Source organism: Opisthocomus hoazin, chromosome 1 (assembly GCF_030867145.1).
Source record: "Opisthocomus hoazin isolate bOpiHoa1 chromosome 1, bOpiHoa1.hap1, whole genome shotgun sequence".
NCBI classification, from domain to species: Eukaryota; Metazoa; Chordata; class Aves; order Opisthocomiformes; family Opisthocomidae; genus Opisthocomus; species Opisthocomus hoazin.
In genome coordinates, this window is record NC_134414.1 from 89,564,553 (window position 1) to 89,636,641 (window position 72,089).

The following is a 72,089-nucleotide window of genomic DNA, read 5'->3' on the forward strand; positions in this document are numbered from 1 at the left end:
ACTTAAGATGAATAGGGGAGGGGAAAAAAACCGTACGAGTGGTTGCCATAAAGGCAAAGACTGGTATCACGCTTTGGGAATTTTACCTGTATGCAAACTGAAGGTCTAGGCCCTAGAAAAGAATTAACATAGCAAATCGCCTTTAACGATGTTCAGAATGATTTTTTATTAGCATGACAAGACAGAGGACTTGGTTCAGTGAGTGTTTTATGAGACATCTTTCCCAAAGGTGTTTGTCACAGTACACAACTAAATCTGTGTAACCAGATTCTGGATTTTCTCTCCACAGTTCCTCGTCAAAACTGTAACCTCTAATTGGAAAGGACCGGTTTACCACACCCACCTTCAGTTTACGCTTTCTAGGCTACTGAACATTTACAAGAATTTTTCCGAAGTTCAGTAATTTTAATATGAATTATTTTTAAAGGGAAATCAGAAACTACTGAGACTCACATTATGGAACCATCTCTAAACAGCAGGCAACAGTAAGAAAACTGCAGAACTTCCCCACCTCTACAGAGGAAAACGGATGGCAGAGGAATAACTACCACAACTAGGCAGTAACTACTGTCAAAAGATACTGGAGTAAAAAAAAAGTACCTCACATTTTCTATACTTCTTGTATATCAGATACTTTTATCTATCAGTATTTAAAAAAAAAAAAAGTTTCTTTATATTTTAATGTGAGAATCTCAGTTCTCTGTGGCTGTTGATTTAACTTTTTTTGAGTTGTCAGTCTGAGTTGTTAATTAGCCAGAAAGGGCTTTTACTTTTTTTTCCTCTCTCCAACTCTTATCTTGAATCCATATACAGGAAGGCAAATACATCCTCAGTTAACATAAGAAAACAAATATCAGTTCTTGGTGCAGAAAGAAAATGGTTCCAGTACAACGCTTTAGTCTGGTAATTCGATGTGCCTGACTGACCAAAGTCACCCATGGTCATGGGCCACTTTCTGGAACTCCTCTTAAAGTACTGTCAAAGTAAACCTTCATGAACATCAACTACCCCAAAACTTTGTAAAGGCATACACAGAAAAAAGCATTTTGGAGAGGCAGTCCGGTTAGTTCAGAGACCTGAGAGCTAGAAGATCTACATGTTACTCCACATTCTGCACAAGTTTAAGCAGTTTTGGTTAACCCTTCTGCCTCAGCTTCCAGGTGATCTGTAAACGGGGATAGTATTTGCTCACCTTTGTAAAGACAGAGCCTCAGACAAAATTACAGGTACATATTATTTAATCATGAACTTCGTAACTTTGTTTAAATTGGATACATGTGTTCTAAATCACTATGAACTTTCTTTTTTTTTTACCTGTAAACCACAGCTTGCTGCTTCCACAATTGCCATACAAAAGGCCTCAGTGAGGGAAGTGTTGAGAAAAATATGCCCCTGGACTAGAACATTTCTTACATCCTGGTGTTCCAAGGCTCCTAGGAGACGTACCCTGTGTATAAGAAAAAAAAATTAGATAAACACTAGATTTGGACTGCAATAATGCTGTATAAATTTACACATATCTGAAAAATGTACCAACAATTCACACTTCATAGTGAGATTAGGAACACAGACACGTTTGTTCCCTTTTCTCTCAATTTTTCCAGCAATGAAGAAATAGATGACTCTGCTTCTTATTTTCACACCAAAAGAAACCTCTGAAAAATAAACCTGGGCTACCGAGCTTTCTAGTTCTGTAAGAGAATATGGCTTCATGCAATTAATAATTTTGTTATCCTTTCTTTGTTTAGATGTATTATCTGAATTCTCAGTGTAAGGTCTGAACAATCTCAAAGTCTGAGGTGGGGGAAGTATTTAGGATACAATGATCAGGACCTATTGTTTTGAAGAGATACGGGAAACAGAAAAGGGCGAGATAAGAATGATAGTAACAATTCTACTGTCCCTCCAGAGGAATCACTGACTGAAGTACGGAACAGGCAACAGAAAACAATAAAAGGAAATGGAAAATTAAGGACCTTGTCCTTGTCACATAAAACTGTCTTTGAACAACAAGAAAACACCAAAGAAATACACAAATGCATATGCACCACAGAAACACTTTGATAACACCGTAGCACCAGAAGAACATGTTTGTAGCACCACAAGAACACACTCTAGATAAGCACTACCCTGAAGAGTTTCATACTGAAATAATAAAATAAAATAAACAAATAAATTACTAGCAGTGACACAAACTAGCTAACACCTTATGCCGTATCATAATATGTGATCCAAGCATCACAGTTTCAAAGAAGAATATGATTAATTCACGTCTATGTCAGCTTTTCTCCGACCCGAGTGAAGGCTCATACAGTGTCTACTGATATGAATTAACTTGCAGAGTCATAGTCCAACTCCGTAAGTGTTCAGATAGTGTCTGGTCTATCTGCCTTGCCTTCAATAGTTCTCACCTTCTCCAGCCTCAAGTCTTTGGGGTTTGGGTTTTTTTTGGGGAGGGAGGTAGGCAGAAAAGGTGTTGCTATTGTTTTCCCCACTCACGAAGTACATTGAAGGGTCATAGACATGCACAGAACAAACCTGTCATGTAGCTGGTATCTTTCCCGGACCTCCTCCAGCACGATTCGTTTTGGTCCTTCTCCTCCAACTAAGAAGTGTAACTCTGGATATTTCTGACAGAGCTCAGGAATTATACCACTAAGCAAATCTATACCTAAGAGTACAAAATTTAGGATAAGCTGTTATGGTATTTGATTTTAGAACTCATCGTGATGTAGCCTACTGCTATAACTCTACTCAAGAGAAGGAAAAAAAAAAGACTTTTGAGGATAGTTACTCTGCTGAACACAAAATTCTGAGAATAAGACAACTTGTGCTCTATTGGGAGACAGCTATGAAAAAAAGTCATTGATCACTTAAGTTGCTGTTGCTTGATTAAATAAAAAACAGTGAAAACATTTCTAACTATATATAGAGTAGGGCCTAAATCATATCCCCAATGTAAGCCAAACCTTCCATTTTACAAATTTCAGTATCTTCAATACTGAAAACGAAATACACCTCTGAACCCAACATGCGCAAAATGAAACGCACATTTCTTTTTCTGGAAGAAGCTTTCACAGACGTGAAAGCTCAGAACCATCACCTTACAGAGCAGCCAGACTCCCGCGTCACATGCGGTCCATACCACAGGCACAGGGCAAGTGGTACTTAACCAAGAACTTTCCTACCACACCCTAAAGACAAAAAAAAAAAACACCAACAAAATACAGTTACGTGTTATCCCGCATTACCTTTTCTGTAAACAAGTCTGCTGACAACGACAATTGTTATTGCACCGTCATCCCTCCTCGTCGGGTCCGGAGTGAAGTCGGTGGGATCGACTGCATTGGGGATGACGGAGACTATCCGCGGGTCCAAAGCCGCTCGCAGCACCGTGTTTTCCTTACTCGTGTAGGAGACGCAGATGATGTGGTTCGTGTCGCAGAGGGACACCGTCAGGAGCTTGTTGGTGAGCACCGAGCTGACATCGGCAAACCCGAAGAGGGAGTGGTCGGTGAACACCGTCCGCAGCCCCATGGTCTTGGCGTGGAAGAGGGCGTCGTGGGCCATGGCGGAGAAGGAGCTGTGGGCGTGGACGACGGTGACCCTCTCCCGCACAAAGATGTACCTGAGCAGGGGCAGGCTGTGGAAGAGCGTCGTCGCCGTGGACTGGTTGTACATCACCTCCAGGGGCAAGTAGTAGACTTTCAGGCCGTTGGTGAGGTAGCGGACGCCCTTCCGGCAGCCGTAGGCGTGAGTGACCACCAGCACCTTGTGGCCCCGCTCGATGAGGCACTGGGACAGCTGGTACACGTGGCTCTCCACACCCCCCATGTTGGGGTAGAAGAAGTCCGACACCATGCAGACGCTGTGCGACCCCCGCGCCGGGACCCCGGCCGCCATCCCGGGCATGCTCCTGCCGGGGGAAACGCAAGGCGCCATCACTCGACGGCGGCCGCCCGCGAGGGACCCCCGGCCCGCTCACCGCCGGTGGACCCCACCCCGCCTCCGCCGCCGCCGGGCCCGGCCATCCCTCCCTCCCTCCACCGCCGCGGGCCCTTTAAGAGGGCGATCGCCCCGGCAACCAGCGGCCGCCTCGAGGGAGCGGGGGGAGGGGGGCTGGTGAATTGGAGGCGCGGGGGGGGGGGGGGGGGGCGTGCGTTCTCGCGCGCGCGCACGTAACGTACCTGCCGGCCGCCGGCGCTCCCTCGGCGCGTCCCGGCACCCTCCCATTTCCGGGTACGGCCGCCCGGTCGCCACGGCAACCGCACGGCTATTCCAGTCCCCCCCTCCGCAGCCGAGCCCCGCCGCCAATCGCCGCCCGGAACTGCGTCACGCGGGAAAAGAAGCGGCCAATGGGAGTGGCGGGGGGGAGTGGCGAGCGCGGCGGGAGGGGAGGCGGTGGGAGCGGGGCGGCCGGGCTAAGCCGTTGAGCTGACGTCGCCTGAGGTGCCGTGCAGGTGCGGTGGCCGGGACCCGGGCAGCGGGCAGCCCGCTCTGCTGCAGCGGCCTTGCCCTTGCCGCGGTGGGAAGTCGGGCGGCCGCAGTCCAAAAAAATCTTCTACGCGAAAAAACGCAGTGATTCAGCGCCAAAGTGGTGAAAAAGAGTGAGCTGCGCGCGGTGGAGTGGTAGAATTGCCTGAAAACTCCAAAGGCTTTGCCCTGCCCTCGGTGGCGAAGCCCATCTGGTGTACTCCTTGGCTCGGTCACAGCTGGTGCACCCGAAATGTTCTCAAGTCTTTTGCCACGAGTGCTGGAAGCTTGCTCTCACTGAGCGAAAATAAAAATACCGTGATTTTTGCAGACAGTCCAGGAGCTTGAACTTTGGGAAAGGCGGCTGGGTTGTGTGCGTTGTGCTCTGACACCCCGGGCTGGCATCGCCTGGCTGTGTATTTCTGGTCTGCTCAAGGAGCTTTGCAGTCAGCTGTTAGCAGCCCCAGCACCGGCCCGGCTGCTGCTGACTGCCAAGAAGGCTGTTACCTCACCAGGCTAGGGTTGTTCGTACCTTGCCTATGTGTTCCCAGAATTATGTGTGGCAGTTACTTCTCCTTGCCAAGATATCTGATATGAATTTAGTTGGATTTGATTCTGTCACCACTTCTATGCAAATGTGTGTGTTGTGAGTGATGGTACAAGCTGACATAGGCTGCAGTGCTAGCTGGATTCCTGGTTAGGTTGAAACTTGGACAGACATGGTTTGGAGGCACTGATCCCAAGAAAGACCATGGAGAAAATAAAGCACTTCATTCTAGGGACTGAAAGATGTTAGTGTGCTGAATAAGAAAAACATTGCTCATTTTTTGAATTTTCCTCATGCATTCAGAAAGGCGAGACCAATATTGGCACATCTGATTTCATCATCAGGTGCTCCTCCCGGGTGGCAAGAACCTGAATTTCAGGATGAGAAGCTGAGTAGGAGGCCAGAAGCGTGGAGGCTTCTTACCCTCAGTGGCAGGTATCCTGCTGTGGAAGCAGAAGAGACCAGGAACCAGGGGGCCGTAGGGGTTGTAGTTCTCAGAAGAAACTGCAGCCTGGGTGTAAAGCGTATAGGAAAAAAAACCAAAGAAGTGCCAGGAGAAGGAGGAAAGCACTTGGAGGTTCTCAGCTGGAGCACCCTGTGGTGTGATCCTTGGTAAATGACTGTGGTGACCTCCTTTGGTGTCAGGCTGCCCTGAAGAATCAGGCTGTACTAGTAACTCCAATTTTAACTGTCAGAAAAACAGTACTTATGGTTTTAATTATTTGGAAAATGATTTTTTTTTTTTTTTAATATTGGTTCTTCTTGTGGGCTGTCTAGAGAAGTTGTAGTTCTTGGGATGGATGGTGGTGTACAACATAGCAGCCCCTTTCTTCAGCAAAACAAGTGGGCTTTGATGTGTTCCATAAGCAGTTGCTGACTGACCATGGTGCAAACCCAGAATACTGGCGCTGACCTACAAAACCTTCCACAGGACAGATCCAGTTAATCTCAGAAACCTCTATACCACAGCAGCTGTGATTTTTTTGTCCCTCTGTATTTATCTGAACTTTGGAGAGGAGTCGACGCTTTCTCAGCAGCTGGCCGTAGGCTCTGAACATCTTTCTGAAGGAGGTCAGGAAAAGCATTGTGGCCAAGGCTTCCTGCCTGTGGCCTGGCATGTTAGCTTGGTGGTCTGACGTCTGTGTTCTTCATTAAATGTGTTTAGTTGTGCTTAATGCCATACCCATCAGCGGCCCAACTCAATTCCCCCTGTGTTAGCAGCCTCCTCCCATTGTCATATTCAAACGACCTTGAAAAATTGGTCTACCAAGGAGCCTAGGAAAAGCCTTAATGGAAAGGAGGGGAATCCCTGCCACTGTGAAGGTGCTGCTAAATTTTCTGTCCATGGCTGTTTCATGAGGACGGGCTACCACACACTTTTCGCTGGCCGTGGTGTTGTGTTGTTTGTTCATAAAATTGTCACTGATCCTGGGCAGATCCAGAGGCTGTCACACCCCGATCTGAGGTGAAGCTGTTGTGAAGGGAGCAACAGCTGAAGATAGAATCAAATTTTCTTCCTTTCTACATGCCTGAACTCAATGCATTCACTCCCTCTTTTAAAGCATGTACAAGGTCAGAGTGAGACCATGGGATATGTAAAGTGGTGAGTAAAGACGTTAAGCTAGTGGCAGCAGAGTAATTACTGCTTCCAAGCCTGGTCCTTGAATGCTCCCTAAAGCACCCTCATAAATCGAGTTAATGGAGAGAGAAGATGGAAGAGACTTAAAGAGACTCTTGTGGCTTTGTTCTGGTAGCAGATGCTGTCTTGCCTCAAGGAGACCACTTTGGTGTTCTTGAAAATGCAGGAAAACTGTCTCCCAGGTAGTCCGCTCTGTCACCTCCCTCTCGGCCTCCTCTCAGGCTGGGTTTGCTGCTCTGCCCCCAGCCTGGTGGACGAAGTTGCTTCTATGCATTTATTTACACTTAATATGTCTAGAGCATGCACATTTGTTATTTCAAAACATTGGAATCGAGTAAAACAGGTGATCAGTTGCTCACAGAGCAGTTCACAACAGAGCTGCGAAGCAATGCTGCTCCAGAGCCTGATGCTACGGCGAGGGAGCCATCGCACTGCTGGAAAAGAAATCTCGTGAAGTGGAATCGTGGTGTGACAGCACACACCCGGCTCACAGCAAAGGACATTTTCTCTCCTAGGATTCAGGAAAGCAGAAACTGTCTGAAGCCCCGAACGGAGAACATTAGTGAAAAGCAGTGCTGCTGGATGGAAAACTGCGGCCTATAGGGTGAGATTGATAGTGAAACCAAGCAGAAGAGCACCAGAGACAGCCTAACGCCCTGTTTGAAAAGCCACAGCATTTTCAGTTTCTGATCCTGGTGGAGTTAAATGTGCTCCAAAATGAGAAGGAAAGCAATATTTTGGATGTTTGTCCTGAAGGAATGGAAAAACTGTCCTTCCATTTGGTTTACTTTTATAAGGTAGTGCTGGAGAGCCTGGCACTTCTCCTAAGACATCTGCAAAGGGGAGTGAGGGCCCAGTTGTCTACCTCAGCAGTTATTTTTCGTGGTAGGAATTAAGAAGGATCTAACAGGTTTCTATCATACCTTAAAAAGGTTGGATTTGCCTGGTTTCTACTGCGTACAGCCAATCCTGTATCTGGCTGCAACACCACCCAGAAAGCAGCCGAGAAAAATCATGGGTTTCTCATTCTAGCACCTGGGTCCTCTTACAGTTTTTCTCCGGTATTCGTGAAATCCCACAGAAGCTGGATGAAATGACATGTTAATGTACTTTTAAAATAAAGGTTTCAAGTAAAGGTTAACAATCTGCAGTGTAGTCCGTGAAGGCAATGACCATTAAACACAAACTGTAAAAAGGGTTTCTTTTCTTTAAGCCAGATTTCTCTCTTAGATGCCAGAAAATAAGTTAGTTTTCCATTTTACAGGTGCATCTCCCGAGCAGGCTGGAATACTTCTGTGGCAGATGAATTGCTGACAGAAGTGAGAAGCTGATCAGCAAGCCTATGTGTGTTGGGTCTCATGACTGTATGTAACCTGTACGCCTCACACACACTGCAAGGTCTCAATCCCTCAGTCACCCTCCTCCTTGTACTGCAACGCTCTCCCGCCGCAGAGCCCAGCTTCCCTTTGCTCTCAAATCAGGACAGTGAAGGTGGGGAGGAGCACGAGTGTTTGAGAGGAGTCGGGGGTTACGTACCCAGTCCCCTAAGCCTGAACACAGGTCCCGTCTCTGTCCTTACCAGTACAGTGCAACGCTCACGGTGCATTGGCAGTTGCTGCAAGTAGTCCTCACCTAGAGATGAGCTGTTCACCACTTCCACGCAGGGGCCATTACAGTGCCTGAGCGCCTGGTCTCGCAGTCCTTCCCCACCCCTAGCAGGAGCAGTCATCGCAAGCGGGGCCTGGGTGCTGGGTGCTGGGTGCCTTCTGCCTTCTCAGCAGAGTCAGTGATCCAACTCAAGGGTTCCCCGAATGGGGCAGAAAAAATTCCTGGGCACGCAGTGCAGAGCGACGGCCGCGCTCTCCCTGACGTTTGAAGTCAGTCGGCAGGACGGGTTACCTTTGTCCTGGCAGACAGCCAGCCTACCAGCAGCATCAGCTCTCTAGCAAGTCGTCTGATTAGTTTGGCAGAAATGCGGTCGTGTGCCTGTATCTGGTCTGGATCGAATGAGATACGGTAACACACAGATCTGGTATCAGTTACTATGAAGCCACAGCCTGTTGACCAGGCTGGTCAGACTTGGCTTTACTTTTTATTCTCAGTTTTACCGGATTTCGCTGTCTATTTAGTTGCAGATCTAAACTTCCATTTCTGCAGCCTTGAGGCCACATCAAAGTGCTTTAGCATTTGTGCATCAGCAGTGTGAGAAGCCTGTCTTTCTTAGACGCCTTCTGTTTGTACCTATAACACCGTACATGACTAACTCTTAAAAAAAATCCTCAAAATTTATGTCATAGAGTCGACACAAACTGAAGTGCCGGAACTTTCAGATGGGTTTCAGTACTCAAATGCTGACAAAATGGGCTTAACTGAAAGTTCAACAAGCGTAGGGACTTGGTGGAGGGAAGAAAAGGTGCAGTGACAACAGCAGATGGAGCTGTTGGAAACTTAAAAAGTGTTGGTCCTGATGGGGATGCAAAATATTCTCAGTGCAAATCTGAAGAACCTGCACCTGGTATTTTTTATTTCCTACTGCTAATGCTCCTGCCACATGTGTGCTCCAGAACATTGTATCAACACTCTTTTCTGTGCTCATGATACCCATTAGTGTAATATCTGCCTCATTGCTATAGTTAGAATTAAAAGAAAATGGAGTTTCTTATAAAAACTAATCATGAACTATCCAATATTTTGATAGTGTATATCCGGATTTAAACTGTAAAGCAGGAATAATTCATTGTGCTTATACCTTAAAATCCATGAAATGAAATAAGGATTTCTTTATGTTGATAGTGTTATTGTGGCCTTGAAAAGCCTTACCTTGGTAAGGTCCGTGAAGGAAGCAGTAACTTTTATTTGACTATTAGAATTGACAAGACTCAGAGAGGCTTCCAGACACACAAACCCTCCTTGAAGTCTGAAGCGGAAGCCACAGATTTCAAGCTTTGTGCAGGCTGGAAACAAGCACTCTGAATTTAATTTGATTAATGTGGAGCAGAGCAAGGTGATGGGCCTCCAGGGGACAGGTAGAGAGGCACTGGCATTATTAGCTACGGAATCTTCAGGAGTGAGCTGTGGGTGGTTTTAAAATGGGATGCATAGGGAAATGCCAGATCAGAGAGGCCAGATGGTTTTAAAGGAATTTTCATTATATGCCTTTGTAAGTGAGCTACAGGAAAATATTGCCGTGCATTATGGAGACAATATCGATAAGAAGCGTTGCATGGTTCTTGTGAATATGTTGAGCTTTTCCTTGGGTTTCATTACGTGTATTGGTAATTTTATTCTCAGAAATGAAGCTGAATAACCACTATGGAACCATACTTGAGTATTCAAACACAATTCTGAACAGTTAGCTCATTCATAGCAAGAAACGCTTTCCCAAGAAAGAAAGAAGAGCAGAGGAGCCTCATGGGTGTGCTTAGACAGCAGGAGCCAGGTTCAAGGGAAAGTTTTGGGTAAATGCTTTGCCGATGAGTCACCTAACAGAAACTGATGGGTTAGTCTGCGTATCTTGTATCACCATTTCAGATGAACCTGTGATACTAAGCCACATGTGAGAGGCACCAATTAAAAACACCACTTAGCAAAACAGGTGGGGCAGAAGACTAGATGGAATGCTTCCTATTTTGTTACCTTCTTCTCTTGGCCCGTAATTTATAATCACTCACAATAACTGGATATTTTTTATATAACCACTGTTCTGTTTTTAAATATATAGCCTATACTAATGAAGACTAGAATTAAATCATTGATTATTCAGCCATAAACATTTTAAGGTAGCTTTTGATGTTTAAGAAATGAAGCAGTTCGCGTGAAGTCATGAATCTTCAGTGCTCTCAACCTGGGAGGACCTTTTGTATTGAGTAGTAAAGTATGAGAAAGGTGGAAACAAAGAAGGGTGTTAATGGCATAGAAGTCAAAATACAGACCAAGCCCTGACAGCATCCTTTTATGTACTCTTTTTGCTTTATTGGCTAAAGGACCAGTTTCCTTTTCACTTAATTTAAAACAGACCTTTCCCCCCCTCTCCAAGTGAAAAGTTTTTATTGTAGTTTTTGAGTAACTGCTGATGTAGGAGTCTGACAGAAATAAAATTAATAGCAGCACATCATTTGTAACCCCTGACTTGTTTGTTTTTCAAACAAGTATTTTGTTTGTTTTTCAAACAGTTTAGACTGTAATAAATGAGAACATAGATTCACTTGTCCTGGTAACCATCTTGTAGTTCCAGAGAGACCAATTCACTCCATGAGTCCAAAATTAGAAGGTGACAACGTCTTTGATATTTTAAAGTTGAAATGCATTTATCAAGTATTTAGAAAACACAAAGGAACCTGGCAGCTGAACGAGTTTCCACAAATTTTTGTTTGGGTTTTCAAGGTTTCCCTTTCTTTTTTTTACACTATTGTAAAGCAAAATAACTCTTGATTTAAATAGCGTAACTTCTGGCTTAGAGTGGTACAAGAAAACAACAAAAAAAGCCCCAGGCAGATTTCACATCTTTTTTTGGCTGTAAAACAGGAAGGGACCTTAAGAGTCAGCTGGAGTTGATGCCCAAAGGATACATATAGATTTATATGTTTGCAATGTATATGAGTATGACAGGATTTATATATGGTCTGTCAACCTTCCTATGATTAATGCTTGCTATAAGCAATGTCACAGCACATGACATACAACTGCTTTTGAAGTAAATGGTAGCGGTACTTTCAAGATTTGCTTGAATTTCTTCAGTGTTACTGGCATTTTGTAAGAAAGATCACACACACACCTCTGTCCTTCTAGAAGTCAAGTAAATTTTTTGCAGGTAGATAGAGATTTACTGACTCTTTCAAATGCAGCGTGCATACTTTGCTATTATTCTCATTCAGTCTTTTCCGCTGCCCCCTCCCTGCAAAAAGCACATGCAAGTGAAAGCTGAGTACTCATAAAAGCTGATGTTTTTAGAAACTTCATGTGTGTTTATTTAGAATTAACAATTACTCTTTAAGTATTCTCATTTCTATTGTACACAGGAATATGTAGAGGCCATAATCCAAATATCATATTAAAGACCTCCCTTACTATGTAAAAATTAAGACACACCATAACAGGAAGTTTTAGCATTATTATTCTGGCTATAAAATCTGTAAATCATGTCCATATGCTTAAAAAGCAAGTCATGCTGAACACAGTAATAAATGGCATTTGAAATTTCAAAGAGAATGTTCCTCTGCTCAGTAACCTTCCCTCTGAGAAGGACATTTAGTCATAGATTAAGAGCTAATGACATCAGTTAAAAAACGGATCTGCTATGAATTTTGTATACCTCATTTAAGTCTTCTGAATTGTTATATTAAATCTCACTAAATTCTGATGTATTGATATGAAAGATGATATAAAGCATTTCTGTTTTAAAGTTTGTTGAATATTTTTAAATGGATTGAAGAATCCAAAATTTCTCAAATACAATAACATGAGTTTTTATAAATCCTCATCAAATTCTAATTATCTGCATGTGTTTCCACCTCCACCCAGAGCCTCTTTTAGTCATGGTTTTCCATGGAAAGGATTTATGGCTGTACCACGGTGTTAGCGACGTCCAGATCTTCTTGGGGCTGTGGCAATTAAAACCATCACTCAGCACTGGCATTCACACCATTGTGCTTAAACTCGTGAGCTTTTCCACGTAGTATTTTAGTGAATGTTACAAATATGCAGTACATACTCTAGCTTTGGTTGTTTTCTAATTATACAGGAGAGTGGGATGGAAAAGAGTGACACCCAGCAATGCGGAGACTGGCGCAGGGCCGTAGGAGATGATCTGCTAGGAGGGGAATATACTGTAAATAAAAGAAGCTGCAAGATCCCTGTGCTGCAAACACAGCAGTGTACAAGTACAGTCCAAAAAGTAGGTGGGCCAGGGCTTCGGAAGGCAGTTGTGCCTTTCCCTGTCCTTTCTTCGACAGGAGCTGACAGGAGGGGAAGGATGGCCAATGCTCACACTCAAGCAATTGGTTTGCAGGCTTAGGAACAGGTATTCTCACGTTCCTGTGCGGATGAGTGTGAATCTGGTCAGTTCGGAGCTCTCGGATGCCTCCGCTTCCCTGCCCAGGACGGTGCCGTGCGTCGGGTGGGGAGGGGATGGATCCATCCTGCCGGGTGGCAGGGGAAGGCTGCAGGGCTGCAGTGCTGTCCCGGAGTACGGGACGCCGGCAAGAGGTGTCCCCTTCCCCGGCCAGCCCTGGCACGGCACGAGGGTCACCCTCACCTCCCTTTGTGACCTGGTGGGCAGCTGGGTGATGGATCAACGGGTTAATGGAGGGAGAGGGAGTGATGTGAGGAGGAGGGAAGGAGCTGAGGGTGAGGTTGGGGTGTGCGTGCTTGCACCCACACACACATGCACACACCCATGCACCCCGAGTCTGTCATCTTGCAAAGGTCTGAGTGTGAGTTTCAGCTTTGCGTACCAGAATTGACAATCCTATTTGAAGCACAAAGAAGTACATTCATAAGCCTTCTGGAAATTAAGGCTAAGAACCTCTAAGGAGCATGAAAGTTGTAAACTAGATAACTATTTACTTGTGCTGGCCGCTTAAGCTACTCTTGTTAGCAAATGCCACCACAAGCAGTTTCCTTTTCCATCTTCACGCTAAACCCAAGATCTGTTCTGATTTCACAAGCTTTTCTGGCAATTGCAGCAGCAAAATGGAAATCCCTCACAAGTAAAGGAACCTGTAGGGGATTAAATGTGAAAATAACACTGAATTTTATGCTGACCTTCAGGTGTGGTTTTGATGATCACACATTCACTGTTGTTTGAGCATATTTCTGTCAAAAATATTTACCTAAGCATTTAACAAAGTGATCCACAAGAGTTAAGTGCAAAATTTTGAGGTTAAGGGTTAAATTCACCCAGTGGCTTAGGCTGAAAGAAGCCTGTGGACATGGGAAGATCTTACTCTTTCCCATTGGGATCTTCAGTCCTGAGGTAGACCTCCAGGCACAGGTCTGTTTTTCAGTGGTCTAGAAAGGTGTGAAGACCTCAGAGCAGGGTTCACAGTGGTGTTCAGTAATGGTACCTTTCTAGCCTGGGTATCTAATGGCTATTGTACTCTTCTGGGGGTTGGGTGGCTTACGTTCAACTCCCTCTCCGCCTCACTGAGGAAAGATTTTGAATATGGCTTTTAGCCCCTCAGTGGCTGCTTTATCTAAGAGCCACCTGGAGTTGAAGCAGACTTACTTGTTTCTCAGGTTGGAGCAGTTCTCTTTTGTAAAAAAATGTTTATATATTCACTGGGCAGGAAAGAAAGCTGAGGAAGCCTCTACGGATCAACATTGACAAGAGTCAGGCATAATTAATACAGGGTTGCAGTTGCTAGACTTCCATTTAAGAAAAGCTAGGAAATGCAAGAGCTTAAACTCTTTCCATAGAATTTAGCTGTACGAATACTGTTGCGTAGTTTTGCACAAAGGTGTGTTTTTATTCCATATGCCTCTAGTGTCACCAGTTAAGTGTCTAGTTCAGCATCAGCTGCCTGGGCTTGCAAAGCACAGTGCCTCCACAGCCTCCTGGCTTTCTGAGGAACATGCTAGTGGTGTAACCTATCCAGGCAATCCAACCACGAGGTCGGGGTGCCCCTGGCTGAGCCAGGTGGGAAGTGATGAGGCAGTTCATTCCTTTTACGGACCCTTGTATAGTTCAAGGACTTCACCCACCCTGAACACCTGTCTGAATTTGGAGCCTCTCGGAGGAGCGAGGGAAATGTAAGGGTGTGCTTCTTCTGCCAAGCTGGTTCACTGGGTTTTGCACTGGAGTCACGTTCCCCTGCTTGTCCGCACAGAGTGGGTGCTAGCTGCAGGTGGCCTTCGCTCTGGAGGAAAACCCTCGGCAGGGCAGCCCAGTAGGTGACCCTGCTGCAGAGGCTCCACCCAGTACGCTCACAGGTCAGACCACATTGCTTGGTCAGAGGATCCCAGGCCAGTTCCCAGCACAGGTAGTGAAAACAGCCTGCCGGTGTGTTTGCACAGACTTCGATCAGAGGCAGCTTAGGAAGCACTCAGAGCAGTCATCCAGGGTTGAATCCCAAGTGCCTTACTCAGACAAAAGACACGTTCAATTGTTTGGTGCTTTGTCCAACAACGAAATCGATCTTACAGGATTTGGCTCTAATTTTATTTTAAAGCAATCTATTTTTTCCCTATATAACTATAAAAAAGTCACAGATGCACATCAAAAACCTGTTTTCTATTCCCTGTGCTGTGTCAGTCTTTCCATCTCTGTAGCAGTTGTTTCATTTGCTCTATTCCCTTCATTCACAGTGCAGCATAGAATTGGAGAATTTAGCAAAGGGGAAAAAATAATTCAGTCATCAAGACTGTCACTTCCAGTTCAGCATTATTGCTCACAGTATTTTCTCTGGACTGGCTTAGTCTAGACTTCGGTGGCTCAGAAAATAATGCTCTCCTTGTACTTGATTTGGTTAAAACACTGTTACTCAGGCCTCACAATGTTGAAAGGAATTCCGGTGCAAAGGAGAGGTTTTCATAGCATGGTAAGCTAAAAGGAAAACCATCTTTTAGTGAACCGTGCCTTGCCAAAAATCACTGAAGAGTTAGTACTAGTGTGGCTGTTATCCCCTTAGGGAAATTAACATACTACACCAGGAACAAATAAATAAATCACACATGGCTCTCGGGCAGACATGGGAAAAATGATTCTTCTTTACCGAAACTATTGGGTCAAGTGACCTTGTTTCGACCTGGGTTTGGGCAGAAGCCAGTCCCAGTGGAACAAACATAAGAAGGCTGTACTTGAGACGACTTTGGGGTTTTGCTTGTTTTCTTTTTGTTGGGCAGAGTGTTAAAAGAACAGAGAAAAATCAAAACCACTGGAATAACTGATGTATTTATTTTCTTATGTACACTTAAATATGGCACATCTGACAGTAGTTGTACAATAAACTCAAGATGATAATCAAAGCTGGACAGTAGATCAAATAACTCAGTGCTGAACCTATTAGAAGCCAAATCCCGTACACTGAATTTCTGAAGACAGTTTCACCCAGGAGCTGCATAGCTAAGGATTCAGGTGCTAAGGTTATCTAGTCTCAGTTTATGAAATATTGGATGGTGACTGTGACTCTGTTACCAATATACCAGCTTCATCTTCCATACAGTGAACTTGCACTTTCCACTCTTTCTTCTGCGCAGCCAGTAATTCATCGGTTGTTGCTATGTCTTAGAGAACAATTATCAGTGTCCCAGAGGATTCACCTGCAGTTAGTGATTAATAAATAAATGCAGCCTGGATTCATTCTTCTGCTATTAATGTGGAAGATGGTCGTGTTTACTATTGTTTGAAAGTCAGTGACAGCTACTTTGCAAAGCAGTGGATTTTCAGAGAATCAGGGAAGCTTAGTCAGGGAGTTTCTCTGCTTTGGGACCCATGAGAACCTCTCTTCTCCTTTGGACAACGGCAATGCCTGGGACATGTTGGTTTTGCAGTTGGGCATGTTCTAGGTTGGGATGGACATTTGTCCTCGCAGCTGTTTGATGAAGGAGGAAAAAAAAAGAAAGAGAGAAGCATTGTAATGTGATAGTTCTTCACTGTGGCATTCCTCAACCTTTTCATCATGGAACACTGCAATGCTCTCTAGGCGACATCTGGGAAAGTGTCAACACCCTACAACACAGGGAGCCAAGACTTTGCTGCCTGATGGCTGTCATCTACAACAACGTCTTGGTGTTGTCCATTTGTCCACAGTGACGCTTTCATGTCTGGAGAGCAGTGAAGTCCAGAGTGTCAGCACTGGATAGTGCCGCGCTTCTATTCTGCAAAGTACCTTAGCTCACCTGAAGCTGCAGCTTTGGTCCTCCACGAACACTGGGCATAAAACTCTGACATAGAAGTCCTGTGTCCAGATTATAGTAATTTCTAGAAGCCAAACTCATGTAAACAAATGATTGCATTGATCCCCTCCCACCTTTCTGAAACACATAAATGACCAAGTCTCTCGTTGTCAACTATTTTATGCTTGGGGGGTTGGGCTAGATGACCTCTAAAGGTCCCTTCCAACCCAAAGCATTGTATGATTCTACAATTCCAAGACCTAAAGATGCAAAGGTTACTTCTTCCACGGCTGCTTCTCCATGAATAAACCTCTGAAACCTATGAAAATAGACCCTATACGTGATCATTCAGTGAACTGCAGCTCTGCTAAGGTACCCAGGGAAGCTGGATGTAGCTTGTCCTTATAAAAGCTTTCAGACAGAAATCCTGCATGCTTCTGGGTTTCTACATGGGACCAAAGCTTTCTGAGAAATTTAAAAAATAAATTACTGTATGAAAAGGGTTTAAGAGAGTATTTTCTATCTAAGTTTTTCCAAAGAAACCACAAAACTAGTTACACAAAAGCATTAGGGAAACGCATGGAGTATAATAGCCCCCAAACAATTTTCCTGCTTTGAGTGGGTTTATATGTACACAAAACTGCATTAGCTCTAGAAAATCACTAGCTCTGAAGACAAACTGAATATGGAATGTGCTGTATAGTGTGGGTGCGAACTTAGGGAGCCCTCCTCCCTAGATGTCCCTGAGACTGCATTCATTTGTCACAGAGAACACAGGATGGGTTCTACCTACCTACAAATGCAAGAATCAATATCTCACTATAAATCCCCTGTCACACAATGATTTCAGGTGTAGCACATATGAACAGTCGTTCCCTTTAGATTAGGGGGAAAAAGTAATAAATATAGGTAGTTGAATAGCATCCTTGTCCAAATTTCTCAAAACATGTCAATTAAATAAACCTTAGGCTTCTTCTATGAGGTAAGTCATAGATGGACTATTGTAAATATACAATATACAAAATATACAATATTTACAACATTGTAAATAATAGTGGTATTGTTAACTCCATAACTGCAGCAAGGTATTTCACCCCAGGTGGACCTGCTAGCTAATTCAGCACTTGCACCTCCAACATCTATGCAAGCTATTTCGTATCTTGCAGCATAGACACTGAATGACAAGGGACACTTACCTGCAGGTTTCTGCATGAAATATCTTGTGCTTTAGAGCACAGCTCTCCTGGCTCTCCCTACACAAATAGCAGCTGCAGTTCTCTTTGCTTTGAAAGAAATCTGTGGGACACTTCTGTCTACAGATGCATTCGCAATTTTCTTCATCAAATTCCATATGTTGTCCACACATAGCCAGCTCAGCAAGAGAAGGGAGTCCTGCAATAGCACATACTTCTTTCAGTGGTAAGCTTTACATGCCTAAATCCAGCTTCTGAAGACACTAACTCATTCTTTGCAATCACCAGGACTTGTGTACTCTCTGAGAGATTCTAGTCTTCAGAATTTTCGTTGTAACTTACAGTGCGGAAAAGGACTTCCGGAGTTTTTTCAAGAGAGGATTCGGCTGATTATTTCACTTGTTCTAATACTGCTATTTCTTGTGGGTTGAATCGTGCATAAAAATACCTTATTTTGAGGCCTAGTCTTAGGTTTTGGAATGCACAAATTTTTACCGGACAGCAGGTTTTTAAAAGCAAATCTCAAAAAGGATTAAGCCTATGCCCATGACATTAGTGCACATCTGTGCTAACTGTCATGCTCACCACTCGATGTACTTCACTATCCATATACTGCAGAAATTTTGCAACAGTAATGCTATGTCTGGTAAGGTGTGAGCTGGTCTAGTGCTTCAATAAGGACCATATGCACACTTATCAGTTAAAGGTAGAAGAAAATACTTCATTTCAGAAACAAAGTCCCAGCCAAGTGAATGCATTTTCTCATCTATCTTCCCTGAAAATACACATCTGGAGTACAATATAAGGCTAATCCTAGCAAAAAGGGAACATATTTTGCTAAAGCTTTATTAAAATGCTAGCAGCACATCCCCGGTTAAAGGTCATGGCATATAATGTGTCGTTGGGAAGGTAATTTCCTGTAGTTTTACAATTAGCTCTTGGGTTTAACCTACGGAATGTGGAACGTAACCTGCGTCTGTGACCTCTTCAGCCTCAGCTCTGATCTCAGTGGCCAGAAAAGGCTTACACATTACTTGAAAGAAACCTTCGTTATTATTTACTTAATGCTGGAAAACCAATATCCAGACAGAATAAAACCCAAGTCCTATTGGAAGGGAGGAAGGAATCTGACCCTAATTCTTGGAAAAGAAACCCCTTCCTTGGGGTGATAAAGCTTGGCATGTGTGAAGTGGTGTAGAGTTTTTCGGTCTCCCTTTGTTTCAACCTCAAAGGCAGATTTTAAGTTATTTTGTCCCAGCCACTGCCAAACACAATGTACTTCAGAGAATGATATTTTAACTGAGGAAATATTGAGTCTATGTTAACAAAAGCTATAACTCAACAAGCCACAAATTTTAATGCTCCAAGCTGACTTTACAAAAGGCTATGATTTAAGAGGACTCTGGCTACTCACAGTCCTTTGGATTTATTGTGAAATACAGACTACTAGTCCTTTCTTGAGTGAAAAGTCTTAACTTGAGCTTAACTATCTAACCTGGTAGTCAGATGACCTGGTCCAGAGTGAGAACAGATCCTACACAGACCACTACGCAGCTGTTGTCTTGCTTATTAACATTAGGAAATTGTAAGCAACAGACCAGTTTAGGAGGTCATTTAGTTTTATTTTAATTTGCTAGTCTAGGAATCGTTTGCCGGCTTGCTTTTATTGTTGCCTTGGGTGGTTTATTCTTTTACTTGCTGCATGTAGGTTAAACCACAAAGGCAAGGCTTCCTTCTGTGTCTGTCTGCTCTAGTGCTATGACAATTTTATTTTGACCAGTACAATTTCCCGAGAAAAACATTTTTTATAAAACCTTATACAGGGCTTGGAGAATATTTAACTTCTCTTAATGCTTACTGCTAGTAAATATCTTTAGACTTATACAACTAGCCCCCAGAATAATTCCTGCAATTTTCTTTGATGGTTTAAAGTTTCACAGGAAAAACAGAGGGAGAAGGGAAGTAGTGTACACTTCTACGAATTTTACCCTCTTCCACTTCCTTCCACAGACCTGAAGTGGTATACATGCATACTTGAGAGTACGTATGGCATAGCTTGTTTGAAAGCTTCCTTAATATTGTCATCAAAAGCAGTCAAACACTTTGAAAGGTAATGAGAATCTTTTGCACTGACTACAGCTAACAGGCATATTTTTTTCTCCAGTTAAAAATCCCATCATATAATTTAAGGCCCATGTAAAATAAAAATTTATCCAGGGTGCCTACTTTACTGACTCTTTTTAATGCTTTCCTATTTCCTATTCAGGTTGCTAATAGAGAAGGAGTAAAACATCCAAGCAAAAATACATGAGATGGGGATAAGCACATAGGAGTGTTTATTTTCAGATGAGTTTCTACACCATAAGCCAAGTTTGTCTAGGGATGTGGAAACAAATCTATAACCCTCTCAGTGAAAAAATGGGTCAAAACCAAAATGAAACACGAACAGCCTGGACATAGTAAGCAAAAGTGCCCATTTGTAATATCATCTTTACCTTCTCGTCTGTTAGGGTGCTGTACATCTGCAACACATTCACACTTGTCACTGTCCCAGATCCATCCATTATGGCAAAGTTTGTTGGTAAAGGGGCATCTAGAAAACAAAAAAAAAATTAAGATATAAATTAAAAAAAAGAAAAAAAATTAGGGCATCAGTGTAGTTGTGTGGCAAAATGAGCCTGCTGGTATGCTGGGTATGCTGGGTCTGCCACTTATACTACGTGAAGGTGCAGCATCTGTGTGCATTACTGCTGCAACCGGAAAACCTTGGGACTGGATGGTTTTGCTGATAGGGCTGAGCTGTCTGGCCCCCAGCAACTAGAAGGAGCAGGTACAGCACATATTTCAGAATACTTCCTTAGGAAACAGCTACAATTTCACAGCTTCACTTTTGAATAAAGCAGCTGTACCCCACCCAGGGTAGTCTTTGTCTTACAGTATTCCTGCCATGTAACTGCATTCAGTTTTGCCATGCTGCCAGAAAGCGCAGCTCCAGTTTAAATTTGCCGACACTTAAGGATGTGCAGGAGACTGTTTTTGGGGTCAGAGAGGCCACTTTGACTTTTAGGCCCTTGGCCCTGGGAGAGGAACTCACAAACTGTAAGAAGGCTGAGGTTCTTCTGTGTTTGTGTAGGAAGAGGTTTTGGAGTGGCCAGCAGGCTGAGTGAGGGCTGGAGTGGCTTTGCTGAAATGCCACCTCTCCCCCAGCCCAGATGTCTAACTGAAGGGTAGCTATGGGGGCAAGGCTAGGCAGAGATATCTGAGCTGATTTCCAATGAATCACTCAAGCTACGTGTGTTTCTAGAGTCTTTGTTAAATTAATGTAGCCTGTTCTCACCAGGACTACAGGTATTATATACCAGATTTTTGAATTTAGATGTGAGATCGCTTTTCTCCAGCCAGTGTGACTGACAGATGCAAATCAGGACTGGACCAGAAGGTGAAAATCCACAATTCACATTGTTTCTGACCTGACGTGCTGTGAGGTATGGCAGAGGACTTTAGCTTGAGCACAGCACTCTGTGTGCCCTGGCTAAATGCACAAGCAGAGTTGCTCATGTCAGGTTGAAGAAGTCTATGCCCACCTATCCAAATAGATCCAGTGGAGCACAGTGCTAATCTGTGCACTGTGAGTCCCTGCTCAAGCACCTAAATGTCTTAATGTCTCCAGATCCTGCTGAGCTAGCCTGCTGTTTGTTGGATTCTGGTGCCCATTCACTTATAATTCAGCAGGTTTAGTTGAAGCTTTCTAACCCTGAGTGATAATCAAGCTATTTGGAAAAACTGTTGGGATAACAGAAAATAAAGGGACCAATGTAATGAACAAACCCAAACAAAATAGTTTTCATACTTTGGGCTCCAAATCGTGTGTGGAAGTTTGTAAATGAGGGAACTTACCCATCTTCTTCCGGGTACTGGACAGATCTTCGTATGATGCCATACTGATGACGCTGGGTATTTGATAGACACTTACAGCCTGTGTGATTGGCGATTTTGATTGGCACGGGCTCAGGAACACTTGTCAAAGGAACCGAGATCTCAAAGAGCTAGGTGGGTGAAATAACATTTATTTTTCAATTTCCATTATACAGTTAATGTTTGGAGTTTTGAACCAAAACCTCTTATTCTTTGCCACTATTCTTCCTACCTTTGCTCTTTTCTAGAGATAGTTATCGTAGGTATAAATTAACAGGTGGACACTGAGGGTTTTGTATAGTAAGCAATGCCCACCAAGGTAGGAACTTGCCAAAACAGTGATCCCAGTGCTGTATTACCAGCTATTAAACATCCAAGACCATTCAAAATTACTTGCAAATACACTCAGAAGCCTCTTCTGGATGCTAGGGCAAAACTGAAAATATACAGGTGTTAAGAACTTTGTTCTCAGTTATATCATCAGTTGAATCTCAGCCACTTACGGAGACAACTATTTAACTGTCCTAGAGTGTAGTCACAACACGCATCTTTAGGGGCCTAACTTGATCCCCACGGCCTCCTCAGAGAGGGAAGAAACAAGAGAGAACAGAGGAGAATTCGTTCCGCTTCAGCTGGGTCCCTGCAAGGAATCATCCTGGAAACATCTCTCTGTTGACTATACCAGGACCTTAAGGAACAAACAGCCTACCTTCAGCGCATCCAGATTGTTCAGGGTGATCCCTGAGTAGCCTTGTGGAAGCCTTGGTTTCTTGGGCAACTATGTGCAGAAGCTATTGAAGTGACCTACACCCCCTCTGCCCCCTCAAGCCAGATTCCATCCCATGGAAACCAAAGCACAAGGTACGTCTTCGCGTGCCAGCACGTCTTGGCTTAAAGCTGCATCCACAGGCAAGAGCTGAGAAGTATTCCTAAGCCTGACTGCTTAGACATTTAAATTTAGGTGTCACAGTGTCTTAACTTTAGGTTTCATGAATATCCTTCAGTGGATATTTTATACCAAGGGAAAAAAAAAATGCTCTCACTAACACATGAGTAATTCCATTCATTTCACAGTAGTAAATCTGGATGGATGGCGGTGTATCCAGGAGTGGAATTTAGCTGAGGGCTTTTGAGGGAATCTTTATTTTGAAGGACACTAAAGGAATGTTACACTCTGCAAAACTGCAGCTTTTCAACAAACTTATAAACTGCTGTTCCAAAAACACGTAAATAAATAAACACTTTTTAGCCTGACCTAGCTCTCTGAGCTGATCGGATGTCTTTTGTGTGTGGCCAACAGCTCATAACAGCTTTCTCCTTCTGGTGTGGAATGAAAGCACTTAATGAACATTGACGCAAGAAGGACAGGCCCTGGTTTATTTTACTCCAGCTATATTCCAGTACAGCGAGACACAGTGGAATTAGATTCCAACAAACCTGAAACAAATACAGAAGTGAATTGGACCTGCTCCCCACGAGGAGTTCAATTTTCCTTTTAAAACAACTGGCCTGGATCTTTGTTCTGATTTAAAGAAAAGCCTTTTTTGTAAGCAGAATTTAACATATTATTCCAAGTCAAAAGGTGTTATCAACTATAAGTAGGGATGCACAAGGTGAGGATTAATCAAGGAGGACCAGTCTCCTGTGCTGCTTCTGCAGTATTAACACAGATGGTTTCATCTGTAGAGCTGGTTGAAAGCACTAAACTTGGAGCTCTGCTCAGTCACCCACTGGAGCAAGATATCTCTGTACATAGGCACTAGAGGGAGTCTACAGAAAGAAGCTCTCTGGCTGCTCTGTTTATGCTCACTTTTTGGCACTGGTCATTAGAACTCAGGTATATGTCGCCTGTTGCATCTAAGCAGTACTTAAATGCAGTACTACTGGTTTAAGCCTTGCTTTTTGAAAGTGACTTGTGATTTGGGACATTCAGATCCTGAGGCATTCAAACTGAGAGCATCTGGTCTCTCCTGCTGAAAATATCTCCTTTTTAGGCTCGCAAAAGTGCACATCCAAAATTATTAGCCGGACTTTTTGGCACTGATAGAAATTTTTAAAAAGCAGCGCTTGGACTCCTGGCCTCACACAGCAAAATTTCCAGGAGTGTCTCTTAATCCATTGGTGCAGAGGATTCCCATGAGCCAGTACTCTCAAGAGGTCCCAGGCCCAGGTAATGATACATTAAAGAAAGACTAAATCCCTTAACATCACGTGAGCCTGCAGTCACTTTGTCAGGGCCTGATTTTCCATCTCTACACATATATATCCACTTTTAATAATGCAACGTGAAAGTAAAATTCTATTGCACATGCCTGCATTCACTGCACATGGATAAAAAATTAAATCTTCTATTTGTTATGGTAGAGCAGACAGATCTTTCATAACAGGATCTCAGAAACCAAACATCCTCCTTCCCCTCCCGTCTTGGAGAGCCAGGGTAAAAAGAAAGCAGATGAATAGCCTCATTTACCGTTTTCGACACATAAGTTGTACTTGTATTCATGCAGCTCAGACTCTCCTCATTGCAGCAGCCTCCACATCTGAACACGTTCACACAGGGAGGCTTGAAAAATTTGTTGGTTGTTGTACCAAGCTCTTTGGCAACTTCCACGCAGGTTTCCCTGGGTACACATTGAGTCTTCTGCCATTCCTCATCTATGACTGGAGAAAACACCATTTTTATGAGCAATCATGGGAATGTTAAACCTCTGATTAGTGAGGTAGAAGCATTGTATAAATAAAAATGAAGTGCTGGCTGGCCGTTTGCACTTAGTTGGATCAATTTGCACTTAACTTGGATCGATCTAAGGACCAGAGAGAGACTGAGTGCAAAATTATCCCAGTAAGTTACACCAGCTGCACTGGCAGATAGATCGTTGCATTTATCTGCCTTTAGCTTTCAACGTGGATGACCAAAACCTCCGTTAATTCTGGTGGGTTAAGTACAGCTGCATCGATTTCCTCTAGCCGAGAGTCAGCTCCACGCTGTCTGTCTGACAAAGCTGGCCCGCACCCCGTTCTGCTTTTCTCCAGCGTAGACCTCCGTGTTGTCATTTTATCCTCTTTTTGCGTGTACCCCACTGCGGACTCGGTAGGGCCTGGGCCTGACTGCAAAAGCACATAATGATTAACAGATTCTGGTCAGAGGGTATTAATAATCCTGCTGGATGTCAGCCAGTGAGCACCGTTTCCAAAATGTCTAATGAAATCCAAGACAAACACTCTCACACCTCAGTACCATCAGGGGGTTCAAATATGAAAAGCAGGAATATGAATTCGAGAATGATTTATCTATTCAAAACACTGTGGCATCTTTCAAATACTAAATTGTTGTAGACTAGTAATTTCTTTTCGACTGAACTGTCAAATACTGACTGTGGGAAGGAATAATGCCTTAACTGACTGAACCAGAGGGAGAAAGCAGCAGCATTTACATAATATTATCTCAAGTCTTGTTAAGAGGTAGCCCTGCTTTTTCTGGCTTTTATTTACCTGATTCAAGATATGGAATTACTCAAGAGTCATCAATGCTTATGCTTTAAGTCCTTCTTAAACTTATGAAAAACATTTTTCCCGCCTGGCCCCACCCAACAGGTTTTTGAAAGATCAAAACCAAATTCTATAGTATTGAGAAAATTGCTCTCTTTTCCAGTGCAGTTCTCCTCCCTACTGTTGCGCAAGCAGTGCATAAGTTTACAGGGAAATTCTGGGGAAGAAAAAAAAATCTGGAATACTTTTGTTCTACATGCTATGTTTTGTCTTTGGATGAGTATTTATTTCTCTATTTCCTACCTGACTTTCCTTTTATTATTTTTAACTTTTTCTTCAACTGACTGTGTATATTTAAATCAATTTGTTTATTCCTGCAAAGTCTTTCCCCCGGGCTGATTCACTCCATTTTCCAGTCATGCAAAAAGTACAAGAAATAAGAGCTTGGGGTCCAAATTCTGATTTTACAGCATAAATTAAGAGAAAAATCACTAACATCAATAGAATTTTCTAGAGTAACATTAGTCTGTCAAAACAGTAATCTAATCCTAGGCCTTAAAATAGAAAATAAAGTGTTTGCCAGACTCATTAAGGTATGTGCATGTAATCACTTCAGATGTCACTTTAACGAGCGTAAGCGGTGATGACCTTTCCAACTGCACACATCCTCACTTTATTAACCTCTTCTTTAGCAGAAGGGCTGTTGTAGGAAGGGATGGACAAAGAAGTGGGTGTCACATTTTGTTCAGAAGAACCCTGATCTTTTCCGTGAACATGCACAGGGCATCTGCTGAGAAATTTGGCTCCGATACTGTCTCCAGCTTGAAAGTGCTCCCTAGGTGAGCTGAGATGCTTGGGCAGGCTGTGGTGAGACGAGCTTTCAGTGAATTCATTGTCAAAGCTCTAAAAAGGAGGAACAAAGCCCCGAACTCGCCCTGCTGGAGTCTGGGGTGCTGTGGAAGATGGTCTAGCAGTGAAACAACGAGGACCCTTGACCCAGCCTTCACGTCAAAACACTTTGTTAAAACAGAACAGATGCCCTTGGCAAAAAGGTTAATGCTTAATGACTGAAAAGGTGTGGGAAAGAAATACATGTTTATAGGCTTAGGTTTTTTAAAAGGAGCTTTAGTACCTTGAACATATGAAGATATTAAAACAAAAGTAGTTTCTATCCTGGGATAATTCCACTTTGGATGGAAGAATGGAGCAAATGACCCAATGAGCTTTTTTAACTTCAATTTGGGTGGCTTGACTTTGAATGAGAAAGCTGACATCTCTGTGTCTAGACTTAGACTTTTAACGGGAAAGTACGAAGCCACCTAACAGCTGTTCCAAGCAGAAAATTACATCTATATGACTATAGTCATCTGACTTTATTACCTGAACACTTACATTATTCTGCCATTGAAAAAAGCCCATTGCAATACACACTGCCTCAGTAATACTGGGTAACATCGTCTGTTGTCTTGCTTTTTGACAAAAGGAATGTTTTAATTTTTCAGAAATGCTGATGCTCACTAAATGAGCAGTAGCGAGTAGAGAATTAAGGCGTTTGACGCCAGGTACAAATTCTATTAACAGCTCTGTGGACTTCTAATGTTTCTGTGTAGGCTTGTAAAGGTACGTAAATAAAATTTTTATCATTAATTAAAGTCCTCTAAGTTGTGCTTCCACTGTGTATTGGATTTTGGGTTTTTTTCTGCACAAAATTGATATGAGAAGTTTAAAACCATACCTGTCATATGAAAACCCTCTTCAGACTGGCACTCATGTCTGCATTTCAGTGCTGTGGCTCAGAGAAGCAAGTTAAGGCCTTTGCACAGCCATGATTTAGCTGAGTAATGTTGTGCAAATGTGGCTGTGGTTATTGTATAAGTGGTATTGGAACAGAATCAGCAATGTCTGATTTCCCAGAAAGAAAGTGATATGATCATATCACTTCAGCATAAAGACTGAGCAAAAAAGAGTATCTCAGTCTTGTCCTTTGTTAGGCTACAGTGTAGCTTTGCTGTTGGATATCCATTTGCTTAACTAAAGTATAGTAACTGATGCTTTATCTTATGTCAGTGAACACAAAATGCCTCTCAAGTCTCTCAGCTACAGGGAACAATATTAATTTTGCTCTGGGTGAGGGAATACATTGTGATTCCCTGCATTCAGGTTTTGGTTGGTTCTTTCAAGATCTACTTCTCCTCTCTGGAGAGGCTTCCTCAGGTAAATTGAGATTAGGGCAATACATCCTTCCTCTGCAGTTCCCACCCAGACACTGCTATTGACGCAGTGCCTTACATCAGAGCACACCTAATAAAAAAAAAAAAGATTTCTATGCCTGCAGTAAATCTCATTTGTTTCTGCCTGCAAGCAAATTGTGAGGTTTAGCCTGATGCTGCTGGCCAGCCCCTCAGCCAGTCATTCCAGCCTATTCTTTGCACATTGACTTGCCCTCCTTTCTGTGGACTGACAAATCCGTACATAATACATCCTCCCTTTGGAGAGTACACAGAGAACAATAAGCCTGATTTGGCCACAAAACCGGGAGGCGTAGTCAGGCTGTTGCCTGACATTTTTTCATACGAAGTAATTTTCCATGAATGCCCTGTTGTTTCCAGTACGGGTGTATTCTAGGAAACCCCTGGTACTTAACCCTGTGCTGCATAAGAATCGATGGTCCTGAAGCCGAAATTACTCACTGAAAACCTGCACCCACCTTTCAGTGTATCGATATCATAGAAAGCAGCAGCAAATCTGGTGGAGCGATGTGACGCAGAGCGGGAGTCTAAACTGGCCAGACTCTTGAGTTTTAGCCTGCATTTCCACAGCTTCCAGTCCTCAGAGTGAGTGATACGAAGCAGCTCTTCCAGGCTGGATGCTCTCCTGATCTGCTGTTCTGATTGCTCCAACGCTGACAGAGATGTCCTCTGGAAGGGAAGAGGGAGGTCAGAAAGCCAGCACCTTTACGGCCTGTCCCCAGCGCAGCACATGGAGCACTTGTACGAAAAGGCAGCACGTTACTGAGGACACCTGGAAATACCTGGGAAAATGGGAGCACACAGGGATGTTTTGGGTTTTGACAGTGCCCAGCACCAGGCTGATCTGCAGGATTTGTGCCTTCATAAATTGGGAAGGCGAGATGCCCGCTTCCTCACCCTTACCATCACAGCCGTTAGAGCTAACTGACAAACGCGGGCTGCTCTCCCCATACCCCTGGTCCCCAGGGAGCCTGGCAGATGCCGACCACATTGCTGCTGGGCCTGACCTGGCCAGCCGCGCCAGTGAGAATCCCGGGTCACCATGAATGAGTGAATCCCGGCCAACCTGAATGAGTTCAGCCGGTGAGCACAGCCCATGTGCCTTTGCAGCGAGCCACCTCAGGGGCCAAAACTCTGGTGCCAACCACGAGACGTCACTGCAGGGCAGGGGATACAGCTGGAAGCTGCCCTAAGTAGGAGGGCCCGTCCACATAGTGGGCAAACACAACGTTCAGTGTGCTGCGAAGTGCGGGATGCATCTGCCGTTTCCCATCCTGAGTACCATTTGGGTCATGCCCTAGTCAGCCAAAGCGTCCTGAAGCCCAGCCTCAGCACTGTGGCTGTGCAGCAGCGTTAGCACAAATATTGCACTTTCCACTTGCGTGATGTATGTGACCATTCTCTGCTCCCATGGGAGAACACTCCCTACAAAGGCCTACTCCATCAGTTTAAACTCATTACTCGCTTAAAAAATACCTTTTTAACAGAAATTTAATATTGCACAGCACCCCATAACAATACTGGTTTCTTTGGCTGCTGCTTTCCGACATCTGTGTTTGTGCCTTTATCAAGGCATGGAGTAGTTATTTCCACTGACTCACCAGACCTGCTGAAAGCTATTGCCTCCAACCCAAGTAAAAGGTTATCTTTGTAAACGGCTGTGTTGCGCTGGGCTGGTGCTCTCACTTGTGCTCTCTAGTCATACAGTTGACTACTTTTTGACTTGCAAATAAAGGGCTGCACTGCCAGCTCTCATAAATAAAATGCCAATCCTTAAAGGCAAAGCTGAAATATGGGAAGCTGGTGATGAGGTGCGTAGCAGCCTGCAGCCCGCACCCGTAGCAAGTGAGTGCTCTGTATCGGACTGGGGAAGGAGCAGTGGAAAGGGTCACCTATAAGAGGAACATTTTTAGATGAGAACTGAAACCCAGGCACTGACTGCATCTGTTATTTGTTGTTGAAACATCTGTGGCATTTATTTTGCAATGATACAGATGTTAGACTGTACATATGGGCCAAGTTCATTTTTGGGTGATTACCTTCCACTGACCTAAAATTCCCAGTGTAGTTAACTCAGAGTAAGTTATTTGCTCTTCTTTTATGCCCATACAGAACATTGCATTGTGCTCTGGCAAGCTGCCATATTCCATTATAGAGGTGACTGTTTTCTGTAGGTGGATGATTTTTCATACATTTCGTATATGGTGAAAACTGGAAAGCCCATCTCAATACTTACAGACAAATAGGTCAGAAGGGATGTGAATATTTAGCACTAGTAAACAAATTTTAAGATAGTTTTACAAACAAGCTACCTAGAATTTTGCTGATCTAGGAAAGCTGAAATTCAGCTTGAGGCAATGCGTCAAGACATTTGTTCTAAGAGCTGCAGCTTATACTCACTCCCGTTCACAAACTGTCTCATTGACTGTACAAAACCTGCGAATATAGGACAAACACTGGTGTGGCATTGGGACAAAAGATATTAAAACTGAACTCTATTAACCATTAACAACACTTTTTTCTTTCTCTTTACAGTAAAAAGATTTTCTAGCTGAATCAACATCCAAGAATTCTAAACTAGAATGAAATTACAGTGAACCTGTAAAATGAGATGACGGTATTCTGTAAATTAGAAGACATATCCCTGCACTTCTTGTAAGGATCAGTAGTTTGGGACTGGCTTTTCCATTTCTTCTACTTAAATATCAAGAGGTTTTATTAATTATTTTTACATGAGAAAAATAAGTTTTAAACCTAAGATCAAAGAGAACAGAAAAAGTATACATGCCTCCTTAGGATAAGAAAAGATCTCTGGGCTCATCTCAAGCAAGAAGTTGTACTGCTTTAAGGAATCTTGTATTTTTAAAGCTGTAGAGATTCCTTAATGTGGACTGAATACACTAAAACGAACTGATTTTATGCCTTCACAATCAGTATTGTATAGAAAGAGGAACAAATAGTAGAAATAATTTTTAGACCCAAAAAATGCATGTCCATTAGGATTTGAAATGTGGTAATTAAAGAAATGTACCTCTGGTACTCACACATCATAGTGGTGTTGACAAAGCCTGCCTTTGTCTGAAGGTTTTTCCTTCTTTTACTGTTTTTCATAGATTGGAAACTGGAGAAGTACAGTCGAAGGAAATGGGAGGAGCAGTGCTCATTACAGATTTCACTATGCAGTCATCAGAAATGTATCCTAATTAACTAAACCATGGTTACCCAAAACATCTGAAGAGAAGCACCTAATTTCGTTCCAACGTACCTAAGCACCAAAACAGGAACAGTGAATACTGCCTTACATGTTTGTTTTGACTCCTTTGAGACTACTGCAGTACTCTTACCCAAAATGTTCTTTTAAACACTTGCTAGAACATGAACAGAGTGTTCAGCATCTAGAAGGACATCCCTTATCCTTATACACTTCGACCATAGAGGTAGCTATCCACAACTTAAAACATTCAAAATTAAAAGCTTAAAAATTGAGAAGAGCATGGAAGGTGCATCAGCTCCATCAGGAGGGTGGAGCTCTACGGCCTTGGACACCACAGACTGAACTGCTTCAGCCAGACACCCTCTTGCTGTGGCACAGCAGCACTGAATAGCATGTGGTCATGAAATCTTTCCAAAACATTCGTTTGTGGTCATCCTATTTTCAAAAGCATAGCATCAAATGAAAACACAGTACTTCTTACAGACTCAGATAATATCGTAGATGACGTGCCATAGGGCTGCTGGCACCACGCGGAAGTGGAGACTTCCTTCATGTACTGCAGTTCAAATTCACAGACAGACATACCCTGGCTGACTGAAAAGCCCCACTTAGAACAGTGTGGCTTTGCACAGCAAGATGAATAAATGTTTCAAAATGTGAAAATGGAGGATGGTGTTAGGTTCAACAGCATCCCAGACCTACCCCTCATGTGATGATCAAGGACTTTATCTCCTCTCCCTGTGATGTCGAGTGCACAGCAGTTAAAATCAGCGTTTGAACAGAAGGGGAGGTCCCCACTCGGCCGCAGAGCAGGGGGAAGCATGCAGAGAGGTCAAACCTCCACTGACATTTTTGGGAGATCCAGCTGCTCACAAAAAGCAAAAGGAAGAGAGCTGCCATCTGTTCTGCTTCTCCTGACTGTAGTCATCTGCACATGCTATTTCCTACTTTTCAGATACTCCTACCTCCCTTTTTTGGGCTTTCTCTGATAACTACAGTCCTTCTTTCCAGCCTCCTGGTGCAGAGGAACATCCCTTCTTCTCCCTGCCATGCCCTCATTCCACTTCCCTTACACTGGCCCAGATTTTAGTAGTCAGCTGGGATAAGCCATCACCGCTCTGGTAGTTGTTGGTTGTAAAGGCTGCAACCTAGGTGTGGAGCAGGACTTCACTGCACTTGGCATGTTTCAGATAGGTAGCAATATGATGATCTCTGGCCCCAGAAAGCTTAAAATATACATTAAGACTTGAGAGAGAAAGAAAGCAGAGAAGGAGCCATTGGCAAAGGGCCAGGGCAACGTCCTTTACACGGTCCCAAAATGAACAAATTACCTGTGGAGCCAGATCACTGGAAAGCTGCAAATGTCCGAAATTTTCAGTACCCATAAATGTACAGCCTGTAGTCGACCTAATACATAATGCTATTGCCTACAAGAAATGTTTGCATAGAGCTCATCAACAACAAATATCAAAGTAGTAGGTTTAAGTAGTTCATTCTTATCTCTTCAGCTGACTGCTACTCTTATCATTTTTCTAAATATCTTATCTAAGAATGGATCCCATACCCAGAGATAAAAATCAGATTCATATTTAAATGAAGTTGTATGTTTTTCATAACACTGACCTCTCATGTGTTCCAAAACTATTCTTCAAATCAAAGAGGAATATTATTTTTCCTCTGCTTGGGCTATGAACAACATCAATGACATGAGGAAATGATAACGTGGGTTAGCATTGTGATTTTTGGATAATTACAACTTTTGTCCTTCCAAAAGAAACCATAATGGGCTATCTGTCTTCTTCCTAGGAATCTCAGATGCCAGAAAAACCCTAAAAGTAGCTATCATTGGAAAGGAACAAGAGAAAAAGCAGTGGTACTTTCAGTGGCCTTTCCCACCCTGGACGCTGGCTTAAATCAGACACTGAGTTCATTACCCCGTTCATTTACGCTAGTCAAATATTTGGCTTATACATCATGTCATACAGATGCACAATCCCACACATAGTCTGCACTGTTCAAACTGAGCCCCTTCTTGAGAATTCATATTGACCATCTCCGATCAGGTGCTGCAGCTCAGCAGTTTGCACCTTTCTCCATGGTTGACAAGCTCCTAGGTTTCTTGCCTAAGAAAAAAATACCCTACCCTTTTCAAACTGATGTCTGAGTGAGTCAGCAGAACCCACGTTTGCAGAACCCCTTTTCTTGTGTGTGCCGCTCTTTCCAGCCTGACATAGATAGTCTTTACATTAATGCTGTGTTTCAGGATCTCCTGGAAGCATTTTGAACAGTGGAGGAAAGGTATGTGATATATGATAGCAAAAGAAAGACCAACTAAAGTCCTGAATTTATTTGAGGACCTATACCACAAACACATTCCTAGGACCCAAAAGCAATTCTTTTCAAGGCCATCAGTAACTATCAGTATTTTTATTTAAGAAAATAGATGCATGGTGAATAATATTATAATATTTTGTGTGCATGAGAAGGCAAAAATAAAGGTTCATCAAAAATCCATATTTTCCTCAGTCTGAGGAAACTCCTGCTTGCATTTCACTCTTTACTCAAGCACACCCACAGACTCAAGAAGGACATACTGAAACCTTAATACAGCTGACAACTTTTCTTAAGCCCCAGCCTCTCAGTTCTTATCCACAGTGGGACATGAACCTCTGCTTAAAGCTAAGCACATGTGTAAGAGCTCTTCTGAAAAGGAATGTTCTTCTGAGTTAGGGTCACAGATACCATTGTGGCAAGCACTGCATAAATACCAATGGAAATCTTCAACATTATCACTGTGTCTGGGGCCAGGACAAATGATTAAGAAACCTTTCAATAACCTTGCACTGTTTTACGATCCATCCTCTCAGCGGTTAAGCAATAAAAAAAAGGTAACAGCTTTATCTTGCCAGGAAAAGCAGATTGTAGCTGCATAACACAGAGTGATGATTCTCTTAATGCCAATCTATCACAAACATGGCCAAACAGGTTTAAGCTAAGTTCAAACTTAATCTTTCAAAATTAACCAGTCTGGGGGGAAGTGTCATCACAAAGTGAGGGCACTTGGACATCAACAAAGAGTACTGGAAGCATGCGAGGACATTTTGAACCTTTATGCGAGTGTCGTGTGCTTAATGCAGCAGTAGCAGCTGCATTCAGTTCAAGAGGAGTCACACACATTAAAAAACATGTAGATGTGGCACTTCAGGATATGGTTTAGTAGGCATGGTGTTGTTGGGTGGATGGTTGGACTCGATGATCTTAGAGGTCTTTTCCAACCGATGATTCTATGATTCTATGAATCTATGAATCTATGATTCTATATAGAAGACAAAGACTTGATGCAACCAGAAGCTGAACTCCCCTCATTCCAGTGCTACCCGAAGACTGTTCTCAGCACTAGACTCAAACCAGTTTAAATTACTTAGTATATAATCTGTCACCACAAGAAGATACCAATGAACTTTGCTACTATGTATGCTGTACCTGAAAATAACCTCCTTTTCTTCTGCGATGCATTCCCCAAGGTGCTTATACAATGACGTATGAGCTGATCGTTGTTACAGGCTCATCTTGCAGACATGGAGTGCCTACAGCTCCCTGCCACCCCATGATCATTAAAAATAAAAAAAATCTAATCCTATGGGTATCATTCACCTGACTGAGTATGAACTAGTTACCTGAGATGCCTATTACAGTTAACAGAGAGAAATAGGTCCATTGGGTGCACATTCACGTCATTCTAAAGCCAGCTGGATAAACTCTGCCTCCAAACTGCCTCTTTCTCTCCATTCACCCTGACGGAGAAGTCAGCAGGTCACTAGCTCATCTGTAGTTAGGTGACCTGAATCCCGCTCAACGGAGAGCAGTCAAATGAGATGAAACCCCTCTCCTTACCCAGAGCACAGGCAAAGTATGAGGGACCGCAGTCATTTTTTCTCTGGTACACAAATATAAATAACAAGAAAGTGCAACTGCATCAAATCCTGAAGGACCTGGGACTGGCTGAAGACCAGCCCTGGCAGCTACCTGGACAGAAGAAAGCACTTCATTCCCTGCCTCCACGCTCTGGGGTAGTTGCCCAGCCGTGCTGTGGCTCGCCACACACAGGCTGTAAGCCGATGTGGCCAGGGAACTGCAAGGGAGTTCCTGTGGAAAAGTCTCATTCTCTCTTGGCAGGAAAACAGGGCGGCTCCTGCCATTATGAGGCCAACACAAAGATCTGCATGGTGTCTGAAGGTCTCTTCTTTGACTGCTTTCCTGCTGAGGATGACAAGCTTGTGTGGAGTCTTTGCAGTAAGAGGAACTCCTTTTGAAGATTTACATCATTATTAGTAATATTTTTAGCATTATTGTGGCTCCTAGGAGTATGGGGTCAGGTGCAAATACAAAATGAAGCAATGATCCCTATCTGGTGTCTACAACCAAAGTAAAAGACGAGAGAAAACAGAGGAAGGCATTCATCCAAAGCGAGTACCAAGGAAACACAGAAAATATTGCTCAGTGAAGGGCCATGATTTCAAGACAGCAAGGGCTCAACTGTTGCCAAATTTTATCATAACAAATATTGTCTATAATACAGCATCTTGTATCCTTGACGTGTTGCATAATGGATAATAAAATAGTGAGCGAATCTTCTGCAGCTGAAAACATCCGGCTTGCAGGATTGACTTACTATCTTATTAACAAGCAACTGCATCACCCTACAAACATCTAGCAGGAGGCGTCTACCTTTACCACATGTCTGACACATACTAATTTGCACTAACTGTATCACCACCATTGTATTCCATTTTTGAGGAGAGAAATAGCATGCACTTTTCAACAGCTCCAATAAAATCAGAATTTGGATTCTCTGACAGCTGTGAACTTCTGATATATGAAGCCCATCCCTGCCTGTATAGCCTCTGGAATCATGATTATCTGTGCATTATTAGTGCACAAATAAGCTATTTTTAATTATAGTGAACATGACCATAGAGAGACAAAACAATGAGATATTTTGACTTCCTACTTACACTGTTCTCTGAAACAGATAGGCTTGTCATGGGATCTTTCAGTGACTATTACAGGCTTTGCCATCATTATCAGAAGCATAGGTGAAGTTTCAGGAGCATGCAGTACTTCATTCCACCTTCGAATGGTGACTGTTTAAATAAATACTCAGATCTGTTCTAATACTTAGACAAAAGTTTAGGGTCTCCCAGTTCACTGCCTTATCCAGACTGAACATTCACTTGACCATCACAGTTACAGCATTAATATCCTGGAGGGACATGCTGCTTATGGTGGGGACAGGTTTAGGTCCTGTGAGGCAGATTTCCAGCTGTCACTTTTTTAAGAGGTTGATTTCGCCAGTGACAATTGTCTTGAAAGTGTATGGCTCTATTTATAGCTATTTATAAGTATATAGCAAAAAACATGCAACTGGGCTGAATTTCTTCTTTAAGAGGTTGAAAACAGCTTCAACATTCTTTCCCTAAATATAAAATTGGTAAAGACTGTGTTACATTTGAGAAACCCTAGGGTTGCATCAGACATGTGATAGTCAAAGAACCTGGGGTTTTGGGGCTCAGAGGTGACATACCAGGGCAGCACTTTGTGTTTTCCAAAGCCCCTTCAGAAAATTGATGCCTTGATTTATCTGCTAATATTTTCAGCTCTGCCTACTGCTGCAGCATTTTCTGCAACTGCATCAAAGGAACACTCCATATAACTCTCACCAGCAAAAATGCGCATGTGTCAGACGCACATCTCCCAGCTGAAATGTCCAGATGGCTGCTCCCGCTGTGCCTGCAGAGGAGGAAATGGTATGCTGGGTGGGAAGCCTGAAGGTCACCTCTCTACCCTCATCAGTGCCTGCTTGCCCAGAAAAAGCTCAAGGACTGAAAAGCAGGCACAGGAAAAAACCTGCTGCTTCCCCCGCCCACAGCCTGGGCAAAACCTGTCCCCTGCCTGCCTCAGGGGTTAAGGAGTGTTGGCCATGGCCATGGCCATGCACCCTCTCAGGAAAGGGTGACTGTGTGATCACACCACTTCATTCTGAAGTCCTGCGTGCCGTGGCTGCAGAAGGAGAAACTGCAGAGCCCTGTCCTGTAAGAAGAGCAGTGGAGAATTGCCAGAGCACAGAAAGAAGGATTGACGGCTGTATTATTTGTGGGTTTGGGAGGACCATAAAGGGGTAAGACTGATAGTTTGGCCAGGTGTTGTATGAGGGGGCGAGGGGCTGACAGGAAGGTGTTTATCTGAGACTGTCACATTCTCACTGATACAGATGTGATGTTCAAGGACTCTTTAACTAAAACCTTGTCAGTACATCATCTGACCAAGACCCAAAACCGCAGGAGCAGCAACGTCTAGACTGCTCCACCTCTGGTCTTCAGTGTGGTAATAAGTTCCCTCCAGACTCCCCTCCACGGGAGTCTGCCTGCCTGGGCTCCTGCCTTTCTTCAAATGAAGATGGGAGACTTAATTACCCATTTCCTAAACTTAGTGGTCAAGGTGGAGGTAAAACAGCTTCTACTTTAGCTGAAGATGGTATGTTTTCATAAATAAATCATATTATCTACCCTATGGCTTCAAGAGAATAGCTGTTATATGTTTTGAATGGCCTTTTGAACTAAAATAGATATTTCGTGGTGCTAGAGCAAACAAATCAGACTTCGTGCACTTTAATAGCATGCTTATCAAAATCCTCAGATGAGACTTTTTAGTTGCTGTATTCCTGATTTGAATGAACCAAAACATTCAAAGCAAAGAACAGAAGACGTCAGAATCGTATGTGATTTTGTGAAAGCATAAATCTCAGAATATTTCATACTCTTTTTCATGTCCAAAGCAATCAGAGACTGATAATATGTTGTCAGAATACCTGTGACAACTATATACTTTTAGCCAGCTAGATCTTTACACCAGATAAGGAAGGTTTTTTTTCCAGTCAGCAAACATGTTGAGAATCAACTACAACTCTCGTGAAACAAATATTTCTTTCTACAGCCACATCTTTTCACTCTTGTAGGAAACATCCTCACAGCAGCTGAAGTGTGATTTTGAAGGTAACGACATTCACTATGCATCATTTTGTCAGCAGTGATGGAAGAGCCAGACGGGCAGGTGGAAGAAAAGGGTAGGCCTACTATGATATGGAGTTTCTTCCTCTTCAAGCCTAGTCATCTACATTGAGAGTTTACCTTTAGGTCCCTCCTACAGGGGTCACACAAAGTGATATCCCAAATGCTACTGACAAGTCTGGGAGTCTTATGGCACATTTTCTGAGCCTTTACTTGTATGCTTGTTCATGTGGACTTGCACTGCTGCAGCCTGTTCCGGCAGCTGTGATGATCAGTACAGAGCACAGCTAGAAATATTACGTAGCACTTCCTTCATCATATACAATGTTAGATGCTAGTCTAACACTGTGACAGGTGCATGTGTCAAAAATAGCATATTATATGTGTTTACAAAGGGTGTGTCCAGACTGTAGTCACTTTCTTTTGATATTTGTCCATTCTTTGAAAGTCACTGGAGTTCGGACAGTGATTTTGGAATGGCTCAGTAACAGAGACCTGAATGAAATCAGATGACTGTATTCTTTTAATACCTGAAAATATTTTTTAATGTGGTGAAGGTTCCTTCAGTTAGTGCTTTCATTGGTTTCTGGGTTTGCCCCAAGACACTTTAATAAATGTTTTGGAAGGATGACTATCTAATTGGATGGACGGGTTTCAAAATGTCACTTCACAAAGCAAAGCTATTGCCAATACTGAATGAACTTATGTTACCCCAGTCACATGCACACATTTTCCTGGAATTGTGATTTTTCTTGAGTAATATTTCCCTTGCAGTTCAGGAAAGTATCCTATCATGGTTTCTGAGTCACATTGCTAATTAAAGTGAAAAGTTTTGCCTGTTTGTATGGCACATCCTCTGCGTGCAATGTGACATATGATACAGTAACATGATGCAACTTTTTTGCAGTTCAACCCGACTCCAGTAGAATTCCCTCCCCAACTGCACGCCAACAGTGACCGCGCTGCAGTCAGTGACAGTGAATTCTCAGAACTAACCCAGCATGCCTCCCATCTGAAAGCCTGGCTCAGACAAAGCCATCCTGACATCCTGATGATAAGGAGAGCAGCCACCCCTTTCCAAACCCACATGGCACCCACAAGGGATTGCCAAATCCTGTGTGTTCAGCTGTGCGTCCATGGTACGCGGTGTGGCTCTGCCGAAGCAGCAAGGACCCTAGATGGCATTCGACCACTGGCGGAATCATCGCACACTTTAATCCACTTTTTGGGGGAAAACAGTAAAAATATGCAGATGTCCTTCAGGAAGCTGATTTTTTCTTAATGCAAGAAGACTAAAACACCCTGATCAATTGTTCTGCTACTCACTGATACATAAGCCCACATATGGCTCTTTCACAAGGACATCAGAAAAAGAGCAAGTCCTGCTTGGTCTTGCCGTGGGCAAATGAGGTCTCTGCTGCTGTAGTGAGGGCACATTTTGTTTTGTCCCCATTCCCCAGATCCCAGCAAGGATTATGAAGATTTCCAAAACATGCTGGGGAGGTAGGGAGCAGGGGAAGAAGTAGATCAGGGACTGCCACATAGTGGGAGGAATAAGGAATTCCTAAGGAAAAAGATTTTCTTTAGGAAAGGTATCATATTGAGTTTACTTCCCTGTAAAAATATCTTGGGTCATCTTTTCCCCCAGCAAAGCCTGGGACTACATCTCAAAGCCAAGCCCAAGAAACAGCAATAGCCAATTTTGTAACTGGACTTGCTTGCCCTGAGGGAAGGGCCTAAAAGAAATACAGATCCCAGTCATTTAGTGATAACTATTAAAAGTACTGTACAAGGTTTTTAATGGGAAGAAGAATAATAGAGTTATCACCTACAACAACTGTACCTTATTTATTTTTCCCAAATACTGAGACAGTGTCCACAGGAGATAAGACACAAGTAAACTTTACTCAGCTCTAGTCTGGAGTAGGGGCAGCAGTGATCAGAAAAAAATTTGCAGACACAATGGCAGAGGTCTCACAAGCCAGAGTTTGCACCAGGGTTTTTTTTTCTGTGTTCAAGCAGGCTATTTCTCTGTTTGCCTCCTGTGGGAGCCTGCGTCAATACCACCACATCAGTGGTTAGAAACAGCCCAAATGCCTGAGAAGGAGAAAGCGCAAGTAGGCTACATCAGGCAGAAACAAGCAACACTCGCTGAGCCTGAGCTGATTGCTTGTTTTGGTTGCCTTCTGACCACAAATTAATAGAAAGTTGCTCCACTGCCCTCTGAACATGCCTTCCTGCCTCCCCTTGGTTCCACAGAGTTTCAGATGTGAGCCACGACTGATGTCAAAGTTTATTTAGCACTGTCTTCATTTCAAACAACTGACTAATAGAATTAATTTCTCAAATGCTGCATCTGATTAATCTGAACAGCCTGACGCACTTTTCAGAGTGCTGCTGTGTACTCAGACATTACTGTCCTAGCTGAAATGGACTGGACTGGAACAGCAGCTGGGAGAGATTTTTTTTTTGCTATTTCTCACGAGCGAGAACTGCTCTTGATAAGGTAGCAGTGTGTTAGTAGTTCCCTTTCCAAATTGATAAGAGCCAAGGACAGATGCCATGTGGCATGGCAACAATACAGAATTGTTCTCTTATCCCTCGCTGTACCTTGTTTAGACAGTAGCAGATAAGTCAGAACAAACTGGCTTTCCTCACAGCCTCCCTGATAGCTTCCCACTCCTGAAGGAAAAGCACAGACGATCATTTCTGCAGGAATGTGGCAAGTACATTTTCACATGTTTTTGACTTATCGTGCCTATCAGAGATGGTAATCATGAAGAATCAAAAGCAGCAGTGGCAAAGTTGTGCTAATAAAACACTTCTGAAAACCATGATTTCATAACATTTATTTAAGAGAGTTTGCTGACTTTGAAAGAAAGCTGGTGTGTGGATGAAAAGCCTAGTTTGAACAGAGATAGTGTGTCCAACAACTTTTAGAGTTGCTTTTTCTAGATGTTGAGCAGTTTGCTGTAGTTCCAGGAGTTGTCTTTGAGGAGGATAACCCCTGAGATAGAAGATTTGTTAGAATCTCTCTTTTCTAGAAACTGAGCAACATTTGCAAGCAGTTATTAGAGAGCTGTGTAGACCTGTCTGAAAAACAGTGTCAGTCGTGATTACTGAGACAAAAGCTTATGCCCAGCTCTGCTGCTTACGTTTCTTGGCAGAGCTCTGTCTGTTTTGGTTGTACAGACAGACTGCAGCTGGCTCTAGGAAGGGAGAGATGCAAAGAGCTTCCCGATTCCTTCCACTCATGATGTGATTGCTCTCTGGTATTTTGATGCCTTCCCAGGGGCAAAGCATTCTCCACTTAGGTGGCACACTCACCAGCAGACAGGGACCATGTGCCAGCTGTGTTTGGAAGGTGGCTTCCACCTCTGTCCAGCTCACAGTGGCAACACGAGATTGTTGAATCCAAGAAGATCTGTTAGAGCAAAAGTGACCGGTCGAGGCTACATCGATTTTTAGCGCAGAAGTAAAAAAGGTTTAGCTGTGGAAAAGGATTTCATGTAACAGAGAGCAGCCATGTTTGCCTCCAGGGCTAAGCATAACTGACCCCTTGGTCTTCTGATCAGAAAGCAGATTTCTAGGTCAATGATACTCCTCAGGCCCATAAGCTGTTGGTTTCTCTCTAACAAGCCAAAGGAGGGTTCACCAAGGGTTCACTCCTCAGGCCTATGAGTTGTTGGTTTCTCTCCAACAAGCCAAAGAAGGGTTCATCATGGGCAGAAGACTTCTGCAAAAGGAAGAGGCTGTGAGTCTGGTATAATGTGGGCATTACCAGTTGACCTTCTCTCTTGCCTTCCCCCTAACACTTTTATTAATGAGTTAGGGGGAAGAATAGAACAGCGAGCAATGAGACTCAAATTCTGAGATCAAGACCTTGCAGCCTCATTAGAGAGGCACTTTTTATGTTGGAAGGCAGGAGCAGCTCTGACAGACCATTGGCTTTTCTTGGCAGAAAAATTTGTCTTGCTCTGATGAATATAGGATGCAGCTCCTTGCATCTAATTTTAAAATTCTGGAAAAAGTAGCCTGTGTCTGTCATTGCTCTAGGAGACGAAAAATGTGTGGGGGAGAGACAGGAAAAGAGACAGCGAAGTTTGCGGTTCTGTAGCTGAGGAGTTCCAAAATGTAAGAGACAGCACAAAACTTCAACAAGGAATTTTTAAAGCATTTCCTGCTGAAAAAAACATAAATAATGCTCAGTCTTCAGAAAACCTATGCGGAAATCTAATTGTTCGATGAGGACTTCGTATGTCAGGCTGGCATCCTAAACCAAGCAATCAGCATGCGAGGCAGAGGGCTTGCTGCCAGCCTTGAAGTGGATTGAGCTCAGGCGCCCCGCCTGACACCTGCCCGTCTGAGGCTGCCCACCGCTTCCCATCGTGAGGCTGTTTTCCAGCTGTTTATAACACTGCCAGCTGTTAGATGTTCAGGCTGAAACTTTCCCCACCAGATGTCTGCCTCAAAACGATTTTAATAATTTTTTGCTTTCTCTGTCAGAATAGCTTGACAACAGTTGAAGATGAAGCTCCTCCTTTATCCGTCCAAAAAAGTTTTCTGTCTGTCTTGTCTTTGCAAACGTCTGGCATTTCCCCACTGTAGGTCACAGATGTGAAGTTTTGACACCTGAGGAACCTTTGTTGACCCAGATGTGTCTACTGCTATCTCTGCAATAATCCACTCAAACATAAAAACCTCTGAAAGCAACACCAGAGACCTGCCAGAGTTTAGCAGCTAAGCAGATGGGGCCTGTGCTGATCCCCCTCCATTGAAGAATGGAGCAGGGCATGGATGCAGGCCACCACAGGTCCAGCCCATAGAGCTGAGAGCAGAGGACCTGCTCGTCCTCTCCCTCAGGCCACAAGGGTCGGGCAAGCAGGGAAGGGGAAGCTGACAGATTTGCCTGTGGAAGGGGAAGGAGATGAAAATTGATGGAAGAGGGCAAGACCTAGCCAAGGAGGCATGTGGGGAGACCAGAACTAGAAACTGGGGTCGGGAAAAAGGAAAGCCAGGATGTGACCACAGAGACAACACAAGAAGCTAGAGATGGAGGAGGGAAGGGGGAACCGTGGTCAGACACGACTGGAAAGCAGAGTCCACAGGGCTGTCTCTGAGGAACTGGGACAGACCTGCTGAGGGTCTGAGAGAGGAGCAGGACATCCCCACCCAGGAGGAAGCAAGTGGGAAGGAGGGTGACACATGGCGAGCACAAAGAGGAGCCCAGTAGGGAAACCGAGACCCTGAGTTCTGGAGGTGAAGGAACACTGCTCAAATGCTGGGGCTGGAACAGGTCAGGAATGGAGAGAGGAGGGAGGAGCTGAGACTGATGGGCAGAGGATAACCAACCTTTATGTGCACATGAGGTGAAAAGGGACTCCCCTGAAGAAGATGGCGTTTCTGAAGGGCTGGGAAAAGCCAAGCACAACGAAGATACTTGCTGAATCACAGCAGCTTGTACATAAGCTCTTTAACGTTCACGATGTTTATCAGGATATTTGCAGAAGCAGGACAAGAGAATATTTAAATCCTTAGCCCCCTGAACCTCTACCACGTGATACCACACTGACACCACCTGATGGTTTAAACCATTAGCAGGTGTAAAACTTCAGATGTCCTGGGCAGAGCTCAGCTGCTTCAACTCATATAATGGGGGAAGAGCAGGTTGCTGGTGGTTAACCATTCCTGGGTCTCGTTAATTGCATCCTGACCTTGTGGTTTTTATCCAGGCAATACTGCCATTGATCTTACAGAGCTTTAAAAAAATGAGGTATGGTAGGTGAATGCAATACATCATTTCTGTGTTCTGCAAATTCAATTTTAGGTGAAACTGGTAAAAGCAGACATAACTCTGTGTACCGTTAAACGCTGTAATGTGAAGGACATTTTGTGTGGTATATCCACATATACACGCAAAAGCCCACAGGTCATACATGCTAAAACAACCCAGAAATCTAACATACTATGTAAAACATTAAAAGAAAAATAATCAGCAGCTTAGCCAAAAATGTCTGTCTAAAAAGAAAGAGCCAGAACAAGTGGAAAACCAGTCTTTTCCTTGTGGCAGTGAGCAGCCAATGCAAGTGAAACACAGCCCTTTTTAGTGTGATCTACACAATACATTTAGGTCAGTCTTGGGAACTAACAGTGATTTGTTATTTCATACAGTACCCTGTGGCTAAGCTGGCTGCTTGAGAGTGCTAGCAAACTTTCAATTAAAACAATTACAGATGTACATATGTTGGATGGACAATCCTATCACAGTGAATAAACTATAAACCAGTTTAAATCAGCACGAGGAGCTCTTGCATGTGTTCTAGGCAAAGTGGATATGGCTTCGAAATTTAATTAAAAGATTAACTAGTGGTTTACTATTATGCTGAATAAACTCATGTCCCACGTGAGGATAGAATCATCACTGCCAGTTATGGAACGGTTAGTATTCTACATTGGAAAGTTCTTTCTGGTTTAAATAAAGTGATTCTAACACGTAAGAAACCAGTGATTTGTCATGCAGTGAATAAAGGTAATGTACACAAGACTGATTAGTCTGGTCCTAATGCCTTCAAAGCACTGGTTGCTGAGGTTGTAAATTAATAGCTTGTGAATGGTGAGCAGGCGAAGGGGTTAGTCAGTCATCCTGAGGCACACATCACTCACCACTGCTAACTTCTTGTGCTGGCAACAGTAGTCTGCAATTAAGCACATAATTTAGCATTTCTCTTCTAAAGCACGGGTCAACGTGCAGTGCAGTTCACAGACTAGTGTGTGGTCATCTCTTGCAAGCGGAAGGTTTTCTGAACTGAAAACAAAAATATTAGCTTGTTTTGCTCTGTTAGTGGAAAAAAAAATATTTCTTCTGGACCACACACCGAATTAATCATTTTTGGACACACTGCACGTGTAGAAACTTGTTCCAGTTTATGTTCTGATTTTTCTAAATTTTTGTCCTGGATGTTCTCACAGTAAGTCAAATCTGAAAAATCCTACTCTGAAGGTGAGGTGAGGTTTCAGCTTAAATTTTGTTGCATGTATTATATTCAGAAGAAAAGTTAATTCCTAGGCAATGTGCTCTATTATTACTAGTTTCTGCTTATTTTAAATTCCTGGATAACATCTCCTAATAAAACAAAAGTAAAATATTTCTCTGATTTCTGGCAAACAAGTGAACAACTGATGAACACATGTTTTTAGCAGAAAATTTTCAACACCAGGATACTAATTCCCACAATTATAAATATTTGAAATAAAGAAGTGTATTTAAGAAGTATTCTAAATGCTGTTACTTGCATTTTTTTTAGATTTGCTTTGGTTTTGCATGACAAACACTAAAAGTTTAACGTAAGAACAAAGTATACAACAAGTACTTAATAATAACAACAAATAAAAAGACATAAAATATTAAACAGCAAATATGGATTTAACTTCTTTACAGATTATCTTTCCTCTGTGGTTTCTAAAGGTCTGTGCATCTAAACCACTACAAAGAAAAAAACCAAGGACCAAACCAGCAAAAAGGCTACCACCTTGCACATTAAATGTATTTAACTCTGGCAATTTGCATTGTTAAGAATAACAGCAAATAAAGATCACCTACCTTCACAGATCCATTCTCATAGTCAGATCCTTGCAGCAGATGTAGAAAAGAAACTATGAAAATATTCACAGTTGCCCACGGTTTGTACATTCTGGTGTTTAAAATCCACAGGTTACTACGCAGTCGTCATCATACAGCTAGAGGCATCTGTTTTGAAATGCATTTCTCTATCAGCAATACAGAAAAGAAAAGCTTCCAGAATTTCTCTTATAAACTCACAAAGGATTCCAACATCTGAGAGGAAATATCTGGCTCTTTACTGTTCAAAACAATTGTAAGATCATCTACAGAATGTCATTTCTTAGAGCAGATTTTAGATACTCTTGCAAGAAAATCATGATAAGCGTTTAAATAGATATATATCTGTATGTATACACATACATGCTCACAAGTGATCAGGTGTGGATTCCAGTTGCTGAAGTTAATATATTCTCCATCAAGGCACAAAAAGGCATTAAAAATCCTGCTGTGGTCCAGAAAATGTAAGAAATCTGCTCTATTCTGTGCTCTGTGTTACAGCAGTCTTTTAAGAAGGTAGTGTAATGGCCAATGTTTTGAGCTGGAGAGCTGTAATCCAACTCTGTATTAAAACTTTTTTCACAACCTTCATGGAAGCTTGCAGAAGCATGTGTCTTAAATCTGATACAGACTTTGGCAGTAACACAGTCAAATTCTGGCTCTAATCCCATTTTGTCCCTACCAATAGCATAGCAGTTTTCAAACTAACTGATGCAATCTAGGCTCCCATTATTTTCGAGAAGATTACCTGAAACATGAAACTTCAGCACACGTTCTTACACAGCACACATATTTTAAGTTGCTTCTTTAAAAAAAATGAGAGGGAGGGAAAGGAAAAGAGAAAGGCTGACTTTCTTTAATGTGTTGTATCTTATGTGGCATAGGGTTTTCTGAATAGATTTTAAAAAGGAAAGTTTAAAACTATCTCTGACAACAAACAAGATTTTGATTTTTTTGATGAAAGCTCATGAAGCTACAGATATAAAAGGAAAAAAATCTTCTTTTTTTTTCAGCAAAACACAATCATTATTTCTGTCCCAAGATGTGCATGCATTTTGTCTGTATATTTCCACAGTTTAAAAACCAAAATGGAGAACATTTAAAATTAGAACATAGACAAAGGCTCTGATAATCATGCACGTTAAATCTGTATTGCTCATGTCATACATTGTGTTCAGGCGAGTGGTTCCACTTTCACATGGCTTAGGGTTTGCAGTATCAGACCCTACAGCTGTTAACATAAAACACTCCTGTACCCAATATTTCAGAGCACTGGTTTCCTACCTCTGATGTCCAAGCAGTAGCTCTCTTGAATACAAGTCACGCTTCTGTAACTGTCATTAGCTTGCATAATTTCTTAAGTATTCATCAGAAATGAACATTGGAGAGAAAATTATTTCAATCCAGTCTTTCCAGCTGTTGTCAGTTAACTGAGCCGTTATGTTTTAAAAACATGTATGTAACTGTTATTTTTTAGCTTTGTCTTTTGCCACTTGTTTTGTGAAATTCCGCCTGTTTTCTAAATGGTGGCTTCCTCCCCTGCCCAGCCCACACTGGCTCATACAAGGACAGCAGGAATTCCACCTCTTTGAATTGAGTGTGAAAAAGCTCCTCTTCCCTGTGTACCTGCTTCTCTGCCTCATGCCTTCCCCGCACCCAGGCTGCCAGCAATTTTCATACAGTTTCACCGGCCCCATGCTACAAGGGACATTCTGTGTCTGTACTTGAGTTTGCCATTAAAATACTTCAACTATTTCAGTCATCATTTTTAAGTAATATATTTTCTAATGCTTATGTGCAGCCACCTTGATCTCATTTAATGTCTCCATTTCCCTTCTGATAGTAATATCCATCTCCTTACAGGAACTGAAAGCCTGCTAAACTGCATGAATACTCCTCAGCCTTGGATGCACTGCTTCAGCATAAGGGATCAAATGAAAAAGAACCACTATAGTCTCAGGACTGCATGATGATAACTTTCTATTGACCTGTAATTAACTTGAGGGAGCACTTGACCATTAACGTCTCTCATTTAAGGGGATCATTATTTGAAACACAGACCCAAATTCACAAAGGACGCAAGAAGCAATACATGCCCTCGTGCCCTGATGGCTGGTGAGTGGGATACTTATACAGCCCGTCACTCCTACACAGTTTGGCGGTGCAAAATTTCGCCAGCCTGCCCAGGCACCTGGAGCAAGCCTTCCCGCTGGCCATCAGCCAGACTGCGCCTGTCCTTCTCACAGGCATCACCTCACCACTTCATAGGTTGGCAGAAGCAAGGGAAAGCCCAGGAGCAGCGTTGAGGTTTTCGAACACCAGCTATGGAATTTCTCCCGTCAGCCCAGCAAGTGTTTAGCTGCTTACACGGAGCAAAACAGCTTCAGTGGGGAAAGCAAAAAGCACCTGCAGTGCTATGTTCTGCAAATCAGCAAGGAAGGCACATTTCTGAGAACAAGAGCATAGCTCAGGTCTCTGCTCTAAATCAAGCAGGAAAGCGAGTCAAACCGAAGGGGTCTCATATTCTCAGCCTCATGGTGAGGGTGGTGATTGCCTTTCTGCCCTTGAAAGACTCCCAAACAATACTTAAGCAACTCTTAGCAATCTAACACTAGAAAATCAAGGCTGTTTGTTTTGGAAATGTCGGAGGAAAACACCTCAGTAATATTTTGTGTGTGTTTTAGTTCGTCACTGTTACTCACCAAATTCAGCTCTGAATTACAAATACATTTGGAAAAGCAAACTTGCATCTTTCTCAAAGAAAACCATTCATCAGAAAAGTTCACTCACCTCTGGCTTCAGTGGGCTTTTTGGCAGGAAGACTGAACTGACCCTCAGGCACTGAATCAAACTTGTTTACAAGAGCGAGTTACATGCTGCAGGCAGCAGACAGAAAATACCTGTCTCTCCTGTAGGACTCAGACAGCAAAGGAAAAAACCTTTTGTTAACTGCAGAGGACTTCAAAACCAGCTGAAAGTTGTTAGTGAAAGCAAAGGCAAAGCAAGAGGAATCAGTTGATAGGACACCAAAGCAACTCTAGTGATGGATTTTTGGGAAACAGCTTTTTCACCATCTGAACCACTGTCCCCATCCCTTTCCCTATTGCTTTTATCTCTCTCCTCTGATTTAGGATGTGAATCAGTGCTCCCTCCAGCACCATCTCAGCCCCCCCTCCTCACACAGCTTTCTTACGATTTTTCCTGCCTACTGCTGCACCGAGAACATTTTAAATGCTTTTGTGTTGGATCTCAAAACTCAGCAGTATGTTGAGATTGTATTGCAGGCTGCCTGCAACAGCAGTGAACCGACTTGCTGTCTGACCAGACATCTCCTAGGACTATGCCGTTTGTTTTCATTTAATATATGAACACGAGCTGACAATACTCACATTCTAGTTTCATTTTTTATCTCAGTTTGCTATTGTAGAACCACCTGCTCAGCTCTGTGCATGGCTCAGATTTGTGTTTCTTTTAAAATCTAGCACTGTGTAAAAAAGTACTTCAATAAAGTTTACATGACTATTTACTTGACTCTACTTTTGCGGCTGAATAAACAGCTCCATTGACATCAACAAGGCTAAATACTGTTTAATGAACCGAGAATTCAAACAGTTGTGCCACCTTTGGGTGAGCAGCTAATATTGTGGCAACGAGTCAGCTCTTTGCAAGAGCTTAAAAATTTAGTTTAGTTAAGTCTGTTTCAAATGTTGATCAAAACTGATGACTTGAATGAACAATTCGGATTAAAAGAAGTTTAAATCTATTTATCTGCAAACATTGTGCGTAATTTACTCAATAATATTTTAAACATATAGGGCTCTATTCCAAAGTAACAGTCTCACATACATTGGACAGATAACCTGATTCACTGATGCCCATACTCTTTTTTTCTGATGGAAAAGAACAAATAAAAGACCCAGAACTTGGCAGATATTCCTAAGAACAGATTAATTGTACTTTCTTTATAATTTCCACAAATTTTTAAGATAGAATACATAGACCAAGCACAGCTTATTTACCAGAAATTCTTACTATCGTGCATTGCAGGTTCTGTACTTGGGCTTCACAGCAGATAAAGAGAAAAAAGGCCAGTACAGATGACTAGAACTCAAAAAATAGCACTATATTTAGCTTACACATTTCTTGCATGCATACACACCCAAGGAACAGAAGAATTTCTCCACAATGCTGAACAAATCATATTCTTCAAGCTGAAATTTTTTCAGGTGAGACAGTAAATTCCTTCAGCTATCTGAAAATAACTTACACCCACAGATAGGTCCAGACTAGTGTCACTATTTTCCAGACAAAACTAAAAGGGAAATACCTCAAACAAAAACCATCTTCATTTGGAGAAATGTAACCAAACAAAAAAAGGAAGATATTTCAGGCCTCTTAACACAGGATTAAGCTATAAATCAATAGGACTACTCACATCATGGAAGGTAAGTGAGGACATGCCCTAAATAAACTCCAATTAAATTCATCCGTTTCAGACTGCACAGTTAAAATTGGAGATCAATAAAGGCAGTTCATTGCCTTTACTTCAAATAAACGATTATTTCACCAGATACTTTGCACCTGAGAACTCTGCACAATTTCAAGTTTCAGCATGGTGCAATGTTCAGGGAAATAACATAATTCCCAGTGAAGGCCATTAAGTAAGCGTTTGAAAGATGATTCTATGAGCAGATCTGTACATTTCCTCTAAGTAATCCACACACAGAGGAACATGTTTTTCTCTTAAAAATTGCATAGAAAAAGAAAAATCGGATCAATTATCTCATATATCACAAACAAGAATCTAACTTAGATTTAGTAAGAAGCTCATGACAGTAATTATATGTCATTGAGGTAAATCAGTACACATCATTAAATTAATTATCAAGTAATTATTAAAAATAATTTTTTAAATAAAGCGATGTTTAGTACAGCAGTTACTGGCATCAGAAATTTCTGTCAAATAGCAGAATGCTTGAAACCTCACACTGAATGCTATGCTGGACTGATAAAATTAATAAAAATATGCAAAATCCAATCTGCAGAGTCTCCTATTCAGAGCATGACAAGACTCTGCTGAAGCTGTGCTAGTGGCGTGATGGGCGCAGAACCAACCAGCCACCTCCAGAGCCAGCCCTCACGCCAGCCAGAAAGCCGCTTCATCTCATAAGGTTACACCTTAGCTACCCTTAAATTAGATACCCGAATTGTCTGGTTGCTGCGGCAAACCTAGAGCTCAGTGCAGGCTGAAAAACCTGCCCGAGAAGCGGGCTAACCTGCCAGCTGCTTTGCCACCACTGCGCTCCAGGCTGCGGTGGCTGAACTGCTATCCATACCCAGTCTAGCTAGCTTAAAGTTCACGAGGGAGTATCTACACAAGGTACGTACACACCCTTGGCTGAAGGGCAGGCATACTCTTAGCTTTAGCAGATACAAACCACGATATCCACCGGTTCAGTTCTCAGCCGTGCCACGCTACGCCCCGGCTCAGAGGAGGGACGCTGCTGTTAACAGCACGCAGCAGGAGGAGCGCTGTCCGCAAAAGGCAGATAAAAACCACAAACAAACATTTTTGGCTGAACTGTTGAGTGATGAACACACCTTTGAATTGCTTTACCTTTGAAAGGCCTTGCCCCAACCTCACGAAAAACACAGATGGCTTGTTACCCTTCTCTAGTTCGCATTTGTAATACATAATGCCTGAAAAGATGGAAAACCACTGTGGGGATGGCTGCTGTGCTGAGTGACAGATGTATCTAGCCTAAGTATGAAGAAACTGGTGCTTCTTTGGTTTCAGTGCTGCTTTTGCATCTGTTTGTGTAACTCCAGCTTCTAAGGAGCCTAACCTACACGGCCCCTGATGCAGAGAGCAAGACCTCTCTCGGGATTCCTGTAATTCATATTTATCTACAACAATGGGAGCTCTGTGTCTACTTGTCTTCACATCCATCTGTGTTTACATAACCGGTAACGAGGGCACAACTGGAACAGTAATCAAACTTCAATTACAGAGGCGTGTAACAGCATTCACAAGCCTTTGTTTCACTTGTGACTTTTATAAGTCCTCGCTTCTTTCTGCAGAGAAATGAGGCAAGATGGGCAGAAAGATAAAAGAGGTCTCAAGGTTAAGGAGAATAAAGGGAAGGTAAAAAGGGGGGAGAGAGGGGAGAGGAGAAGGAGAGAGAGGGGGAGCTCTGACCAGGGAGCAGATGCCATCCTTCACATGTATTGTTGTAGCGAGGGCCTTGCCTCCAGACTGTGGAACACTGGCTGGTGTTTAAGTACATCTGAGGGTCACTACCTTTTTCAAATCAGATGTTTGAAACAGCTCACAAAGCCAAGGAAGGAAGCAGATACCAAGAGGATGGATTCAATGTCAACAGTTCAATGTCTACGTTCAGTCTGACATTTCAACCTCTGCTGCTGTACAGTAAGAAAGGAAGGTGTAACTGCAAAGCACAGTGATATCCAGACTGCTGAACCCTGAATCAGTTGTGAGCAAAACAGATGAACTCCTGGGTGCTTGTAAAGGAGAAAATGATAATAGGTTCTGATTTTCTCTAGTACACGTGGCACTATTGCTAAATCACCCTGGGACTGAAGGGTATGCGCAGCTTGCACCAGCTTGCGTAACTGAATAGACATTTGTTGTATTATGCACATCAAGCCTAGAATTTCTCAAAAGATATATGTGACTGCAGACGACATCAACATCCTTAACCTTGCAGTCTCTGGGTAATGTCTTGAGCAAGTTAAAGAGCCTCATCTGCTCCTGCTGTACACACTTCTGTACTCCTGCTGCAATGGACGAAGTAGCACCAACTGGCAGTTATTCTTCTGTCAGAACAAGATGTTGGATATTTCCACATGGAAGAGCAACAGTACAGCTTGTACTTTAAACATTTCCTTTTATTCTTATCCAGTACTGTAGGGTCCTACAGCAATATAATTCAAGAGGCTGTAAGGTGCATGGTGGCAGCAGAACAGCTACAAGACATCAGGGAGATCTGACACAGCCTGATAATGATGAAAATAGCATTGTAAAACATCTGTTAGATGAGAAAATACTCATTTAGTCTAGTCACTGTTGCATTCTTATGGGTCAAAGAGCAAACACATCTTACAGGCCTGGTCAGTTAAAGCTGAATTCATGCAAGGATATTTTCTCAAGGGGTCCTTGCCACAGGATCACCTTCAAGTGCTCCCAGAGAGCTTCACCCAACTCATCACAACTTTTCTTTGAAGTAGACAGGCTTTGTGACAGAAGTGGAAAATGCAAGATTAGTTTCATCTTTACACTTCAGTCACCAGGCTAGACTCCACCAACATAAGCAATCGATGGAACTGTAGGCATGACTTAGTCTGTCATAACAGGACCACTGAAAAATCTAGTCTCCAAGCCAAATGTATTTACCTAAAATGTAAAGTAGCCTTTGGCCTTTTTCTGGACATTTTAATCATAACCAGTCTACTAAAAAAAATTCTTCATTAAAATTAATACAGAATACCTCAAATTCAAGCGCCTGGCCAAGTTCCAGGGCTCAGATGTTTCTTGCTTCCTAGTTCTGATGTCCTGTCAGGGAGATGAGACCTTGAATTAAGCAGAAACAACCCTCTGGGAACACTTTCTGTGCCCAAGTCCCAGACTCCTGACCTGGTGGGTATGGCCAGAGTATACTGTGAAAACATCTTGCCCCTCAAGGCTGGCAAGGAACTCCAAGGCCAAGCCAGAAACACAAGATAGCTTGAAGACACCTGTATTCACCCTCCTTGCTTCTCCCCATCTTCATCGAAAACAAAACAGCTTTTTGCAGGAACTTTCAGCAGCAAAATTTCCTTGGAACAACTGCCTTCACCCAGCATTTCTCCCTAACTGAGACCTGAATTCCCCATACAGACATTTTCACAGACAAAGGCAACTAACAGGTCAGAGATAACAGGCAGGGAAGTAGAGGTGAAGAGGTCCAGAGGGAGCAAATTTTGATACAAGTCCTAGGCAAACTGAAACCTCATTGTGGGAGGTAGGACAGCAAGAGGGTGAGAACAGAAGCGTTTATATATTTATTTTCTACAGGTGATTTCCCTGCTTACTTCTGTAGCACCCTGAAGCAACATCCTTGGAGCAATATATGCATATAGAACAGATAGTCTGAGAACAAGGACAAGGTTTAGCAGAATTGACAGTGCGGGGAACACCCTGAGAGCATGCACACAGTGGTTTAAAATGACAACAAAGCCTGAAAAGTTAATTTCAGGACTTTTACCTATTTAAGGACAATTTAGAGTAGCAACTCAGTAATCTGAAAATAAAACCCGTCTGGTGCAACTTAAAGTTTGGGGATGATATGTTTATTACTTACATTTGGTTTCACTGCTTTAACATCCACAAACACTGGGCTGATAAAAGGGTAAATCAGCTCCCTGGCATCAGCAGGGGAGAATTAATGATCTCACTCTTGAGGATGTTTAGAGAAGTAAATGTATACTGTAAAGTATGTTCATCACAAAGTTCATCTCTAGCTCTAATGGGATGATTTTTTTCACAATTAAAAGCACTTCTGTGCTTTTCCAAGAAATCCATGTTTCCTGTCTCTATTACATCCTATTGCTATCAATAATGTATAAACATAAACACAGTTTGTCAATCTCACCCTGCATTTCCTATTGAAAACAAAATAAAAAATGGCCTGGCCGACTGGCTTTTGTAAAGAGTTTTCATTCCCAAGTTGAAAGTGCTACTCCAGCTCTGTCTGCCTGCATACCAAGATCAAACCCGCACTTCAGATCCATCATCATCTGGTCAGCCTCCTACATGAAACGATCTACTTATCTCTAATGCCCATCCACTGAAGGCATCAGGGTTCAGAAGGCCAGGTGCCACAAAGGCTTCTCAAAGAACAGGAGGAGTCCTGAAGCAGCTCAGAGAGTGCCCTGGCGTTCATTCATCTCTCAGCCTGCTGGTCTCACACCCGATGCAAACCTATTTTTTCATGGATTAAACTGCTGCCAGCTGCTCCCCAATGTAAGATTCTGCAGCTGTGTTCAGATAGCACAGACAGCCTGACAGATCCCCCACCAGTCACAGTGTTGTAGAGTAGAAGAGTTTAGCTGGACATATGAACCATAAGGTTTTACACAGAGTGTTTTATAATGTCACAACAACTCTGAGAGATCTCCTCGTCCATCTGGGAATCACTCTGTTGGTAGTATTTGATGAATACACCATGAACTTGAGCCTCTAGCACTGCCTTTTGGCCAGCCTATTCATAACGTAATTCTCTAGGCTCAGGAGGGCAGTCAGAGAACAGCAAGCAAATCTATGCTGTTTAAAAGAAAAGGGAAAAGACAAGGACCAAGTCAAATAATGAGATATTCTCAAGTTCATATAAACTACTAGGTTAATCTTTAATTGCAGTGGAGAAATGTCTCCTTTGACAGATGGATTTCTATTATAAAAGTGAGAACTGTTTAGATTCGGAAATAACATTTGGTTATTAAAAGTAAGAAATACAAAAAAAAAAAGAAAAGCAAAGAAAACAGGCAGACAAGTCCAAAGGAAATTAAACATTATTAGCTAAAAAACTTCTGGAAATATATCACAGCTGTGGCATGTTAGAAAACAATCATTAACTTAATATCAAATTTTCAACAAGTTTTAAAACACTGTAAAAAAATAGATGATCTGTACCTAAATCTTCAACCCTTGCTCTTGTGATGCCCTCACTTTGATAGAAAGCTGTTCAGGCATAAGCTCAGTCCTTATCTGAGAGGTACGAAATCTTAAAGAGCTGGAGATGTAGTAGAATGTTTTCAGGTTTTAAAAAAGTAATTATCAGTGCTCCATAAACAACACTGAGAAGCAGGTTTTAACCCAATAAGCAGGTTTTGATCCAGGAGTAACTGGGAACTGAGGATACTTCTAGATTGTTAACTCTAAAAGAAACAGTCAGAGAGTTTTGAGTATTGGATCTCTGCTCCTCTACCCTCATTCATGGTTACATTTCTCACTGGCCCTATTTTGCACCACTCTGGTTAGCTCACCTCAAGTCAACACCCAGGTATGGTTCTGACAATGGCACATTCCAGAGATCTCTTTATCAATGAGCAAGACTGTAGCGAGGGGATTGCCCAGTTCCCCTCACGCAGAGCTTTACGACAGTCTTCAAGCAGGCTTTGCATCTCCAGACATGCACAAGAGTCTTTCTGCCATGCCCCAAGGCACAGTACATACATAATTATGATCTAATAATTAAGTCATTAAGGATAATGATGTTTAAAAAGTCATAAAAAGGGATAATTATGACTTAAAGCCACAGAAACATCACAAGGATCTTAGAGGAGATGCCTGGCTAAATACTGCATAGCCCAAATTCAGCCAACCTGCTCATAAATACTAGCCTGACGGGTTGGCCTGAAGCAATTTGAATGCAAGTCTCTTGACCTCAGGGAGAGGGCCAGTCACACATTTATTCAACGTTATGCAAATAGTCCAAGGGACTACCTGAGGCTTTGAAAATGTATGAGGTGATGCTTTGATGCAAGCAACACTGACTTTCCTGCTTTTAATTGTCTTCTGCTATTGAGGGACCAAAGCAAACACTGTAAACACATTTCAACAGATAATTACTTATCAATCTTTCTGCCAAGCTGGACTCCATGTTAAGAATATTTCCCTGGCATGCATACCACCCCACCCACCATTGTTCTGAATAGAATAAAGAGCACTTAGCAGAAGAGGAAGCAGAACACAGCGAAAGATCAAATGAGGCAGAAAGAGGATGAGAAGATCCCACCACGATGTGAATTCATCAAGACTCGTAGTGACTTAGGGTGTCTACTTTGCTTCCCCAAAGAGATACTCTGTCTCCCCCAGTATAGCCTCACAGATAATCTCCAAGGCTGGAAAAGCAGACAGTACAGAAGACAAATTCATCTGGAGAATAGTTAGCATGTTAAGTGTAATTGCAGGCCTGTTATTGTTGTCCTGTTGTGGGAAAAAGAAGGACTTTATTCTGGGAGAGTTAAATTTTTAGATTTGCAAAAGAGATTTAAAAGGAATGATCTGCCCAGGTGAAACTCTGTTTCTGCTGACATCAGTGGAAAGGTCCCCTGTGCCATTCCAAACTGGCAATTAATGCAGAGATTGAAGGATTGATGTGTATCATGAAAATTAAGAAAAATCACAAGCATTATGGAATTTCTAGGAACTTTCTGATTGAAAGTTCTTAAAGTATGTTTGTCAATTTGTACTTTGAAGGCTGCAGGGAGGTGTAAGGAAGGTGATGACCCCACAGTTACAGCTTATGGCAACAGTGTCAACAACTCTCATCTGAAGTCCTACCAAGAAGTGTCCTTCAGGCTGCAATTATTAGGGCAGAGGCAACTTGTTCTCAAACTGAACAGTCGCCATCAGTTGATACACTGTGTGGTGAAGTTCTAGCTTTTGTTTAACATCATCAGGACCTTTGAATAAAACAGACATTTGCATATGAAAAGAATTATTGGAACTGAGATGTATATTCTTTCTAAACACTTCTGAAAATTATTTTTCTCAGAAATACTTATGTTTCTCTTAAAATCAGTTTAAAACCCTTACAAGATTTTTTTTTCTTGAAAAATCTTTCTTCAGAAAGATTCAGTTTTTCTTAGTGTCAACCCAAAATCTTTCTACGATGAAAGAAGGTCATTTTCCATCCACTTCCAAGCTAGATCTGTGCAGCCAAACACTGGATATGAAGGAAGGCTCAAAATCTTTTGTTGTTGCATGGACTGTGGATAAGAAATGGCTGAAATACTCTAATAAGTATTTTAAAACGCAGAAGAAGATGATACAAAGGAGAGGAGTCTGTAACGACTCAATAGTCCCATTCAAATAAGACCTTACATTCCTATGACCTACATTTCATTGTCTGCACAGAACTGTCCCACATGGTCATCAGTGCCACTCTGTCATTGTTTAAGCCTTGAATACCATTTTCCAAAGCAACACAAAGGATTTTATATGATATAATCTGCAATTTGGACGTACCAAGAGTGCCCTTTTAATAAAGGACACATATACTTCCTTGAGAATTTATTTTCTGATGTCCTTTCTGAGAATTGTGATTTACACATCACTAGTACCAGCTTGCCAAAATATTAAACTTCTGACTTTATACAGGATCATGTTTCCTCTCCTCGCTTTTCTAAGGGATGGATGGAAACAGCAGTGTTGCGATATGAAAGATCATTTCAAATTACATGTAAATATAAAGGTAGTTCCTATGGCCTGTTGATGGTCTGTCAATTTCTGGCTTCATGATTGAATGGCAGAGCTTTGACTGTATCTCCAGATATTTATGCCAGCTTATAATACTGCAGAAAACTAGCTATATAAACCTGCATTATATATGTAAAATGCATTGCTGTTTGTACAGAAAATTCTTACAAAAGAGTTGCAGAGCAGCATCAAAGACAAGTACATAAATGTTCACAGGCAATTTTCCTGATAGATTACGAATCTTGTTATTTGTTGTAAATCAAAAAAGTTTCAAAAGGCAAAATACATTTTATATGTCTTTCACTTATAAATGCAGCCAAATCAGATAAGAAATATTTTCCATTGCTAACCTGGGCCAAGAATGCTAACTTACAGGACAGTTGATAAGGGTCTCACTGAAAATAGCTGTTCTAAATATGTGGGTAGATTAGACTGTCTAAACATTTGTAAAAGCACAAGGAAAGCTATCCGGAAAGCCTGTCTTTCATTTATAATTGTAATGTTTTCAGAGTATGACTTTTATTGGCTACTACATTTAATCTCCATTGGGTCTGCTTCCCTTCTTCCAGTGATGAGGATTAAGCAATAATTCCCAGTATTTTGAGACATACAGACCAGACCAATTAAACTCCAGTGTGCATATTAAAACTTTGATTACTGCTTTTTCTTTAGATTGGAAGTGCTGAGCAGACTTACAGATTGTCCTAAATCTCTTAGCAAGGGAATTAGGACTGCAAACACAAACACGGAAAAAGTGTGTCCCTGTGTTCCAGTCATCCTAATCATCCATTTACTATGTGGAGAGAATAGGAGAGCTAAGCAGTCAGATGCTGCAGTATAACATCCAAGTCACCGCTGGCACATGTATTGTTGGGGCACAGCTTTTCCCCACAGGTTGGTCTCCATGGGTGGCCCTGGCGCTCCCCTAACTCTGTGCAGGCTTGCAGCCCCACAAAGATAAAAGGCTGGAGAGCACTGGGTCCTAAATCAGTTCCAGCAGGTGGCAAAACAAATCCGATAGATGACATTGAGCTTGTAAATAATAATCTTGTAATATAAACCAGTTCTGTGGGCATTCTTCTTTAAAGCAAGGCAGTGTCAGCAGTGCTCAGAGGCTGAAGAGGAAATGAAAGCAGCGAGCTGTCAGTCCACCGGCACATTGTTCTGTTCGACCACAAACTTTTGTTGTTTTTATTAAGAGCAGTATCTCACATATTTGCAAATCTTATCATCATGTCATTTGCCAGAACTGAAAGCTGACCAGAAGCCTCAAGGAGAGTTGTATACAGAGATTTACCAACACACCCACTGCAGGCTTGGTGTGAATAAAGGGTGTCGGCACTGAAATACAGTGTAAGATTAGTGTACATATTTTTAAAAAACGTATAGAGAGGACCACACTGAATGGGGCCGAGGGGTTTCACAAACTTGGACGGTGAGCTGTTCAGGAACAGATGCCTCTTTGGGTAACATCCATAAGCCTTAGGTACAGTTGCCTTCTGAGGGATGAATAATAAGAACAGATTTACAGAGGTGCCTTCTCATTTCCAGCCTCACAGATACAAATGAGGCAGTGTAACTTACTCGGAGTGTTCTTAATGCTGCTTTACGACTCACTTGCAGTCAGCAAGGGCATTTTGGACAATGACCAGCTTCCTCAGGAGAGTCTAGGACCTCTTTCAAAGACAGTGTTAAGGGTACATTTGTGTAAGCCCTGTGAGAGAACTGCAGCTCTATATATGCTCCTTCCCATTTTTGTGCACATATGTCCATGCACACATGTACACACGTGCTCTGAACAAGCACACCAGCATAAATGTCAAAGCAGTATTTCCAGCTTTGGCTATGAGGAACCTAGCAGTCTTGTGTATTGAAACTCTGAAGTCTAACTTCACCTCTGAAACTCCTTGCACTGAGCCAAATCATCCAGTATCCAAGGGAATTACTGGTAGCTATGACTGGATTAATTTCCTCTAACTTTTCACTGCCTCCTCTGACTCTACAGTGAGCCTGGGGTGACCAACTCAAGCATGGATGGATTCTGTCTTCAGAGTGGCAAGCAATTCCTTCAGATGTCCTTCAGCCATGTAATAAAATCAGAGTGTTTTCCAGATATATTTTTCTTCTTCTGATATACTGCCCAGAAAATGTCAATTGTCCAGAAACATTTTCAGTTATTATGCCAAAGAAGCCAAAGACTTACCCCTTCTTACAGAATTCATAAAGTATTCCATCCGGGGTTGTTGTTTCATCTGAATTGAAATATTTCAACCTTGTGTCCTTCTTTGCTCAAGGTGAAATGAGGTCTTCCAAAATTTTCTGCAGGTCCCTTAGGCTTTTAGACACGCTGTTTCTTAAATAACTTCTAATAACTCACTTTCTGCTTGAGTTGCTATCATGTAGCATCAACCTCTAGCGAAGGATTTCGCTCTAGATCAGTTTACTCCCCATTTGATTCAATCTCTCTCTTTTGGCATAATACATTGCTTTCATCTTTAGAAGCTCCCCTCCATTATTAATTACATTTGGTTCACAGTCACACCTTAACCATGCAGGCTCCTGCATCAGGGATTACTTAAAAATAAAGAAACAGCTTTTGTTCTGTGTTGAGCTATGCTACACTACGGGGGAGACCTTATTGTCACCTTTCAGTACCTGAAGGGGGCCAATAGGAAAGATGGGGAAAATCTTTTTAGCAAGGCCTCTTGTAATAGGACAAGGAGTAATGGCTTTAAACTAAGGGAGAGTAGATTTAGACTGGATATAAGGAAGAAATTTTTTACCATGAGGGTGGTGAAACACCGGCACAGGTTGCTCAGAGTAGTAGCGGAGGCCCCATCCCTGGAAACATTCAAGGCCAGGACGGGGCTCTGAGCAACCTGGTCTAGTTGAAGATGTCCCTGCTCACTGCAGGGTGGTTGGGCTAGATGACCTCTAAAGGTCCCTTCCAACCCAAAGCATTCTATGATTCTATGATTCAGCTGGAAGAATTCCATTTAATAGACGATGTGGTTTACTATCTGAGATGTACAGTAGTCTCTCTGGAACAGTTACACCAAATACTACATACACATCTGTCAAATTCCAGAGCTCCACAACTGGTGTATGTTTTCTAATGTTAGAAGGCTTGAGAGGGAAATCCTTTTCATTTACTAATCAAATTCCTAAGTGCGGTGTGTCCTTTGCACATTGTTCTATGCTTTACTGTTCAATGAAGCCAAGTTAATATTGCTATCAAATTACAATTTTGCACTAAAAGGATTTTTGGAGTGTCAGTTTTTCAGTGAGTACCACAGTGAGAAGCATTCATATATTAATAATACACACACATTCACTACCTATTAACAAGCTAACAAACATCACATTTCCATTTTGGGATCTGCTACTGCATCAGTAGTATATCTGCAGTAAATCAGCTAACAGGAATCCTGCTAAATTCACTGGCCACCATTTATACATTTCCTTCACTTGCCCTGTGCAAAGAATCATTTGGTTCTTGGTGATCATCTCTGGCAGCTGGGTGAGAGATGAAATACTTCAGTTCTGAAATTTTCAAAAATGTCATCTTTTTTATTCTATACCTTCTAAGTCCCTATTTTTATCTCTTCCCTCCATTCTTTTATGCTTTCACTTAATCATTTGTAAAAATGAAGGGTATACCTCAGTAATTTTCTTTTTTTATTCCAGCTCCCATACTCTTAAGGCTAGAAAGACGTAATTAGGGAAACCTCCATGACCCTTTCAAAATGACTTATCTCCATCTGCAGTTAGCCCCTAAATCAAGGCCTGCTGCCTAAATAGCACTACAGACTCTAAATCCCTCACCCAGTCCCTCATTTATAAACATCTGTTTACGCCGGGTCTAGCACAGTTCTTTCATGCTTTTCTTACGCGTTGACATTGGATGCCACACAATCTACTTCTCTAGCCAAACTGCAGACTGTTGGTTTTGGCTCCATAGACTTGGCTGATACTGTTCTCCAGAGTGACTGGAGAGGAATAAGTCAGCTCAGACCTCCAAGGATGGTATTAGCCTAGAGAACAGCACTGCATCCTCCCAAAGGATTTATTCTTGGAAACGTACTTCAGGTTAAAGAAACATCTTCCAACTTCCCTATCAGATGAACACTGTCAATTACAAGAACTGAAAGGACTTGACATATTTGTTTTGCATGGGATTGCTTAATGATTTGGCGCTTCTCTCACCTTGAGCAATGATAATAAATCAGCCTTATCTGGTTTTGCTTATATTTGTGTTTTTGTTACCTGCAATTTTAAATCATCATTTAACTGCAAACTATGATATTTTGACTGCAAAGAGGTAGTCAAGTCTTCTCACCATATTTTTTAAAATTTGTGGGAGCATGTTCAGTGCTTTTAGATATTTAAAGAAATTATTTCTGAAAACCCTCAGATCCTGGAACTAGATTTTACAGGACATTGTTCGCTGAAGAGTGCTTGTGGCAAATGGGAAGCAAATTGCTTCTCCCCTTCAATACACCAGGTCCACCATCAAAAGCAGCGAACATGCAAAACGTACTGCAAGAGTGATAAAATACCTGGGGAAAACTTAGAAAAAATGTAAAGAAAAAAAAATCACCATGTTGCAAAGTTGCAATACGAAGAATAATTGGGATGCAATTTCTTTTCAAGATATTGCAGCCAAAATAAAAATAATTTTAGCTAGAATATGCAAAAGAATCTCATAAGAAACTATGAATGAAATAAAATCTTTTTTATTTTTTTAGGTTTTGCTAAGGTAAGATATTGGACCAATTCTCACTGAGCTCCTTCTAAACAATCTTTTGTGGATATGGTAGTGTACAGAGACAGAAGCAACACGGGGTGACTGTTTCAAAAGATGAGGTGTATCTACATGTTATGAAGTTCAAAATCACGATGACATTGAACTTATCTCAGAAACAACAGATCAAAAGTGACTTGTTTAACTGCAACTAGAATACTGCTCAGCTACCTTCACTTATTGTGACTGTGCATTGACAGAGGGCTCTGAATGTTAGAAACTCCAGTTCTGTGTACAAATGTACATGGAAATTTCATTATGCAAGAAGAGATAAGCAAGTCTATTTGTGATTAAAATGATCTGCTAAATCAAAGCCACCATCTCCTAACTCATCCAATTCATGACCACAGGGTCATTCATGGGTAGCCATGTTACTCTGACCCTTTGCTAAATTTAATGTATTTGCTCACTCGGTTCATGTTAATTCACATGCTATGACCACCTCCGGTCATTCTCCTAGCAATTTAAAGCCAAGATCTGGTATGCTGATTACAGCAGTTGAATACAGTCCTGACCACTCAACTACAGGTCTATTCATAACACCTACATGATGCATAAAATGTGTAATTTGGAGTGATTCACTAGGCCTAGCTTCACATCTTTATTATTCTTCTCATATGTAACTAATTTGTAACCTATGCTCATAAAGACAAAAGAGTTCATTGGTGGTGTTACATGCTTGTAATGCTTGATACTATCTTCTCCCTCATCTGCCCTTTTTACATGAAAGCAGCTAACAACCATGTCCTGCACTGCAGAAAGATTGATTTCTTACGCAAATCCAACACACAGCAGTAGGTAATAGCGAATTCCCTTTTATACAGATAGCAGGGAGTAATGTGTTACAAATGTGAAAGAACTGCGCCGTGCTGAGATTCTGCTAATCCCGAGGGCAACCCTTGACTGCTGTGACTAGCCTTCATCCCTCCCTGTTTGCAGGAAGTTTGCTTTACCACTTGCAGAATTGTTTGTGAGCAGTTTCCTTCAGCCCCTCTGTTTGAAACTGGCCAGTGGGTAGACTGCTGTGAACTGACAGACACCAAAGACATGTTCCACATAGTAAAGGTGTTTCCTTACTACCTAAAAGAAATGTAAGCAAGATATTGTTGGCAATACGTTACCTGCATATATTTTTAGGTGCTTCAGACTGAAGTAAACATACCTTGTAGTCCAACACTGTTTGTCCTTCCAAGTCTGTCTGTAGTAGATTTATACATGAAAATATCTGATTACCATTAGCATCTGTTATTAATCTTCCAATTGCAGTCTGACAGTTAATAAATCTACAGAAGCCAAATGAAGAAGGAACAATGAAACAACACATTTGAAATATCACATGAAAAATGGTTCTGTTTGAGCTGTCTGTGTCTAATTCTTTCTCCCAAATACCTACCCATTCATCTGCCCTCACATTATTACAGTGGGTATGTGTGAAGGTATTTAGAATACCTCCTCATTAACAAGTTTACATAGCTGACAACTTCACTTTTGCTTCTTTTTCTAACTCCCACCAAGTGAAACTGTTAAGCTTAATTAGCAATAATTAGACAGCCTGCATTCACCAAAGCCATCAAAGGCCTAGACTCTCACTTAAGGGTTTTCTGAACCATCAGAGAACCCAAATGTTATTCCTAGAAACAAAAGGGCATGCTTTTCTATAAAGACAAAGTTTCATCTCTCACCAAGTCCATCACCAGTTGAGACAAAGAAGTTCAGTCCTCTTGCTGGTACACTTTCACCTTTCATGATCCAGAAAGCAATGAAATCCTTACAGAATCAGCTCCAGTGTTAATCCATGGTTACCCTTCCGAGGGACCGAGTTCTTTCCAAAAAAGTCACCTCTAGGTGGTAACTGATATCTTCCCATTTTCCAGTCCAACACCTCAAAGTCACACTTACCAGTTTGGGATTACATCTTCTAGTTCCTTTTGATTTTCAGTCAGTGGTATTTGATCTGATCTTGAGTGATATTTCACATCAACAGAGATATTCTTCTCCCATACACAGGAACCCAGCACCCATCAAACACTGTGCTGCTCTGTCCTTGAAGCAGAATTTGGGAATAGGTGACTGCCTTTTTTTATATGTTTCCAAACACTGAGGACAAAGAACATTGCAAAAATAAGAGTTTTTTCAGCCTATAAGGGTGAAAGTCTTTATCCTGTTATGAATCACATCCAGTTTAATACATTCTTGTTCTTCTCCCACTTTCCTCCTCCCCCCAAAATAGTAAGCTTCTTACCTTCAAGAAAGCTGCATGTGCTTGACTTCTTTGTCCTTCCTGAAATCCAGGCACACATCTTGTACTTGCATGTGCCAAGGAAGACGCAGGGAAGAAAAATATTTTTTAAATATTTAGAAGCCAGTTTATAAGAAGATGTATAGGACCACTATTCAAAATGAATTTGCTTTCCTTTTTTCCTCTGAAGTTAGCTGTTATATCATAGATAAATGGAGCAGTGGGTTGAGGAAGATTTCTACATTAGTAGCATTATGACTGTAGTAATAGAAGCTATAATGGCAGCTGTATAAACAGTGTGGAAAGACAGAAAAAGAAAAGTTCGTTGTAAAAGAAAAAGCCAAAGTATCAAACAGAAAAAAAAAAAAAAGATGGGAAGTCTGGCTGAGGTGAGCAGTCTGGCGTTAATATTTAAAACACTTCCTCAGGTACACTGAGCAGAAGTGTGTAATGCCCATCACAAAGGAAGAAGGTTGTGGACAGTAGTCACATATCCTTTCAGCTTGACAGCTCCAGCACAACATCATTTATCTCTGTATTCTCCAAGTAATTATGTACCTATGTACTCTTCAGAAGATGGCAGGGAATTTGAAATAGGAGACAAATTAATGGCCTGTATGGATACATGACTTGTTGCTATCACCATTCACGTAGTGAAGCAAATTAAGGGAAACACAGAAGAGTTAAAATTTTAAGCAGTATTACCCTTTACTGGAAATATTACACTTGTCCTCGGAGATTACAGGCAAACCAGAGGAATCACAACTCTTGGACTGATTATCAGCGTCAAATGCTGGTGTTCAAAGGGTTACATCACACTGCTTTATAAGAAAAAAATTATTTCTGGAAATCAATAGTAATTATGAATCTCATCCATGCAAGTGATGGGACTAGAACTTAAATAAATAAAACCAATGAAAGTATCCACTAGGAATAGCAACACAGTAAAATAATTTTTCCAGTGGGTGTTTACTTGGCTTACCCTTTTTTGGAAATATTTCTAGTTAAGAGGCAATTCCAGATGTACAGAAGAAAAGCCTTTCATTTCCATCCCTCCACCAAATAAAAAGACAGTGTAAGTGCATTTAAGTTAAACATTTAAGTTTTCCAAAATATACATCAGTCCTCCCTAAAAGAAAAGCAAAGAGGATTCTTTGGAACTTCCTGCAGTATTGTATAACAGCCCTGAGGTGCTCCTGAGTTCATCTCTCTGCAGCTGAATAAAAGAAGCTCAGGTTGTTGCTGGGAGGGACCGTCATGTCACTAGGCCATTCAGCTGTAATGAACAGGGTTAGGAGGTCAGCAGAAGACTGCCTAGGTTGAAACACAGACAGACATTTTTCTATCACCTTTTCCTCAGTGGAATGCTGCTGCTGGATTTGATCACCTTGCAAGTCTGGTAGAGCTTTCTTCTTTTGTAAGTCAACAATTTAGGGATTATTTCTGGAAAAGCTGCTGCTCAGCTCATGTTCTTTTTCAAAAACAGACAAAGCAAAAAAAAAAGAAAATCCTCAAGACAAATTTAACTATATTAATAGAGAATTACATTTCTTCTTAAGAATTCTATAAAGGTCTAAAATATATTCAAAGCTTGTGCAATTTTTCGGGGAGCTCTCAAGGTAGTATTATTTCATGCCCATTCTACCCCACAATATATTTTCCTCATAGGATTCCTGGCAGACCCCAGGAGGCTTCACAAGATGGTACTCTATTCATACAGAGCAACAAGGAAAAGCTGATACTGAAGTGGCCACGAATGCCCGGATGATAGCAAAGTAGGAACGCTGTCATCCTCTGTGCTCACAGAGATTATTCCAATACATCACATGATCATAGACATGATCTTTCCAGGTCTCTGCTGACTGACTTCAGCTACTTATACTTGTGTTTGACAGGAAAGTTAACTGTCTGTAAAGAGATCGAGTGGTCCTCCATGGGTGCCAGGCTGCACAACAGTTACTGGACACGTGCAAGACAGTATCTTTCAGCAAATACTCTGTTCTGCCTGGACAGGACAGCTTTGACTCTATAACCAGACAATGACAACTTCCTGAGCTAAGTTATGCACTTGATCATATGTTGACTTTTTCATTAAATATTTCATCAAAGTACTGCAGCAATAATTTTACTGAAACCACAAAACCAGAATAACAGAGCACCTCTTATAGATAACTTCTTGTAGACCTTGCCTGCAGTACACTATTTACACACAGCAGATAAAAATGAAGTAAATTGAGTTTAAAATTCACAATGGCAATGCCTTGTGAAACTTAGACCTAATCTAGTACTACAAACATGCAATACATGTATCCAATGCATTCCAGTGCTATTTGGTAGGTTTTGTTATATTTCACAATATGTAAACAACGTATTACTCCTGTCTACTTTTTCCATAAAAAAAAAAAAAAGACTGCCCACAAAAATATAGAGATTTCAGGAAGGTTCTGGGTGTGAAAGCCTCAAAAGATGGGAATTTACTACAACACAACACAATGTTGTCTCAATATTCTATTAACAAAGTGATGTATCCCATTCACCTGGCCTTTTCGGTGGATGAAGTTCAGACACTAATGGCAAGCAGAAATGACGGTGGAAACTTTGGAAAAAGACACTGGAAAAAAGTCAATGAAACAATCCAAAACATACGAATAGTTTGAATTATCTGAAGTAGTCGCTTTCAGATTAATTTATAGCTGATGGATAGAAACAGATCCTTCACAGGGTTATTCATCTTCTCTTAAAATCAGCAACAAAAAGACGCCTGTGAACATAACCCGAAAAATCTCTTGACATACTGTAAAGAGCATCTAGGGTGACCATCTCTGCAGAGCAGGGGCCTCTGCTATGGACTTCTAAAGTTAAGAGACATACATACCATCCTAGGAGTTTTACTGAGTGTTTTACATCTGAGCCTGGTCTCCATACATTCAAAGGGAAGTTTCACAATGGAAAATAATAAAGAAACCAGGAAAAAAAACCTGAAGATGAATTAGATTGAGCATCTGCTTTACAGCACAGAATAGATCACAGAATTGCAGAGTCTTGGAGGTCAGACAGGACCTCTGGAGACTGCCTAAGCAGGGGCAGCTACAGCAGTGCTCAGAGCCATGTGCGATCAGGTTTCAAGTATCTCCAAGGATGGAGACTCCAGCACATCTCTGGGCAACGTATTCCAGTTTGTACAATAGTCATTTACATCAGTGTATCAAAATAAGAGAAGACAGGATACAGAATGGTGCCTCGCCCTGCAGAGAAAGGGCTTAAAGATTACCTGAAAATACTGAATGTAGAAAAATGTCAGAAGCTGTCTGACACAGCCTCCTTTTTACTGACAATTTCTAGGTTTTGTCACATAGTCTGTTTTCTGTCACACATGTGATAGTCGTGAAATAGGTATATCCTCATCTTTCATATATAAAATAAAAAAGACCTATTCTGACATTATTTAATGCACATGCAGCCTAGTCAGCTCTAAATTGCTTGCTGGTTAACACATTTTATTACGTGCCCTGAGACTTAATTTTACACACAGAGACAGGAAAGGCAGACTTATATTTTTAAAGAGTGAAAACAGCAGAAGATTAGGCTGTAGTATTTCAGGTCCCTTTTCACACAAAGAGGTTTGTTTCCTTCTTCTGTGGCTCATGCAGACTTCCCAGAGCCTTTATTCTGGGATGGGGATGATTGACGGACTTTTTACTGCTGGCAAATGCCATGGTCTGCCTTGGTCTTGGGGCACTAATTCAAACTGGAGAGTCTGCTGAGGAGCAGAAGAGGCCACAGAGGACCCTGGGTCCAGGCAGACAATGGGGGAGCTGCCTTCCTCCTAAGCAAGTATTAAGTAATGCTAAAAATTGAAGCTCTTTGGTGTTCTTTTTCTTCTTGTAATTTTACCCATACAATCTCTATCACCATCACTAGATAGTTCCCTAATTAAGGACTGAACCAGTTGAGGAACTGGCACTTAGCAAACAGTTTTACATTGTAACCAAATGCACAGTCTCAAAACACACAAAACATACAGATCAGAAAAAAACTAAACTTATAAATCCCCTTTTGAAATGAAGAATTACCTATACTGTATGCCCTTCAACGAGTTTCCATTCAGAAGTCTTTAATTTTATCACCCCTAACATTCTTTCCTTCCTTTCCTGGGCTTTATTTGTAAATGTGTTCTTAATTATAAGGAAAAAGCTTTGCCACGCATGAACTACGCAGCCTATTGAAATCACAGCTGCTCCAGCAGGGAGCCAATGGAGCTTCTAGCGAACGTATGAGAGGCAAGAATATGTATGTCCACAATAAATTCCCTTTTTACACATTAGAACTGATTTACCAGCCTTTTTTAATATGCCATACTGAACTGCAATGTAAGAACTGAAATAAAGAAGAGAGGCTGAAACAGAGTGGGGTCTGCATACCAGAGCAGTCGTAAACTTTTCAACATGTGTCTTCAAATCTATCCGGAACTATTTTATGAACATATTTTGAAAGATATTTTTATTTAATGTTTTTCTTCAAGCTTGCTACATTTTTTAAATTTCTACAGAGTATTGTGTTTAATTTCCTGAACCAATTATAATTTGTAACTAAGGTATGAAACACCAAGTCTTAAGACATTATAAAAAAAAATTGGTCTTCCTCCTTGTTTTTTTTTTTCTTCTAGTAATAGTTGTTTCCTGACAGAATAAAGAAACTAAACAGATTACATCCAGATACTGTATTAGGATCAGATATTCATATTTCCAGAAACACTATCAACTGTGCAGTCAAAGAGATTTTTGGATGAGGATCAGCCAAGATTTTATCCAGTTTTGCTTCTTGAAATATTCTGTATTTGACAGACCCACTCTTCTAACAGCTGCTTCTGTGGGTCTCAGTCAGATCCAGGCAATGCATCTTCTAGAATAATTGCTGTTTGTAAAGTAAACTATAAGTTGATAATCATCTGTGCTTTTGTTTTTATTCACATATGCAGCACCAGCTTTATTTTACCTGAAATGTTGCTTCACCTACCTTTGTTTTTCTGTTGTACATCTTACCTTTCCAGTCTTTCTCCTTCTCCCCTGCTCCTCCCCTCAGGGTCAATGAATTTTGACCCAAAGATGCCATTCCACAACCGTCCGCTCTTTTTAACTCCTGTCTGCTCTCTACATAAATGCTTTAAGTCTCAGACCCAACTTTATTCAAGCAGCTCTGCAGTAAACTTCTAGGTCTTCAGACATCAAATATATGCAACTCTGCTACATCCTGTAGAAATACAAAAAAAAATACTGCATATCCAAGAGAACCTATAGCATGGCTTCATTGTACTTTAAGACAAAGATCAGCACAGACAGATGAGGGGGTAAAAGAACCAGTAAGGCAATTTGGTGGTGACAGGCAGTGGGCTCAGCACAACCTCAAGTTATTATCAAGCTTGCTGTAGACAACCTGGCAAAGCAAGTCCTTATGGAGAGATTTAGAAATGTAGATTTCCCTAAATAACTATTATAATAAACGAAGATAAATTTTTAAAAGGTGCACTAGACTGTACCTAAACTTTTAGCAGATAAAGAAAGAAATGTGAGGTGAAGGCAAAGGTGCCCATGGCAGCTCTTACTTTTATCCATGTTACTTTTTATTTAAGGCAGATTGTTGTAACCATTTTTCTCTGTCTGTCATTCTCATGTTGCTTTCTGCTCTCTGCTCTTGCAATGGATATGCTTTCTGCCAAGATCATACAGCCTATCAGTTGCATATGAAAGACCAAAACCTCTCTTTGCACATAGAACTCCCTTCAGTTAAACATAATTTCATGCCAGTTGACGATTCTTCCGATATAGATAAAAATACAAAATTGTAGCCTCAGATTATAGACTGTTTCAGGCAGGGAACATATTTGTCTGATACTATTAAGTGCAGAAAACACTCTGGACAGCTAAAAAAACTTCTGCAATAAAGAAAAAAAATCACATTTGAGACAGTATTTAAGGACTGCAAGCCAGTGGCATGATGGTGAGGAGACTGAGAAGGAAAAAATCTATTTCATTTTTAAGAGCAGTAACAACCTCCAAGTCAATCATTTCCTGGCAGTTAATGACCAGACAGATTAAGATCTCCTCCAGATGGCCATTAACCGCCAGGAAATAGCCAACTCATTAGCCATTAGTGCTGAAAACACCATTAGGATACTGCTTTTCATTAGTCACATTCACATGATATTACTCTACAATGAGGATATGAATGAAGCAGAAAACTTTCGTTTGAAAAGACAACAGAACAGAACAAAAATAGAACTGAAATACATGCATAGTTTCCCTTGTGCAGGGCTGTATTGCTGCTAGAGCCCTAAGAATGTGATGCTTGTGGGAATCACTGTTAGCAGTGTAAGCTCCCACACACTAATGCACTTATGTGACTTCTCTTATATCCTGAAGGGACCACCTGAAGGGGTGAAAGGTTAGTCTCCATGCCAAATCAACTGATGTTTCCCCTGCTAAAATGACCAAAAAAGTATGTCACTGTTGAGATTAGGTTACTTGGCCGGCGTTAACAGGACTAAGACAAAAATTCCAAAGCACAGAAAGCACAACTCTTTAGTTTCAGGGCACATATACACACATATATGTTACCATATTCAAAGAGACCAAAATTTCTTCCAAGCAACCTCTAAACACTATAGTTTACTGTAGTTTATGTAGAGTTTACCATATATACTATATTTCATTTATAGTTTACTACAGTTTATATTTAGCTTAGGATGGTGTATATATAGTTTACTATAGAATGATAGTTTTTTGAATCGTGTGCTGTATATACATAAAAGTACCTCTAGCTGTTGATAAAAAAAAATATTAAGACTAACTGGTGAACCCATAATTAATTTGAGCCTTATTTAGCATAAAAACTCCAAAGTTAAAGTTAGATCATGAATCTGTCTTTGAAAAGGCAACAATTTGTAATGTTTTAAGTAAAATAATTGTGGAAAAATAGCCTGTTAATGCTACCAATCCAAGATAACTAAAAGAAAGTAGAATTAAGGAGAACTGTCTTCAAAAGAACAGTGACTGCACCTAGAACTGTATCAGTTTTACTAGTTTTAATAACAGATACAAATACTCCTGCTTAGCCATCAGCCAATCCTTTTCCAGAAAGAGACAGGAAGGAAAGTCTGACCGTACCTTTGCCAACTGTAGATAGCATTTTTTCAACATATTGCATACAAAAAGCATATTAAACCTTACCTTGGAAAGATAAAGCTAGTGAAGAACTCACAAGTGTTTCTGCAAAATCATTGATTGCTCAACTGGCGCTGGTGCTTCAAGGCTTTCCCACTGCAGCTTACAGGGCTGGCACTGCTGCCAAGCTTACCCATTTTGAGTGATCTGCTACACAATACTGTGAGAGCTAAAAATTATTACAACATTCAGGTGCGCTATAGAGGAACTGCCAGCAAAGTCTTCTTACCAAGATTCCGCACACTGTGTATTGCATTTTCCCTGAGCTTTGTGTCCTGAATATGCTAAAAAACTTCTTTCCACCAGATGCTGCAGACGTTAAAAGTTTG

General features: G+C 41.8%; 2 protein-coding genes across 5 annotated transcripts in view; both read right to left on the minus strand.

The window, feature by feature from the left end:
- PIGA (phosphatidylinositol glycan anchor biosynthesis class A) overlaps nucleotides 1-4,226 on the minus strand; it is a 9,472-nt gene extending 5,246 nt beyond the window's left edge. The window contains exons 1-4 of one of the 2 annotated variants that reach the window (XM_075428854.1): nucleotides 4,188-4,226; nucleotides 3,252-3,916; nucleotides 2,539-2,671; nucleotides 1,315-1,447 (exon numbers count right to left, since the gene is read on the minus strand). In XM_075428854.1, coding sequence (XP_075284969.1) covers nucleotides 1,315-1,447; nucleotides 2,539-2,671; nucleotides 3,252-3,912 — 927 coding nt within the window. In that variant the 5' untranslated portion in view covers nucleotides 3,913-3,916; nucleotides 4,188-4,226. Of the gene's footprint in view, nucleotides 1-1,314; nucleotides 1,448-2,538; nucleotides 2,672-3,251; nucleotides 3,943-4,187 lie in introns of those variants that run through there. The other variant, XM_009940666.2, reaches the window with a different exon arrangement.
- Nucleotides 4,227-15,551: 11,325 nt separating this feature from the next.
- Nucleotides 15,552-45,809, minus strand: VEGFD (vascular endothelial growth factor D). Of its 3 annotated transcripts, XM_075441772.1 has the most exons (8): nucleotides 45,602-45,809; nucleotides 45,221-45,367; nucleotides 27,798-28,008; nucleotides 24,072-24,262; nucleotides 21,584-21,732; nucleotides 20,182-20,279; nucleotides 17,690-17,885; nucleotides 15,552-16,189 (listed from the first exon to the last, which is right to left on the minus strand). In XM_075441772.1, the coding sequence occupies exons 2-8, from the start codon at nucleotides 45,308-45,310 to the stop codon at nucleotides 16,063-16,065; spliced, it is 1,062 nt and encodes a 353-aa protein (XP_075297887.1). In that variant the 5' UTR covers nucleotides 45,311-45,367; nucleotides 45,602-45,809; the 3' UTR covers nucleotides 15,552-16,062. The 3 variants fall into 3 exon arrangements, with proteins under 3 accessions (XP_075297887.1, XP_009938947.1, XP_075297963.1); XM_009940645.2 differs by having other exon boundaries at nucleotides 45,221-45,809; XM_075441848.1 differs by lacking the exons at nucleotides 45,221-45,367; nucleotides 45,602-45,809 and adding an exon at nucleotides 44,284-44,345.
- Between the last annotated feature and the right edge of the window lie 26,280 nt (nucleotides 45,810-72,089).

Excerpts from the sequence above, each read along its gene's own strand:
- VEGFD (XM_075441772.1), bottom strand. The coding sequence starts at position 45,310 with ATGTACAAACCGTGGGCAACTGTGAATATTTTCATAGTTTCTTTTCTA. Across the intron at positions 24,263-27,797 it reads TGATATCGATACACTGAAAG|TCATAGATGAGGAATGGCAG; the intron begins GTGGGTGCAGGT and ends TGTTTTCTCCAG. Across the intron at positions 17,886-20,181 it reads GCACCCTAACAGACGAGAAG|GACTCCCTTCTCTTGCTGAG; the intron begins GTAAAGATGATA and ends GTGCTATTGCAG.